Genomic DNA, 72,089 nt, shown 5'->3' on the forward strand with positions numbered 1-72,089 from the left:
ACCGATCCCTTCCTTTGTAGTATCTATATCGACACTCGTCAAAAGGGCACAATCATAGCAGGTAAACCGCACCGTGCTGAGCGTCCTCCTGGTACAAGAGAGGTGAGCTTTGACACGGTAAAGTAAAGACATGAGCACAGAACCTGGACATTAAGTATTATTGCTCCTCACCCTCCATTGTCGAGGGATGTTTCTGTATCTGACTAAAACCACGCAAAATAAGCAGCAAAGTCAGTAAAGTTTCTGTCATGTTGTTTGTGCTATTCTCCGAAGTCCAGACCTGTCTTAAAAACTAAGCACGCTTCATAAAGCCATGTGTTGTAAACACGATGTACAAGACATGCCCTCAGTCTTACATTCGTACTTAATGTGGCATTGAATATAAACTTCCCATAAGAGATTAGCGGCTACTTAAAGTGGTTTGGAATCCCATATGCCATGGATGCAGGTTAAGTACTGTGTTGCTGTGTTCAGGGAATAAGAAAATACAAAGTTGGAGAAACATTAATGGTTCATTGTACGTAGATAAAGTTAAAATAAGATGACTCATTAGAACATCGGATTTCTTTCTTCTAGTCACGAGAAAGTGGCTAACAGTGAAGCCTGTGGCAGTCCACAATGTGACGAGCTGTGTTCAGTGTGTGGAGGAAAAATGACTCCTTCACTGCATCTCAAACTTTTGAGAGCACAGGAGTACAAAGAGCCTCCTGCAGAAACCACATGACTTATTTCTGACCTTGTCTAAATGTTCAAAATAGAGAATACTTTGCACTGTTGGTTGTTTAAATTCCTCCACCTGCCTTCACAAGCTGACGTTAAACTGGCATGAGACAATGTTCACGACAACGCGCTTCAAAAGCACCGAGTGAACAGGCTCACAACGTCCTCTCAAAGAACACACACAGCAAGCGCAGAGGAAACCCCTTACACATTACCACACAAACTAAACCCCTCACTTCTCACCCTGGTGCAGCGTTTGACCCATCTGCCACTTCCAGCTAACTCAAAATACACACACACACACACACACACACACACACACACACACACAAAGAGGGCAGAGGAAGCCAGTCTACTGCCAAACAAACAAACCTCCCCTCTCCTACAGAGCTGACGATGAGGAGGAGCACAGCAGGGAGTAACGGGTGTAAAAATGGAAATCAAAGGCGGGGGGGGCGGACTCACATAATGAGTTTTCTAATGGATGTATGAGGGAGGCGTGGACCACTGGCCTGAGTTAACACCAGGTGTCTTGGCTCAAACTTCCTGCTGTAGGTCTCATCAGCGCTCCAACCATAAACCTAACTAACACGCCTACATACAGTAATAAAACTGAGGGTCACTTTATTGTTCTATGTATATACCACGATCAGACCCAAACTGGCCGAGCCTTCTGTGCAGGCTCCACAGACCCTTTGTCTGGCTTTGACCCGGAAGGAAGTGGAACATCATTAATGTGTAAAAGATAGCCAAGAAGAAAACAAGACAACGGTACCAACGTGTCAGGAGTTTATACTTAACACTGCAAAGTCTTTCCAACTGTTGACAAACAACCAGCATGTCGCTTGTTTACTTTTTGGTTGATTGTTTTGGTGTTTTAAGGTTACCCAGAAAAAGCTCCAGTAGTCCCGGGCTGAAAGGTTCACATCGCCAGCGGACCATAGCAGAGCCTGAAATACGTCCCTCAATAAAGCAGTTCTCCCAGCCGAAGCTCGTTCACTTGACAGTAGTCCAATGGACTGGGCTAATCATGCTACAGACGTAGCTCGACTTAACTGCTCCTGTTACCGTCTGATTGACCACACAAGTTACAAATGGATGAGGTCCAATAACTTGAATGGGGTCTTCAGTGGAGCACTACGAAAGTAACTTTCTTCAAACATATTGACATGAGAGGGTTAAAACCTCTCTCTTTAAAAAGATGTTACAAAGACGTATAGCATTTCTTTGTTACAACTCACATATTGTAAACCAATGTGATTTAAACGTACACTTTATAAAGTTAACAGTCTGGGACTTCAAGTCTTTCAGAATGTTTCAGAAGGACGACGTCTTACTTAAATACATGAAAACATCAACATGTCATGGTAGAGACTCAGAACCATTGGAGTCATTTCAAGCTTGTAAACATCAATGACCTTTATGATCCAATGCCGACTGTCGCTGTGAAGTTTGATCAACTGTTGCTAACTAACCTATCACTCACTCGGGGAAAAAAACTGTTGACTATGAATGTGTTAATAGTCTGAAAGACCCTGACTGAGATGCGACAGAAAGGAAGCTTGTTGGTCAGAAGTGCTAATCTTTGCAGCTTTGAGCTGAAAACACCTTTGTTTAGAAATGAATAAAAAGTCTAGATAGCGATTGAAGATGTAAATTGTAGTAGTTTTTTTGCAGCAAATTTTAACTCTTTAAAAAAAATACATATTACATGTATAAAAATGAGCACACATTGGACTATTTCACCAGGATTAAATCTAATCAAAACATCCAGAGTGGTAATGTCCTGTTTTTATATCTTTGATTAAACAATCACAGCTGATTCTATATGAACCATTAGCTTTATTTGGACTCACTGACCCCTCTTATGACAAATACGACTGCTGGCAATACAGCCACCTGTACACAAAGGAAGGTGATGAATATAAATGATTTTGCCTTCATGTTCATCAATAGCGCAGACTTCATATTGATTCAAATATGAGATAGGAATTTATCATCAACAGGACGAAAACTCAGGTTTACTCTTTTAACACAGCACCTGGGCAAATAGCAAATCTTAATATTCCCCTCCAGAGGACCTGCGTCTTCTTTTCAACTAATAATGTCAGGACAGTGTTGGCCGCATGACTCTTACCTTCTAAAAGCTGCAGGGCAGAGGCCAGCGAGCACAGCAGGGCGAGGTGCAGGGCACGAGACCACCTGAGGAGACATCGTGACTGTAGTTACGTTTGACCACATTTTCAGAAAACTGTACCTCAACACGTCTTAAAAGCTTTAACAAGGTCGTAGCTTTCACTGAAAGTAGCTAAGTGTGTGACTTAAGGAGGATGAATGTGTGCGCAAATTGCGCACGGAGAAGTTGTCCAAAAATAAATGTGTCTGCATCACAGGTCGGTCTACTCTCAGTTGTAATTGACCAAAGGTATGAATTGTGTTAAAGTTAATTTAAAACAACTCTGCTGTTTATTTATTGAACAAATAAAGTTTGGTTGACTTACCCCGGAAACATTTTAGCGTGTAAAAGAATTAAAATCCAGGTTTAAAAGTGAACTCCAAGTGCATGTGTGGGATGAAATTCCGGCAAACTCCGTGGTCCCCCTGTCTCTCTGTGCAGACCTCAAGTCACACTGCTCTTTGCTCTCTCTCTCTTTCTCAATACAAAGCCTCTCTCAGTTTAGAGCTGAGTGACTCTCAGATCCACGGAGTTGGGAAATTTGACTCTCTAGAAGAAGAAAAAAAAACTCCCCCCTAACTCACTCACATAGAGGACCCCCTCCCCTAACCTCTTGCCTGAGTCCAGCTCATCATTTCCATGTGTATTTACATATATATTTACGCCAGCTATCAATAAACTTAAGTGTTTATGGTTTGTTAATGTCTTTACTATTTTATTAAGACCATTTTATTGCGAACAAAACTGAGTGGGTCAAAGGTCTAAAGGCTCTTCAGAGAGATGTTTGTGATCAGAATGAAATATTGAATGGTTGGTGAATGTGATGAAATAGTGATGCATCAGGTACCATAGACAACATTTTATTTTATAAATGATAAGTGTTATCCATACTTAAGTAGAAACAACAACAAACAGCACGTGGAAAACACCAAACATGACAGAAATCCATACAAATAAATGTATGACCGTCTCAATAACAAGTCATGAGAGTCTGACCAGAGGTACTGCTGCCACACTGGGTTTACATTGTATTTATAAACCAAAGTGTGCTGGCACAAAAAAGCAGGGCACAGGTGATGGCAGCTCGAGCAATAGACGATTTTCTCCGCCACTTATGCTTAATGGTGCTTAACTAAGGTGCATTTTAATACATGACTCCTTTGTGTGAATGTGAGTGGAGAGAGAGGGGTTGGAGGTGTGCTGCTGGAGGAGAGCGGAGGCTTCAGAATAGCGGTGGTGTCGCCTAACAGCAGTCTGTTTTGGTTTCATGCTGGTGCTCACTTCTTATTGTATTCATTTGTGATGTTTTGCATTTTGTATGAGAGAATCAATATTAGAAAACAGAGAGCAAAGAAAACGATTGGTTTTATTTTGAATATTCATTCATAAAGTCTACAGAGTGAAGATGAAGATGAAGGCTGTCCACTTCTCCTGCACCTTGTCTGCCTCTCATTTGGAGACCTGTAACATGCAGTAAGGTTCTTTTTACAGTTACACACAAAAAAAGGATGATTATTGATGTATTGGTCTTCAACATCCACAGCCATAATAAGCAGGATTATTACTGTTATTGATCATTCACTTTACATTATTCAGTAGGGGAACATGTTTTACTCTCGTGTCAGTTTGGCCGATATATTAAAGTTGTATATTTTGTACAGATTTCCTTTCTAATCTGATTCTTCCCTGGTGTTGCTTGTTTCCCTTTGTATGGGTCTTTATTTGAATGTTTCCTAGTTTGGTCTTTACAGTTTTATTTTGTAGTAGGTGTTTCCCGCCACTTTGACTTCCCTGATTTATTAGATTTATTAGAAGCTTTATTAGATACCAGGAAACTTCACTTTGATAGTTTTATAACATCAACATCACGTTCAGAGTTTACCTCTGGGTTTAAGAGTTTAAAGTTGTTTAAGGTAAATGATTGCAGCGCTAACCTCGATGATCTGCGTCCCTTTTACTTTTCTTTTTTTTATAATCAAGGTTTTATAGCCGTATTACAATTTCACGTATTAAACACAATAAAACACACAATAAAAAGAAATGAAATAAATACAAAGGTTGTAACTAATTCTAAGTCAAATCAATATGCAGATTGTCTCCACATTTCTCCTCTGACAGATCCTTAGTTTTCGTGAACGGTCGGATATGGGTCGGATGTGCGAGTTGCGGCCGCAATGAATTGTGGGGCGGCACTTTCTTACCTCCTTTGGTAAAGGATCAGTGTTTCCTAAAGGAGGTTATAAAGCAAGCATTGAGCCACCTTTCCTTAACTTTTAGAGAATTCAAACGGCTCTTATCATGGCCACCAATTAACTGCTTCAGGGGTTAAGGAAAAAAAACACCAGTGAAAGTGGAGAGGACGGACAATCCGAACGCACCCTTTGTGTTCCTTCCCCACTCCTTCTCCACATCTCTTTGTGAACTCATCTAGGCTCTAGTGTCTTTTTCTGTCTCCCTGTTTGGACTGTAATGTTGCACTGTTTTACTTTTCAGACTTTGATAAGAAAGTTGGGGGGGGGGGGGGGGTTGCCTTTTTTACTCTCTGTTAAAATAAACAAGAGAACCATCTGAAGCTAATAGTTCTTTCAAAGTTTAGAATAAAGTAGTCCCATCCAAAATGAAAATCCTAGTTAGCTGGCACCTCTCCAGCAACAGAACCCATATCCAGACTGGTTTTGGTGATCCTCAGTTCTCAACCCAAGTCACAACAGACAAAGTTACTGCGGCCTCCAAGTACTAAACTTGTTCTTAGCCAAAGGCCAAGAAGCGATATAATTATCATTGCCTTATGTGGGCATATTCACTGTTCCTTTATTTATGTTTCTGATATCACAAATGACTGAACAAACTGAAGGGGATTTGCAACCTTGTAGTCTTGAATATTAAATCAGATAAGACAAACCTCAGTAAAAAAAAAAAAAAAAACCTTTAAAAAAAAAGAGCAACAGAAGAGAGTTTCAGCAGTCAGACAGACTGACATGTTATCAGCATTATACAAAACACACAGTCATGTAATTAAACAACAGACATTTCTCTAATATCTGCTATTGTATAATATAAGGGATATAAGGTTGTGCACTAAATTAAAATAACTATGATTGTACATGTTGAAAACTAAAATGTCCTTCTAAAATGTTTTGGGTAAATATTCTGTTGAAAACCACTAAAAGGCTGGTGTTATAAATGTTCATGTAGCTAAGGGTAACTTTAAAAGCATATCTGTGATTGATTGGTCTTTAGCTTTTATTATTTTTCACTTCCAGTTTTACACCACTAGGGGAGCGTGTTGTCTGAGCCTCATTCATTACACCATTAACAGAAAGCAAGAACGTGTTTGTGTCTTTCCTCTTTATTTCTCCCCTTACAGGTGAAAATCAAAGAGAATAAAACTTAAGTACAGATGTTTGTAAGTTTCTAGGAACAAGTTATTCCGTTTTCTGTGTACAAAATAGTTTAAGTATGAATGTGGTTGCCATGATGCGTGCATGTTAGCTTGAATCACACAGTCAAGATGTCAATGGCAGACACACTCGCACCTGCCTGCACACTCGGTGAGAGCGCTGTAACAGGAGGCAACACTGCACAAAAACAATTGCCAGCAGTTACTGAACGCACTGAGTGTCTCCTGTAGCTCCGTGCAGAGTATAAAGTCCTGCGACATACGTGAGGAGTACAGAGTAAAGGAAATCAATACACTAATAGTTAATTGATCTTAAATGGCGATTTGGGTGAAAAATATTCGTAGACTGAGCGTCGAGCATTACACTCTCCATCGCTAGATCCCACAGCTTGAGCGTTGCCAAAACCCACCCTAGATTATTGATTGGTATACTGCTAGTTCATCAAGTGCCTTCAAAACAAATTCCCAGGGCATTTATTTTTGTTATATTTTTCCCACCTGTGCGGCACAGTGCCGGAGTACTTTGAGTCCTGTGATAATTTCTCTGCGTGAGAAATGTAAGGTGTGGCGTGTGAACAGGTTGAAATGCGTGTCGCACGCCCAATGCGTGAGACTCGAGAGCCCTGCCATTGAATCAAAGCCAGAAAGAACTTCTTCTCTTCTTTATTTCTTTCACAGTACACTGCACAGAGGTGTAACACCGTCACACCGATGCTGTCTGGTTTGGTATGTTTACACTGTATAAAAGTTCTTTGAGAGTTTACGCTATTGTACATAATAATGACACGTTTGTTGGGCGGTGCTTTGCTGGTGGCAGAAAGTTAGCCTCTCGATAACTTTCTGTGTCTAATGAATTCCCGTTAGAAATATCTCGACCATCTGGACGCCTTCTTCGATAAATTGAATGGTTTGGCATCAGAAGAAAGGCTGTCATACAGAGACAAGAGGTGCATTCTGACTGTCTTTTTTTGATGGGAGTGCCATACTGCCACAACATTTGGAGCAAAGGTGTGATCCAGTTCCAAGGCTTTCAAGAAGATCTCTGGCCACCTTACTTTCATCCCCCCAAAGGCCCTCTCTATGATGCTCCTCCCTCTGGCATGGTGAGCCATGAAGGTCCACTCTTCCCCTCACTGGTTGTCGGTATGAAGTAATGAGGGTTACCAATGCCTTAAGACACGGGTTTCCCCCAAGATCAAATCGCCAGCTGATTGGTAGCAGCCTCTGACAAACACTGGACTAGTTTGCAGCATCCTGGTGTCATGGACTGAACCAGGGTAACCAACAAACAGAAATGTGCCAGTGCTGTCACAAATAGCCTGAAGCTGTACCGAGTGGAAGAATTTCCTGTTCAGGTAATCCTTTGCATGAGGAGCTTTGCTGCAGATCTGGCAGTCATTAATGGCTTTCACACGGTGGCTGAAGGAGGTGCGGTTGGCTAGGTGTTGGAAGCCATTGCCTACTTCAGCACATCGTGCCAGTGGACTACTTTTTCCAGGTGGGAAAGGAGTGCGTCACAAATCTGATGCACAGTGTCAAGCACTGTTGTCTTTGGCACATCGAAGACCTGAGAGACAACTGTGTAAGACAACCCTTGTGCCAATCAGTAGACCACCAGGATGACCTCTGTGTACAGCCCCCGGCCCTCTTCTCCCTCCTGAGTAGGACCATTAGTGCCTCAATCGGTAGCCTACACTGTAGTCAAAGTTCAGATCTCTTGTTTCACCAAAAAAAGATCTTAAGGGGGACATGGTTGTTTGGGGTGGCATACATTCTTTTCCTCTCCTGCAAAAGACAAAATAAAGTGTCAACTAGAGGTGGGACTTTAATGCATTAATTACGATTAATTAATTACAAGAAAATAACGTGCTACATTTTTTTTAACGCATTTAATCACAGTTTGCCTCATAAACAGCGTGGAACTGTTTGTCATTTTCCACGCTCGCTCTGCCACAAGTACAAACGAGGCGTTTGCAGCCCAAACTCGACCAAATGACCAAAATTAGTAATTCAACTTTTTTATTTTTTTATTTAACCTTTTTTTAACCAGCAAGAGAAACTCATTTAGATTAAAAATCTTTTTTTCAAGAGTGTCCTGGACGTAACAAGCAGCAACACAAGTAACAGAGTTTCAGACAGACAACGAGCAGACAAATACATCACAAATAAATCCATCCAAAGCATCACAAATAAACATCTGAAAAACTTCACTCGCTAAATTGATTACTGTGGACTGTAGACCACTATTAGTGGTAGAAGATAAGGGGTTAGAAAATGTGCTAAAGGTAACAACGTGTGATCCAACTATCAAGCTGCTTTGCAGAAAAAAACTATTTCAAACAAGATCCAACAGCTTTATGAAACTGAGAAGCAGGTAAAATATGATGCATTGTATTCATTCATCCACCAAGATCCATTTAGATAGAGTAGTGTTGCTGTTTAGGGCAAATATTGTGATGCACTTTCAATGTGATGGATTTCGATTAATTAGAAAGCCCTGAGTTAATCAGATTAACCAGAGTTAATCAGAATATTATTTTTAATCAAGTCCCACCCCAAGTGTTTTTCGGTCTTTTCATTTTAAAAACCTAATGATGCATTATTGTTGTGTAAGGTAAAACATAACTCCTATATTCTATAAAGGAACACATTAGGTATGCAGGATTAGTTTAAGCTATGCTGTGACTCCATGCATACGCATGCTCTCATCTATGGTCGAAACAAATATCCGTCTTAGCATTCTTTTACTATTTATACACACAATACCATAAGCCTCCACAGTCAGCCTCCTTCTGATCATCATGGTTTTCGTTTGGTTTTAATGATTGATGAGATTAATCAGATGGTTTTTGTGTTTAAACAACAGACAACTCTGCAGCAGTGGTTAAAACACACAGCTGTACAAGACGTGGTCACATAAGTTAAACAGCTACATAATTTGCTTGTACAGTTGGGTTAGAGTTGGCTCTTTGTCCATTATCCAACGTCAGTTCAATAATCATCCTGTCATGGCCCAAGGCTCAGTCAGCTTAGCAAATAAAACAAATGAAAACTTACTTTAAATATTTGTGACTTTTCATTTTGCAGCACAAAAGGTCAAGCTGATTTCTTTTTTTCAGCCATGCACTTTAAGACTTAAGGGGTCATCTGGGTCAGAGGGAGTCTCAGTGAAATTATCCATGTTGTGAAGTTAACACCCCACTATTATCAGATGCTGGAATGATAATGGATCCCCCCCCCCCCCCCCCCCCCCCCCCCCCCATCCCCTTCATCCTCTGTCCCTCCTCGTCTTCTCAGACTTACATTCCCCTCCTAAGCCACCCGTGTTTTCTCTCAGATCTGACTGTCAGATAGGCGGTTTCTCGCTCAAAAAAAGAAGATGCTGTCTGACCGCAGCCTTAGATTTTCCGGAAAGGTCAGTGGAAGCTGTGGGAAGAATACGTCAGAGATCTCTGATAAGAGTCACTTTGTTGGAGAAGGCTGGAGACAAAAGATTAGTTGCTAACGGAAAATTGACTTAACGAAAAGAAAAAACACAGAAGTTCAGGAATATGAAATAAGAGTGCAGAAGATGTTGTTGGATTGATTGGAAATTATTTGGAGTTAGGACAGTAGAAAGTGTCAGTATTTCGAGAGAGAGAAAGTGGGGAACTACATAACAGAAAGGAGCTACAGGTGTGTGTGTGTGTGTGTGTGTGTGTGTCTGTGTGTTTACATGCTATACCTCTTGTGCTCATGTCACACTGTAATGCAATGTGAAGTCACACTCGGGGACACTTCCGGTATTCTTCTGCAGTGGATGCTGCCTGGTAGTGAAAAGCCATAATAACTGCAGCAATTTGTTCAGGTGCTGTTGTAGACAAAAGGGCTACGGGCTGTTTAGCCCCGTTTCCACCGAGCGGTTCAGATCGGTTCGTCTCGGTACAGCGTGCATTTTGTGGCGTTTCCATACACTAATCCTGGGAAAGATTCCCAAATAACCGATCCGTACCGTTCCACTTTTTGGGATCGAGCCGACCCGAAAAGGTGGAGCTAAACACTGCAGTCCACTGATTGGTCGAAAGAATCGTAACTCCCGCAAACAAAACTCCGCCGTGTTGTTTAAACCATTGAGTGTAACCCACAGCTGATTGTTTATTTATTTCTCCTCGCGGCACACAGCCTTCTCTGAAACAAAGCTGGATTAAGTTTTTGTAATGAAGAGTCAGTGACAGAGTAGATGAACTGCTGGATGTCTTTCAACATTGGTTTTGTTTGTGTTACGTTTTTCTCCTTTGTGGAATTTATTAGTTAGCTGTTAGCGGTTAGCTGCTATCATGTGATGCTATTAGGTTGCGGCTATCGGCATCCGGCTTACACGCCGCCGACCAAAGAGGGCTGTGGAAATCTCACCAAACCGTACCAAACTGTACTGATCCGTACCGGACCGCTGTGTGGAAACGGGGCTTGTGAGTATAACCACCATGACATCACCTGCTGATTTGTGACCTTCCCCTTTAAATGCGTCAAGTTTAGCATTTGCCCATTACCTTCTTAGTTTATTCTATAACAATGTGTTTTTGTGACACCTCTTTTCTTATTGACAGATTACAGCGTTAGCATCTTGTAATCCCAGTTAGCCCCACTTTAAACAGGGATGTGATTGGTAAAGGGGGAAAACGTTGATCAGGGGTAGAGTCAGTCGTCTCTCAACAGGTCAAGGGTTCGAACCCCACATGCCTGATGTGCTTCATCAGTGGTGTTTGATGTGTAAATGGGAAGAGTGCTTTAGTGCACAAGTCCACTTACAATTTACCCTCACTAGAGGGAGTTGGTCTTCTTGAGCAGCTCCAGCTGGTTGATGATTCACACCTGGGGAGGTAATATGTAGATTCAAACATCAACATCATTTAGAGTCGCAAAACCTCTCTGTAAATATCACTGTTTTCTTCAGGAACTGCGTCCAGATTACGGCCACTTTAAGTGATACTGCAGGCTAAATTTTGCAGTTTCAGATGTCTACAGACTGCAATTATGTCCTCGTCAGCGTCTGTCAATGATGAGTGGCTCTCACATCAAGGCATGAATTGGAAGTCACACCAAGCCGTGAGGGACGTGAATTTCGTGTCCTTCAAGCATCGTATGGTGTCAATTTTGTCGCGCGTTGAGTCCATCGTGCCACACAACGTGATTTTGCGTCATTCCATTGACTTTCTATGTACAGGTTAAATTCCTGTGTGTGTGTGTGTTTTTTTTTAGCAGTGTAACCTTATGAGATTGAGAAAAATATGTATCTTGTGTGTCTCTGTTGCTGCACTTGTATTCAGCATACACAGCAAAAGCAAACTTGTAAAAATCCTACCAAACTGGATAGTTAAAACTCCCACAGTTGCAGAAAGGCATCCTCAGTAAACTGTTCATTTTCTCTCTGGTTTTTCTAGTTCTTTGAATGTTGTTATTTAGTGAAACTTGTGGTTGGCCTTTTTGTAATGCGCATCCTTGGCCCGAAACACAGTCCCAATGGAGACACAATAAAGTCTGGTTGTGACATCCATAAAACAGGCTGTACTTCAAACTGAGCACAGAAGAAAATGATCAAAGACAGTACACAGCGCAGCAGACACATATCAGAGCATCAGACCGAGATGATGTTGTTGTTCTGTGCGTGCTGACCCAGCTAACAACTCTGTGGGACAAACAGGAAGCCATTTATCCAAGGCCAAGTTCCCCTGAAAGCTTCCTGCTGCAGCTCCAAGATTCCCTTTGTTCTTTCTCAAACCAAGAGACAATGATGATTTAAGGATTAATGTAATATTTTGGAAAGTGAACGTGGAGCAGTTATGCAAGAGGTGACAACAGCTCTCATCTGGGTCAGACAGAAAGCAAATCCATGTGGCAAGAATGTGTCACCTGCTGGGAGTATGTTAGATTAGAAAATCAATTATTTAACTGTATTAAGCGGACCCATAGCCGGAGAGGAAAGGGCAATCAGAATCTTTGTTTCCTTTGACGCTTCCTGTGATGTTTCCTGACCGTCTCTTTAACTCTGTGTTGCGTGTCATGTAATAGGAGTTCACATTCAAGTCTACAGAAACTAATCAACGTGAGCATGCTCCACATGTTGTGTCAGATTTCTATCACAAAGAGTCACTTTTGCTCTGATACAGATGAAAATAGCGTTCAGTCGTCTCTGATTGTAACAGCACTGTGTGTTCAATGACGGCAGCTTCGTTCAGTGACCCATGCTGGGAATCAAAGCCCAATTTCTAGAAAGAGGAATATGTAACTCTGACACGTAGTGTTTAAAATGGGTACAGCAATCCAAATTGTCTCCTCGCCTCCTCCTCAGTGCACACATGGGTTGCCATGTCACGGACACAGATGCTTCAGTCAGTGTTTAACCAGATTTGCATCAGTATTTAAGTATTTCTGTGCTCTAGCTTCTCTCCATTTTTCTAAAACGTCATTTCACCACGTTCCTGCTCATGGAGCTTTTTTTGGTTGGATGCCCTCTTCCATCACGGCAGCACCTGTTGGTTTGCGTAACAAATGGTGGCCTATCTGTCAAATCTAGGGGCGTCCAAAACAACTGTACGGGGGTGGCTTAAAGGTCTGTTATGTCTGTTTTCATGTACTGCTGCTCCATGCATACTCTCTTATCTGTCTGTGTTTCTAGCTCAGAATCCCCCACCAAGAGAAAAAAAAAAGGGTCCCCACAGTCTGATCTGATTGGTCGGCCGATCTGCTCCCTCGTAATTGGTCAGTCATTTTGCTTTGTTCTTGATATGTCCCGCCCCTTTTACCATATTGGGAATGCTACAGTCAGTCCAGGGGAGTCTGTGCTTGCTACAATGAGCCAATGTGCCACACATGTCACATGATCAGTGACATCATGGGTTTGTGATGTCACAAACCTGTTTTTAACAAGGGGGGCTTGGGGCCGTGCATTATATGTGGCTACTGCTAACAGGAAGACATGGGAGAAGTCACATTTCCGCAGATTTTGAATTTTTGCACATAGATGTGCCCAAACACAAGACACCTGAAAAACACACGAAAGAGCAAATAAAACTAGAAAAACAAGAATTTGGGGCCTTTAAATCCACTTACCTTCTCTGGTCAAATCAAATACAGACCATTGAGGACTGGAATCTAAAATGAAATGTATTGTCAACACAGCATGTTTCCTTAATGTCTGATCATGATCAGGTCATCTGATGATTGAATTCAGTAAGTATCTTACAGCTTGCTCCTTTAAGTGAATATCTGCGTCTTTCATGTTTTATCCTCAGGCTTAGTGTTACTTCAGGGACATTTAAAACAATATGAAACAACTCAACATTTCAGACTCAGAGATCCAGATTGTGCTTGTCTTTCTTTAATATTTGTCTTTGTCTTAAACATACACACAACACACTGTGAATTTAACTATGTATGCCAGACAATATGTTACAATATGTTTGTGGTTTATCACACATTCTCTTTTTCTGATTTCTGACTCTATCCACTGTCCTATCTCTACATTAAAGGCATAACAATCACAAAAATAAAACGTTTAAAAAGTATGAAAATAGAATACTACTAAACAAGGTTTTTCAAGTTGCTCAGTTTTCCTCATTTGAACAGCAGCAGGGTAATAATTGAGCTCACACATGCACCAAACTAATCGCTCAATCACACAAATTCAAGAGAATAAATCGGAGACAAAAATGCTAAAATCATGAAAGTTGTATGAAAATGGTTCGATAACTCGTCATTGTGATCATACTAAGATTATCTCAAACAAGTGACAAAAATTACATTAAAGACTATCTGTAGTTCACACCATTTGACAGCATGCCCTGATTATAAACAGAGACTTTGGCTGATGTGACTCAAGAATGATCGTCTGCTTAATTCCTCTCACGACTCCAACATCTGTGCGTCTCATTCATCGATGGCATTTCAAAGCATAACATGGCACTGTCAGCAATGATCGTGTTCCTCAGTTGAGCTTCTTTCCGGAGAAGCCGTACAGTATGCAGAATTAAAAGGCATCTGTATCTAAAAACACAGTTTATGTTTTGGTGCTACATATAAGGGGTCCATGCAGGGCGACTGTAGAGAAGCCCTGCGCTCCACAACGTGCACCAAACTCAAGCTCTGCTGCAGGTAACTTCCAGGTGAGCATCAGCCTCAAAAATTCAAGTTACTTTTTATGCTTCTGAAAGTGTATGAGGGGATTTGGAGTACTTGCTCTGTCTGACATCTTTATCCAAGTCCCCTAAAGACACTTCCACGCCCCCCTTTTTCCCTGAGGCCCTGCAGGTTTACAATGTTCCCTTAATGTCCTTGAAAATACTTAAGCACCCATCTGTGCTAGGAGTAGATGGTGATGACCTCCCGTCCTCCTCCACGGACCAACAAGACACGGTCCAGGCCGTCCATCAAGACCTCCAGGAACTCCATGTCTGAGAGAAGTGCTCTGGTTAAGGTCACACTTGTACATAAGATTTCAGAATTGCGACGTATATGTCATAGTAATGAGATTGTGAGCCGACTTGGATACATCTGAGCGGGGATGGGACATAGAAGTGAAGACAGCGTCCTATAGATCAGGCACATACAAAGAACTTATGTTCAGCACTTTTCATGTAGTGGTCCTGGAAAATCAAACAAGTTTAACTTTTAATTACTAATTTGGCTTCCCCCAATCACGAAACAAGATAATGGAGAATTAACAATAATTACACCATATGGGGTGTTATGCTCGTTTTGTTTTCATGTGGCCCTTGAAAATCCGGGGAAGAAGGTGTAAATCTCACAGCAGACCGTACCCATACCCACAGCAGGTCTCTGAGGTGAACAGCCTCTGGCATTTGTGTGTTTGGCCACAAAAATAACCAACATCACCAGTACATCAACCAACTAGTACATCACCAATTACTAAAAAATCATAGAAAATAATAAGAAATAAATACAATATTTAAACTATGAAAGTTTAGATTTTCTCTCTTCCTGGCAACAAGCGATGCACTTATTTCAAATTATACGAGACTTCTAACATAATAATAATAATTTACACTTTATTAATCCCACGAGGGGAAATTCAGTTTTTACACTCTGTCTAAGACACACACATAGGCCGAGATACACACTCATGCACAAACAGGGTTCTAGTGACATGCATTAATGGAGAGGTCTCAGAGTGAGGGGGCTGCCCACAGCGAGCGCTCCAGAGCAGTTTTGGGGTTCGGTGCCTTGCTTAGGGGCACCTCGGCAGTGCTCAGGAACTTGCAAACTTATCCTGGATGACTCACTGAATTAGCGAACAGTTCATTGACTAAAGGAACAACTCATTAGCTGATAAAAGGATACAGTTCTCATGTCCTTTCTTGTTCCTCGGAGGGCCTGGCATGTTGAGCAGGACCAGCTGTGAATCCTTGGATTTCTTCACCACCACTTCGTTCAGCTTCACGGCCGTGTGCATCCTCCGCACGTTGGACTGGTTACTACATCAAACCACAGAACATGTAGTATCATTTCATTCCTTTCACAGCCAAGAAGGCATTTATTTCAGTATGAGACTTTAAGTCAGCGAGCGAGAGGAAGCAGCGGTGATGTGATCTGGGATTCTGGTGTTTACTGGTCATCATGCACTCATGCAAACAGAACTTGTGATCTACACAAGCATGCAACACAGAGACGATTCACACATGCACAGAGAGAGTGTTCATGCACAATGCAAACAAAGAGTGAAATGACTTGGACTTACAGATTCTCCCACTCGCTAGAGGAACGGAGCAAAAAAGAACAAATCAACGTTAGCACAGTATCAACAGTAGCTGTAATTCAGATCGTTTTTATCTTGTAACCACCTTATGTCAATTTTTAAAGGTCCCAAATTATGCAAAAAAACATTTAACCATGTTTAAACCCCCAATTTATGACAAAAGTCCATCCTCTCCGTTTTTTGCCTGCTCCCATATGACATCACAAAGAGCAGTAGCTCCTCCCCCAGGTGGGTGACACTCCCACAGCTAGCTGTTTGTTATGCTGTCTGAGTCTGCCTTCTCACCGTAACCATTAGGACATGGAGCAAGAAAGACCGAACCATCCGAGCCTTTCCAGAGAGGGGGCGTGGTCAGACACAGCTCATTTACATATTTAAAGCTACAGACACGGAAACAGCCTGTTCTGAGCAGGGCTGAAATAGAGGGGTTTATAGACGTGATCAAATACAGGATCAGAGTGTATTTAGAACAACACACTTCACACACAAGGAGCTCTGAGACTTCTTTCAACTTTTAGAAACGGAGGATAATATGTGACCTTTAATCTTCTCATCTTGATGAGAGCTTGAAATCATATATATTTACTCACTGTAGATGAATAAGTACAATAACAGAATAGACACGTTTATGATGATATAATTATTACATAAGAATAAAACAAGTGGAATAATAATACAGTTGATATTGTTTAGCTTTGTGTTTAAAAATCTTAATGTTAACATGAGGCATCATGTTAACAGGCACTGTCAGGCACTGTCAGGCACATCAGGCACTGTCTCTTTAAGATGTACTCACGGTTTCATGTTGAACATGTCTTTGACCCCCATGCCTTCTCTGTGTTTGTTCTTCTCGTTGATCAGTTTCTGTTTGGTCCACGTCATCTGCACTCGGTCAGGGGGGGCACCGGCAGCTTTTTCATTAGTTGAATGAGACGCTGTGTTTCTGTCGTGGATCAGCTGGGCCTGAACGAGGCAGGAGATGAAAAGAATCAAAACATTAGTCTGAATTTTAACGGAAGTGGAAATATGAACCACAGAGCAACATCCCAAACATGAACATCTTGCATGTGCAGTCTGTAATTCAATAACATTTAAGAGTCGTAGAATGTGATGAGATGATCTTAAGAGAAGATACTGAGATGTGGTTGTAGTTAGTTTTAGGGCAGACAGGTGACTATGACGATAGCGCAAGCATGGAAAGAAAAATGAGACCAATCAGTGGACACGTGAACCTCCCACACGTCGTCTTTGACAGTGGGCTGACCACGCTCACAGAAACCTTCTAGTTCCTTGAAGAGAAGTCAAACTTAAAGTTCTGGGACCTTTGGTCAAGAGGGGTTTTACTCGCATAGCTCTTTTCCCGTGAAAAATACATCTGAGGCACTTTCTCTGACCTTTATGTTATAATATAACACTTAAAACAAGTTGTTTATTTGTTGTAGAATTAAACCAAGTTTACAGTTCCATGATCCAGCCAGCAGTATATTTAGCTGAATAGTTATTTTGTATGCTGTTACTGCTCTCCTGAGTGATAAGACAAAAGCATTCCTCCATGTCAGAAACTGTACTCCTTGTCAAAAATGTTCACTGATCAAAAAGCATTCAGGTTTGAAAATCAAATGGCAACAACATGATGAAGGTCAGAAGAGCAGGTGTACCTGTCTAGAGTTCTTTGACTAGGGCGGCCTATGAACGTAAACAATATTGAAAGTTATCAATGCTTTATCCTCTTAATCCCTAAAGGCTGAGAGCACCGTACACGGCTAAATATGAAACTTAAAAAGAAGATTGTCATGTAAAGAATTTAAAAAAAACATCATTTTTGTCTAAATGCCATAAAAGCCATTTTGCAACACAGACCGAAGAGTTGGTTTAACATAAGTCCTGCATCTGACCAAGCAAATAGCCAATCATAGTTTAAGATTTTAGTGTTGCACTTGGGTTGGCTCATGAGATTTCAGGAGGGATCATGTCAGCCCTGGAACAACCCTACAAACTGATCTTCAAACATGATCCACTTTATCGAAAAGCAAATTCATTCAGGTTTGGTTTCCATCCAGTGACCGTTTTGTGCCCCCGGAAAAGAGCAGACAGATTTATTATTTCAAACTAACACTGTTGCACAAGAGAGTGTGAAAATCTCTGCAGGTGTTAATGTTAATAATCCTACTGCAGCACCTCCGGGAAAGCTCAATGAGGGAAGTGTCTCCCTCTTGTGGCAGCTTTTGGTCCCTGCGTCTTCACCCGGTCACCACGCTGTGCTCAGTGAATGGAAGGTTCTGTTTACAGTCCGGGTTGTGCAGTTCTTTTGAATGGATGAAGATGCATGAATGATGGTACGAGAAATGGGAGACAGAATGACGTCAAAGTTGGCTGCTTTAGGCTGTTTGGTCGCCATGGTTACCTCATCCTCTGGTATGCATGGGATGTTGAGGGAAGGGGCCCGGAGGCTGGACGACTTCTTCCTCTTAATGGAGCTGCGTGATTCGTCTGTGATGCTCTGAATCTGAGCCAACCGTGGGGGGTGGGTGGGGGGGGGGAGAGTTCAGAAGTCAACAACAGCTAAAGTAGGTACCACAAGGAGTGATTCTTCACCCTTTTCTTGAGTTGCATAGGTCTGTAAGTTGTTCTTCCAAACTATGTTTTGTGTGTTTAGCGAGGTACACACTACAAGATAAAAAGGATTTTAGGCCCCCTCAGATCAAAGGTCAGATTCTCCTGTGGGGCGAGGTGTACTAAGAACTTTAACCTCCCAATCTGCTCAAAAGAAAATCAGGGCTTCCGCATTAGAAATTGTTAATATAAAACGTGTTAAATATTTAAAATTAGAAATCCTGTTGTGCGGGGAGATCACCAAGGCCAGCCGACCTCGGAGCTCTGTGCATTGTCTCTTGAAACAGAACAGTAGCTAATAAGGAAGCAAGCTGACTGAAGCAGGAAGCACTACTAGCATTGCCATGGTGACAACAGCAAATGCAAAGCATCAAGTTATGTCAGAAATTCAGGACCAACTTGTTAATTTGTGGCAACAAGAGTGATTTAACAAGGTGTCTGTGAAACAGACCACAATCCCACTCAGAAGGAATGTTGGCCCTAACAGCTAACAGCTAGCCACATTTACCTAGCCCGTTACATGTTTGTTTACTCTCATGTCGCGTTTGACCACACAAGTTTACACGTTTTGATCGTCGATCGTTGATTCTTGGTTGTTGGTGAATGAATTGATTAGTGTGTGGCGTGCTGACGATGCTCACGACACACTAAGAGAACTGAACGGTTAATCTGTCGTGATTTGTCTTCATGTGAGGTCTCTCACATTTCAAAATCATTTAAGATTTTAAAAACCAAGGCGTGCCAGGCCTCAGATGGACTTTAAATTACAGAACAAAAGTGTCACAGAATTGATTTAGTGTTGGAGCGATGTTTTAAATAACATCAAACTTAGGTGCATGTATTGCGAGAGTATAAATCAGGGGTCTCAAACAGCAGTCCTGGAGGGCCGGCTTCCTCAGACTGTTCCCTGCTCCAACGCAGCTGAATCCAATGAGCCACTCGTTATCAGGCTTGATGACAACACATTGGTTTAAAGCAGGTGTGTTGGAGCAGGGAGACATCTAAAAGGTATCTGGCCCTCGAGGACTGGAGTTTGACACCCCTGGATAAATGCTGAATGTCCGTGGCACAGTACCTCTCTCTCCCTCTCCGTGCGGGACAGCTGCATCTGTTTGAGCATCTGAGTCCTCTGCTCCATCTTTAACGTCTTCTCATATGTGAAGGCTGAGATGTCGCTGTCGTGCTGGAGGGACAAACAAACAAGCATTCTGTTTATTACCTTAAGCTCATGTTGCAGTTTATATCGTCATCCTAATCTGACAGGATTTACAGGATCATCATGTAAAGAACAGTAGAGAAATATGTAGATGACCAAAGTCTCACCATCTCCACGACCTCCACCTTTGCATCCAGGCGTAGATGGTAGAGAAACATCTGGAGGTCTTTCTTCATCTGGATGGAGTTATCGTCCATCTGGGCAACCGTGAAGATTCTCATCTTGCACTTCCTCCACACCTGTAAAGGAACATGACTGAGCATCAGTGTCAGGCTTTATTAACACTACTTGGCCATCAATGCACAAAATGCAGAAGGAGGTTTGGTGCACAAGAAATATCTTTCTGCACTTAATACATTTTATTTCACAAAGATGTGACATATCTAAGAAGAGGATCAATTGTCCAATAATATCCATTACACAAACAGAAGCTGCTATTGAACCGAAGCAAAGAGCTCTTAAAGCTGCTCCAGGTTTCAGAATTAATTCAGTAATTAACACACACACTAATTCACACACCTTGTGCTGACTGAGCAGAAATGGCAGCAGCATGAGCAGTCCACCATCATGTACAATCCACCACACGTCGATGGTTCCCCCCTTCAGACGCTCCTGGTTACTGGGGAAATGGTCGATGTTCTTAGCAACCAACAGAGCCTGATGAGCAGCAGTCGTCTCTCTCACCGTCTCTGCAGTGAGATTAGAGATTTTTATGAAGAATTATTGGTATAAATTTCAAGTTAAGTTGTCAATAAATGATGGGAAAAGAACAAAATGTGGCTCCTTATATTCAAAAATCAAATCAAATGAGGGTCACACTTGGGAATCAAATCTACAAAGTAGAGGTCTCCAACCTTTCTCCATCTGAGAGCTACTTTGAAAAAATTACAGTGGCTACTTGCTTTGTTAGCATTTATTCACATAGCACACTTCAGCTGAATTAAGCTACTGTTTGTACATTTGTGAAACTATCAATTATCTTAACCCTTACATCAATTTCAAAGAAAAAAAATCTAAATATAATATGAATATTTATATTTATTATGCCACATAGTCAGCTATGTTACTGAAAATTAACGTCCATGTCCAAGAAACCCACTACCTGTTTTATGGGCCAAATATTTGAATAGAGGGAAAAAATACATTTACTGTCGTAGGATTTTTTAAATGTACTTATTTTTTAACAACCTATTAGCGAGCTCCTGAAAACTTGCCAGCTATCGGTAGCAATGTGTTGGAGACTCCTGCAATAAAGGGTATTTATTTTAACCTAGTCAAAAGTCATTCTCTCATAGTATTAGTAAAATTAAGATGCTCACAGAAAAAACCAGATCGCTGAAGGACTCACTAATTGTCTTCATATCATATCGAGGCTATCTCGCCACAGAGCTACAGTACATACTCCATACTTCTTTAAGACACACCACAAGGTGGCCCAAGTGTGGGTATGAAGTCACTGATTCATTGGTTTTCACTGTGAGAGCGTGACACACGAGCAGGCGTGAATCTCAACAGACAAACTGTGTCATTATCCGCTCTGTGTCCAATGACAAGCTTTTAAATTGTTTGTCCCTCCCCCCATCTAACGTAGCCTCAGAGCGAGAGTTCAGGTTGGTCTCTGTGTTGTTTTTTTCAAAAAGTCCGACGCAACTGGCTTTGTGCCTTCATCCCTGGCCTAGCTTGCTGCTTTAACGGGAGAGATCATAAGTTGGAATCAAATAGCAATCTGCAGGTCATTACAAGGGGACTCTAACCCTGGAGACACTCTCGGTGACGACCTTGTGTAGTTTACCTATGAAGTTACGTCTCGCAGAGGAGTCCCCGGCTTGTTTCCAACCTGCTGGCCAGGCCATCAGGACGGCGTTGTGTTTCATTCCTCCCAGACCAGCTGACTGGATGAGCAGGGAGAAACCATCTCGCAGGCTGGATGACACCACCACATGGGAGAAACCCTTCGTTCGCTCTGCTGCCATGGCTGCTTTCAAACTCTGCAGGGACCCAGAGGAGTAAAGATAAACTGTTACGAATGAGGACTTCTGCATTAAGTGTTTCAGTGCTTCCATTAAGTTGTAGTAAGTTCTCTTTGATTTTCATAAACTCTTTATGAGATCAGGGTGCGTGCAAAGTACAGGGTCTAACTGATGCTGGTTTAAAAAATCTTTTTAGGACAATTTACTTTGGTTTATAATGTTAAATCTGAAAAAGGGTGATGACTTGATTTGTGGGCTGGTCATAAAATACAAACATAAATGTCTCCCCAAGCGGCATCCTCGGGTGTTAAAAAATGATGCCTACAGTATGAAGTGCAAAACCTTGCAGTTCATTATTTTTTAAAACAAAGGATAGGTGTCATTCACAAAGTGCTGTACACATAATGTCCACGATGGCAGAGGGAAACTGTGAAACAGTTCACAGGGTGAAACAGGAAGAGCAGCTTACTGAGCAATCAGACAAACCTGCTCTCCTTTCTTTGCCACTTTCTCTCGGGTCATGTATGTCCCCTCTAAGACTGAACAGACAATCGTCAGTCCATTTCCTGCTTTGAGCTGCGTGGTGAAGGAGAGGAGACGAGGGTGTTTGACCGCCAGGTCTGAGTCCAGCTTACAGAACACAAGAAGTTGAGGCCTGAAGGAAGACAATTAAGCAAGAAAAACAGGAGTGTGAAAAGCATTCAGAGCACACAATAAGGACGATTGGAGAGGACTTCATTGTGAAGAAATAGCTTTGGCTGCTACAGGCAGGCACAAGTCTGCAGATCGTGCAGAGCATGACCTGCCTGCTTGTGAAAACAATGAATAACATCCTTCAGTGGGAGCTATGTACAATCAGAAGAGATGCCTCAAGTGATGTCACTTCAGATCAGGATACATTGGTTATAAATAATTCTTTTGACCTGTTTTTGCATATATTTTTTTTGGATTTGTTTTTTTTATCATTTTGCTGGTTCTTTTGGAAACCAGTCCTTCAAGGTCCCAAATTCTTCTTTTTCTGGTTTTATATGTCTTGTGCATGTTTAGGCACATCTATATGCAAAAAAAGTCCAAAGGACAGAAAATGGGACCTTTAAAGACCTCTGTCTTGTCTCAGTCTTGGAGCGCTCTGGTCTCGGATATGACTACAACATTAACATTAGGTAACCTCCCCACAAATAATGTGTCAGCTTTTGTTTTAATCAAACACACACACACACACACACACACACACCTCCAGTTTTTGGTGTGTAGCGGTACTTCCTCCAGCCTGATGAGAGCGTAGCGTGCCGCATTTAAGGACAAACCTCTGATCCCATCTCCCCATTCCTTCACGGCCCTGCAGGCACAACAATAACAAGTTTCATGTCTTTGACAATGTTTAAGAATAAATCTGATATATCAATGTTTAATTAATTTAAAGTGGCATGCATAATCCGAATCAGTTTTATTGCCAAATAAATACATATAGGAGGAATTTGTCTTTGTGTATTAGTGCGAAAGAGAAAAGTCTAAAATAACAAATACTTCATTAAAATATAATAGGAGAAGCAATTACCAATATGTAAAATAAAATGTAAAAAATGTAAAATATAGAGAATAATAGAGGATAATGGTGTGCTCTCCCAGTGTTAAATGTTTGTGATACTAACACACACTGAGGTTTAACAGCTGTTTTAGCTGGATCTATTGACCCTCCAGACTCACCCTCTGTACTCAATGTACTTGTAGATACATCCGGCTATCACCATGACAACCAGGGCATAGTACCAGGAGGAGATGAACATGAGAGAGAGACACAGACTCATCCCCAAAAAGGATAATGTCCTACAGGACACAAATACAAAACACAATATATATCATCACACGTTTAAGAACTAGAACTTAAAGTTCTGGAAAGTTTACATTTGACATTTTGGTCACGTGAGTTTGTTAGTTTGAGGCTGGTTACTTACCAGTGATAGAACTTGAAACGAGGTCTCCAGTTGGGGGTTCGGAGCAGAGTCTGAACAGCACAAGCCAGGTTCACAAACAGGTAGCACATGAGGAAGAACCTGAGTAAAGATAACAAGAGAGAGGGAGGAAAGTGATTCAGTGCCCAGTACTCTAGCAACACATTCAACTGGCTGAAAGGAGGGTATGATAGAAAGTGAAGTTTTCTGCAGAGAAGACATACATGGAGAGGATGGGGGCCACAGCATCCAGAGAAGCGATGAGGATTCCTATCTCACAGATACCCACAGTCAGCAGCAGAGCCCAGGTCGGCTCACCGTTAGCCTTCCCATGACCGAAGACCTGAGAGGCACAAGGAGAGGTGGTCTGCTTCAGTGCTCCATTACAAGAACACGTTTAAAAGTAAGAACGCAAACTTTCAATGTGTTTATGCTCTAACAGGCTGCCAGATTCTGCTCCGTAGGTTCTTATTTCATATAACACATTCGGATTAAATCGACCATGTCTTCAGTACACGTTTTTTTTTCCTTTTGGTTTGAAAAGTATTGTTAGGTAGCATAGAAGGTTTCAGAAGACAAAAGAGGTGATTATAATTGTTGCAGATAGCACTACCCCTCACCTGACGTTAGCCTATCAGGTCACACCTGAGTGTGATTAAGAAGCCTGCAGCAGGCCATGCTCACTCCGCTGGACTGGAGCTGCTGGTCATGCTGCCGACAACTCGATAGTGTTGATTAGAGGTGCATTACTGAGTGAGTAATTTGTTTGTATATATATCCTTTTGTTCATATAAAAGTGTTAAGTTTATTATTTGATTTATTGGTGTGGCGCTGATTAGTGGCTATTGTTTTCCTTGAAGCTTTAAAATCACCTCACCTCAACACCTCACCTTTGTCATCACTACAAGAGGAATTAATTTTGATTTATATAAATGAAGAAACTATAACTTGGTAATGGCACTTTGATTGGTGTACCACTGCAGAAGTTTTAAGTTTTGAATAGGTCTCCACACACACTTTCTATATGGTCCTTCGAGCCGGAGCTTAGGCAGTGGATATGGACCAGGAAGAGCAGCGTGAGGATGAACCAAGGAGAGGAGCACGGCCAAGGACAAATTATAGCTGTATGAAGCTTCTCACCCTCCCCCCTCAATCCCAGCACAGGTTCATGGTGTTGCATTGAGGAACGAAACACAGCCTTCTCCTCCCACTACTCATGAACAGATTGAACAAATCAGAAATATGGTCATGCAGTTATTTAATAGACAAGGCGCCTTAGAGGAGCAACAATTCTGCAGATCATATGCCTCAAGTGATTATGATGAATTGGAGAAAAATTATAAGGCTTGTGTGTCCACAAAAACAGAGTTTGAGTTCCCTCGGCGTGTGTGATGAAATGTGTGTGCCAAATCTCCCATTAAGGGCGTTCTCCAGGTGCCCCGAGTAGCCCCTCCTCTCCAGGTGCCCTGGGCCCTTCCGCCTATACAGGCGCCCCAAGAAGCCCCTCCTCCCAGGCGCGCCCAGTAGTCACTCCTCTCCAGGCGCAATAACTAATTAAAACTTTAAATTTCAAATGCTTCTAATGACCTAAGAACAAGCTGTGTTCATGTGTCTCTTGCATCAGGCCAAAAAAAAACACCATGAGGGCCTGATTCACAGAAAGATTGTGTGGCTTTTTGAAATCATTAAAACTGGAATAAATCAAAAAGGCACCGTATTAATTCACTAAACACAGCTACTGTAATCATGTATTTATAGATAGATGTACTTTATTGATACCGAGGGAAATTCAAGAATGAGCTTTTATGACGATTATGAGAAGAACAAAAAAACTCTTCTCATTCTACGCAAATCAGCTTCATTACAAAAAAAAAAGAAAGAAAAAGAATCTAATTCCCAAACACCAGCTCTAATACTCATGCACAGTTACAGTGAAGAAAAACCACCTGTGGAGAGTTTTTTTCCACAGGCGGTGTGAAATTTCACCACAGTTTTTTTTTTTTTAAATGTCACATGCAATCCCTTCTTACCACACTCTATTTGTTTAAAGGTCACATATTATTTTCCTTTTCAACCAGTTCAAATAAGTCTCAGAGCTTCCCAGTACTCTCTTGTTCTAAATCCATCTGATCCTGTCTTTGATCATATCTATAAACTCCTTCCACCCCCTCTCAGAACAGGCTGTTTCTGCGTCTTTAGCTTTAAATATGTAAATGAGCTGTGTCTGACCACGCCCCTCTCTGGAAGGGCTTGGGTGGCTCAGACTCTCGCTCCATATCCTATTGTTTGGGAGTGGGAATGTCACCCACCTGGTGGAGGGGCTACTGCCCTTTGTGATGTCATGAAGGGAAAATCTCCTAAACGGCTTGTTTGAGCACACATTATCTGAAAAGTGCATGGTGCACACGAAAGACGGAGAGGATGGCTTTCACTGTGCGTTAACTGCTAAACATCTTATTTTTAATATGAATAACAGCTCTCTTACTGTGTTTGGTGGGGAGTTTTTTTTTTTAGACTTATTGATTTTAATAGAACACAGGTTTCAAACCGAGGTCTTTTTGACGCTGACCTGTAAGAATGGGATGATCCCGTCTCGAGCGATTGCCTGCAACAGCCGGGGGGCGCCGGTGAGGCTCTGAAGCCCCGCCCCACAACAGGAGAAAAACGAGCCAATCACAATCACCCAGGGTGAGGGCCAGGCGAGAACACCAATGACGGGGGTCTTCTTCACTGAGAAACCAAACCTTAGAGAAGCACAAACAATAACACAATTTAGACGGAGCGATAGTGATGTGATGCTTGAGATGTAGGGACCAAAAAGCTGATACTGTTCAATTAGCCAGCAATTAAAACAAAATGGGATATGTTTTTTCATTAAAAACACCAATATTAGTATACAAGCCGAAATAACTCTAATACTGGTTGTTGTTTTTTTACGTTACACACTGTGAAAAAACAAACACATTTTAAAGTTCAGACCTCTTCCAGTGAACTTTCTGCCATATTTTTAATCCAGTGAGTAGAGAGTAAATAAAAAGGCACTCACTTGTCTCTCAGCACCACTCCTTCAATACAGGCTCCAAACAATACCACACAAGAGATGTCTGACAGGAAGTTAAGATGGAAATACTTTGACTTTGTCGTTGCTTTGCATGATCACACCAAAGAGAAGAAATAAAAGGGGTGTTTTTTTCCCCTCTCCAGTGAGATAGCGTGCACATTCAGGAACACTGTTTTTATTGTACGCTGTATTTGCGTATTTGAAAGGATACAGATGAACGAGGTGGTGAGAATGGCCATGATGGTTCCTATGGGAATGGACCTCTGAGCATCTCTAAGATCACCAGACCTGTTTGAACCGGCCATTATACCTGAAATAATATTAAAAAAAACACAGGCTCAAGGGAAAAGTCAGTGGTGGAGGACGGCAAATAAAATAGTCAAAAAACTTCAAGCAGAAAAGCGCCTCACAGAGTGTTTGAATTGTTTCACATAGATTTGCTTCAAGCCATGATTAACAAACAGCCAAACAGACATTTCACGTTTGCTTTTGTTTTTGAAATGCAAGAAAACATCTATTCATCACTCATTTATCACTCTAAAAGTGAGTTTGCATAAACTTCAAGTAGCAAACAATGATGAAATGGGATTCTTGCTTAGAAGACCTCGGTGGGGGTTCGATTCCCAGTAGAGCTGCAGCTATCGAATATTTTAGTAATCGAGTATTCTATCGAATATCCTGTCGATTAATCGAGTAATCGAATAAATCATACTTTTGCTTAATTAAGGTTTAACTCGTCTTGGGTCGTCCCTACAAACCTGCTTCTTTGCAGTTACCATGGTAACGCCTGCTTGTTACAGCCAACCACCTCTGCTCTACAGCTGCTGATGATGCTCACCATATTACTGACAGGGTCCCAAATAAACTTTTTGATTCACTGGTCAAGGCGGCAGGTAGATGAAAAATACAGGCCAAACATGTTTTAATGGCTGAAATAACAAATAGTGTTTTGTGTAGCCTACACATCTGTTACAGTACATTTAATTGAGAAAGCATTATGTTCTGTTGAATCAATCACAGAATCAATCATTATGTCAGATAAGGAAATTGAGAAACTTTAAATATATATTTGCTAAATTATTATTCCACAAACAAGTTCTGTCTTGATTTAGCTTTGAAGACATTAGACATTTCATATAATCAGCCTGTATATTGTTAAAAGTGTATCTCTGTCTGCTCCTGCAGCGCGTGCATTCAGCGCGCTCACAGACTACAGAGACCATAAACGTGTCTATGACAGAGACTGTGAGAGGACGCTGCTATCGTTATGTTAGCTGCAAACACGGAGAGAGTGAACGGAGAAAAGCCGACCGTTTGACCGGATCACGTGTTCCCGACTGGGTCGTCTGGATCACAGATCAACTGTGTGCTGACTAAAAGTTAAAAGGGGCACGCTGCGCTCGCGTGTGCGTGTTGAAGTGTCTGTGTGTCAGAGAGAGGAGCAGGTAGCTGCAGCTACATTAAACGTGTTTTATACTCATACCAAAGTTTTGATGACGCAAAAAAAATAAATAAAAAATAAATAACGAAGCCTCGAGGCAGCGAATATTCCTCGATGAATTTTTGTAATCGAATTATTCGAGTTATTCAAGGAATCGTTTCAGCTCTAATTCCCAGCTCCTGCAGCAGCATGTCTGATGTGTCCTTGGGTAAAACACTTAACCCTAAGTTGCTCCTGCTGCTTTGTCGAGGTGTATAGGTGTGTATGAAGGATTAGTTAATACTAGAGATGTAAAGATTAATCATGAGGCAGTGAAACATCGATTTAAAGGTGTCAAGGCTCATATCAGTACTCTGAAAAACGAATCGGAATAGCATGGTGAGTGTCAGCAGCTGTAGAGCACACGCCGTTTTTTGTGAACAGCAGACGTTATTATGGCAGCTGTGAAACCAAACCAGACTAACAAGCGGGTTTGCCGTTGTAATTTGTCGCCCAAACGAGTTTCAGAGCTAAAGATATACAGCATACACCTGTATCCCTCTTTAAATGTCTACATGTAAAGTAAAACTGTGAGGAGCGATGAGGCTGGAGCCGAGGCACCAAACATAAACTACATGCTGACTGAACTGTGTGAATCGTTGTCCGGTGTAGATCTTCTACCTGTGACAGAGGGGAAATATATTCCCACCAGCAGGGTGAAGTAGGTGGCGATGTCATTGAACACATAATGCGCGTTTGTCTCTGTGGTGGTCTTGTCCGGGACCTGGACTGAAGCCAGGCTCTTCTTCTCTATGGGCTCACCAGCTGGAGCATATTCGCCCCACAGATTATCTAATGGGAAGATCAGACAGAGAACAACCACAGGGTTTAATCTCTGACCAACATTTATTCATTACAGCCTGAAGGTCTCACACACTCCTTGCTTCATTCTTTCACACCTTTGATGACTCCGCTCAGGAGCCCGGGTATGGCCCTGATCTCTGTCAGGTTGTTCAGCTCGAAAAATGGGTCACAGGTTGCGTTTTTCTTACAGAAGAGGCTCCACAGCTCGGTGGTCAGTGTGATGTTCTTCACATCCTGAGTCTTTGCACATACATCAAAGTTGTCATTCCTCAGAGATCTGTTTCCCAACAGACAGACTCTGTGGAGGAGAGGGGACAGTGAAGTGGATGGAAGTTAATGTTGACATTTCCATTTCGTGAACGCCAATATTTCAGATTGTACTCTCCATGATATGGAAAAGCACATGAGAAGCCACAGCTGAGGGTTACACTCCAGTATTACACCTTATTGTTTTTAATTTATAGGACAGATCAGTTTCTGGGTAAAAGTACGGTGGCTGGAAGTGCAAACACAAGTTACAAAGAATGAAACTCTTTCTAAAAAATAAGACAGATTTACATTTTGGAAATTGTTTTTACATTTTATAAAACTAAATTACACACAACAGTTTTTGACAAAACAATTTTCCTTTTTGGAAAACCAATTAACTACATCTGAAATACTTTTAAGAGCCTGAGACAAGTAAACAAGTAGTCTCACACCGAGGGCCTGATTTACTAAAGGTTTGTATGTATTAAAACGTGTGCAAACTTGATGCCACCAGCAAAAAATGTGCTATCTGATTTACTAACAGCGTGCAGTGAGGATTGCGTCTTTCATATGAGCAAAACAACACGTATTGTCCAAATAGTACGTTTGCCTTAATGAATATGCAACATGAAGCGTTTCTGCCTCAGCGTGCAAAATACTGGGAGGAGAAAATGTAAATAAGTTAAGTTAGTACACGCAGTGTGATTTACCAAGACGGGCAAACATTGCGGTGGTTGTGACGGTGTCTGAATTTAACACCTTTGAAAAGAACGTGCTAATCCAAGAGCCCCAGTGTTACGCACTGCAGGCTGCAGTTAGGAGGAGACATAGGCACAATGAAAGACGTGTTAACATGTTTAAATGACTGAAAAATAAATGGTAGCGCGCTCGTCTCTTCACTCTACAGCCCCCTCCCCTGCTGCTGCGCTGTGGGACGCTTGAATGGGGGGCTCACCATGCTTCTACCCCCAACTTCAGTACCTGTTGCCATGAGATTTATATCCGATCAGACACAGAGCTGACCAGCTTCTGGTGCGCAACGATGGCACAAGTGGCACACACACTGTGCACAAGTGCCACAGAGGACTCGCACCTCCGCGCAATGTATAACAATTCATTCATGTATAACAATGCCTGCAGTCGTCCAGCTTTCCGTCAAAACTCTCTGTGACGTAAACCAGTAGAACACGTTAAAGCCTGACAGAAATACTACCGCCTCCACAAGGTTTGCATTTGACGTCATTCACGCAAATGTTCTTAGTAAATCACCCGCAAAACGCCCACAAGCCAAAGGTGCAAACTTTTGCATTGAACACGCAATTTAGTACTCTTTCATTGAGATCTTAGTAAATCAGGCCCATATTGAAGCTTTGTCAGTTTTGTGGAAGACCTGAAACCCAACCAGCTGTTTTTCGCCTGGATGCTCTCTGGACGCACACCGACAAGACAAGAGGACCGAGTGCATCTTTGAGATCTTCCGTCTTATCCGTGTCCTTCAGAAATTCCAGGGATTTGGTCGAACTTAAACTCTGTATTACAACATTTCACACAGACTGTAAGCCAAAATAAACTCATCGATCGCTCACTCAGTCACGCCTGGACTTGTACACTTTGTACAGTTCGCACTGTATAAAAAGCAATCCAAATCTCCCTGTCACGTAAGACAAAAGCAAACGTCAACAGATGCTTCTGATGGTTTCATGATTCTGGTACGCTGCTGCCACAGAGCAGGCTTCAGTGAAAGGCTACAGTAAACCATCGCTTCAAGACCTGTACCCCTCCAAGACCCAGAGACCTGCAGGTAGACAACCTCATTGAGTCTGTGTACAGCAGGTGTAAGAGGGCTGCAGCTGCACCATTTATTGTCTTACAAGGAGGCCCCACAGAGTCAGACTTTATAATAACTTTGACTATCATTGTAACATAAGCAGCAAAGTCAATCAGTTGAAGTGAGCCTGGAAACATGGTCCTCAATGCAGACCACTTCAAGCAAGTATTTATGTCTTTAAACATAAACATGTCATTTTTATTCAGCAACAACACTTCAAGCTTGGACACATGTCAGTGCTACATGCTATGTACACACTAGACATTGATTGTTTTTTCTCTTTGAGGAACTACCTGACCTCTATACGTTGCCACTGTGTGCTGACTACAAAAGCCTGAGTCAAGTTCCTTCCCCTCCTCTCTCAATCTGCAGCCATGCAGGATGAGAAGTGTTAAAAATGTATTTATTCTTGTGGGTAACTCACTTAAACTCTGGAGGTTCGATGGCCGTCTTAATGACCCCAGCGTACGTCGCCATGATGGACAGAAACACACAGGCCAGAAACACCAGAGCCAGTTTGTTCACATACCTGCAGAAAAGGAAGAATTGGAATGCACGTGACACTCAGTGCAAATTAATATTTGTGTGTGTGTGTGTGTGTATTATCGGATACTTACTTCACCCCTACAAACACCACCAGAGCCATCAGGAGCAGGCAGCATGTACCATACACCCGTATGTTATTAAGCATGGCTGCGTCTTCTCCTTCTTCAAACACTGTTGCTGTTGGCACAATGTACAACTGGCAAACAGGAGACACAAGGAGCGTGACTGTCATTGAGAGTGAATACAGTTTCGTCTGACCTCTTGTCGGACAGAGCAGTAACACATACCAGCAGGATCTCTATGGTGCCCAGTATGTACAGGGATCCAGCGAAGGTGGTTCCAAGGTAGAAGCACAGACCCACAGCCCCTCCAAACTCTGGACCCAGAGATCTGGAGATCATGTAGTACGAACCGCCAGCTTTAGAGAAATTAAATCATGGTTAGAAATATGGTATAACTGCAATTACAACGACAGTACAGCATCCTCTTGTTGTAGCTTGGTCTTGCATGCCGTGTACAGCCAAATAGCAGCTTCCTGCTCAGTGGGGACATTATTATGGAAACGAGAACGGTTCTTCTTAAGGTTTCTACATTCTGAGATGTGGCATTACGTTTGTAATAAGCTACCTTAGAATGAGATATGCTTTAACAATTTTATACTCATGAGCATTTTTTTTTTAATATATATATATTTAATATATAGAAATGATACATCTTGTCACAAGTTTTCGTTTGTTTTTGTCAGTCAAATCGAGGCAACGGCATAAACTTCAGTTTAATAACCAGTTAAAAACTCCTCACAGGAGCTTTAAATACTGCTGGTGAAAAGGAGAAATAATAGAGTTAAATATTTGATTACCTGGGACAACTCCGTTGGTAGCGATGGCACTCATTGATATGGCCGTGAGCAAAGTCTGAATGGAGAGAAAGATGGAAGACAGAAGTGTGCAGGCTGCTTTGTGTATATTAGTGGCACCAAAATGGACACAGTTTAGCTTACACATCATCTGTCTGATCAAAGTTGGTCAATAACAAGCATTTCAATACACAGTAAATAAGTCAAAGACATGGAAACAGAGATCTAAAGATAAGAACAAATGTCAAATGGGGTTGAGGGGGATGGGATTTTGCAGATTTTCCCCTTTCATCACATGAGTGCTGAGACATTTCGTTCAAACTTTCCAAACAGTCGGCTCTCTGTCCACGTGGAGCTGCTGACGTAAAAGCTGAGGTTGTAAATACATTTGATTTTCTGCCTAATTTGAAAACTCTCGGCTGAGCCCCGAGATCATTGTTAAAGCTGTCATTTGTCGACACCACAAATCTAGAACAGGTTGTTTCTGCCTGTAAATCTCCCTCACTGATATCGGACATGTTATTGTTTCATTCAGATGTTGTGATCGGCTGCTTCTTCACAGAATCACATTTAGGAACCATGAGGAACACTCAGCAGTGAATCACTGCTGGATTCATCTTGGACTCACGCAGACGCAGCACATAGACACGATGGCGAAGGACCCGAGGATTCCCGCCGTACCGACGATCCAGGTGAGACGCAGGAAGAGAATCACACCCAGGATGTTCTGCATGCAGGGCAGGTAGACTCCAATGAAGGTGCCCATCTGAGGGACCTGAGGCAGGAATAACATGACAAACAACCTCAGGTGAGAATCAACCTGATGAGAGCGACTTTTTAGAATTCAACACATCCAGCCATTGATTATATTTCTTATTTATTAACCTGATGGGCTCTGTGAGACTTCTGCACAGGTACAAACCTCACTGCCAGGATTAGAGCCCGACCAGTATTGGCTAATTTTTATCACAGATATTATCTGAAATTGATCAATTTATTCACCAGTCAAGCAGCATTTGATTTGAGTTTCATTTAATTACACTAACAGTTATCTTTCACCAGCAGAGGGCACTGTATAGATTACAACAAACCATCAGTCTCCACAGTGTGAAGCTGTAACGAACATACATGTGCAATTGCTTTCCATCAACACAATAAATACCTACATCTATCTACACATCAAACATGGGCGATATCGGGGAATTTATCGGTATCTGATGTGTTTCCCTCCACAATATACTGTAAATGTTGCATCGGCCCCAAAACTCCATATCAGTCGAGCCCTAACCAGGATATTTGAAAGCTACAGTATCCCTCTAATGGATAAAAAACAACCTCATCAGCCTTTAATGTTGATCTTTCATATCTTCAAAGTGGACAGTGGTAAAGTGATAAGCAGAGCTTTACCATGTTTCATCATAAAATGCATTCAACAGTTTCTGCTGTATTTCTGCTTCTGTCCTACTGTAGGTGAAACAATCATGAAGTTATCTTTACAAATGTGCAGTAACTTCAGCAATACTTCGATCAATAATCATAATTATAAACATGTAATTTACGTAGTAATGAAAATAGCAGTTTGTTTATTTAAAGAGCGACAGTGTAGGCCTTCATTTATTAAAGTAATGTCCCCGAGTTAGGCTCCATCAGCAGTCCCTCAGCCACATGTTCTTTGGTATCATTTAATCAGCATACATTTATTAGTTTAGAAAAACACAGATCTATGATACAATGTGGTTAACGAGAACAAATCATATCTAGTTTTAGTGGTCATGGTTAGGTACAGCATCAGTGTTGTTGGTTCTCAATAAACAGTTTCTCAACATTATATTGAAATGAAAGAGAGGATTGTGACGCTCTGATTGGCTGCTGTTTTTAAGTCCACAGATGTGATGCTCTAAAGGAAAAGACACTTTGGCTACATGTGGTTAAATAATGGCAGGTGTGTCCTTTGATTAAAGGCAGTCTCTCTGCTCTGTGATGAGTTGAGGAGGAACAACACGTTGTCTCTTCTTGAAAATCGATTTGGGGTTTCAATTTGAAATGAATACATTTAAATGTTATATGTAAAGCTCATTTCATGCAAATGTAAATGCAATGTGTTGAACAGAAGAAACAACAAGCAAACAGAAACAAAACAAAAGAAGTGTTATCCCCCAAGTGACAAACACACACACACACACACACACACACACACACACACACAGAAGAGAAAAGAACTGTCTTAAGATTACTTCATGTGTCAGGTGTCAGGTCAGAGGGCACTTTGTTCCACACGACAGCATCATCGTCACTAAATCACATTCACATTGAAGCTGCTTGTTGATGAGGTTACCTGAGGTCATTGTTTTACCTCATGGGACCAGAGGTCAAACTACACAAAGGTTAGTGTTAACTGTCTGTGTATTTGTTCTCTCCTCTATGATTTGTTTGAAACATTTTAAACTATTAAACTGATGTTACAATACTGTGAATAATTTAAATGTATAAATAAAGTGTGCTTACTTCACAGCCACATGTTTGTAATGGATCAGTTTGAAGCAGTTCACGCACACACCTCCTGCAGCTTCTTTTAAAACTCCACAGTTTTATATTTACATGATTTACATTGCACATATATTGTGTTATATTATTTATCTGTTTATATATTTTTTTTAACTGTTTATTTGATCTTTTTTAACCCGTCTGAATTATTCTCTGTTCAGCAGCTTCTTCGTCCTTTGCACCAGAAACAACCAGAAACTTCTTTATGTGACAACTCGTGAGAATGACTAACTCCGTTTAAGCATTTAGAAAATATTTTCTAATTTAACTCGAGGCATAAAATGTACCTAATGTTATTTTTATAGAGAGGATGTTTAGTCTAAACAAAAAAACAAGTGAATTCTCCCTCCAGGTTAAAAGTTTCAAAACTCCATGAAAAAACTGAAAATGAAAAGCTCTGTGTCGGAGTAGAAATAATAAGAGTGTAAACACAATTGACAGATATTGCTCTGAAGAAGTGAATATAAAACGATCAATAAAATATATTTAGCTTGTTAACGGAGAATTTAACCTTTCGTAAACGTGACAGCTGTCTTCACGATTATGGTCGCAATGAGCCCAGAATGAAATCAGAATCTATCTTTTGTGGTGCTTTTGATGGATTTACTTCAAACAGTTGTCACAGTAAGAAAAAGTATGGATATGGATTTAACATTTTTTTTTAATAATCCTTTAAAATTAATGATCCTGGATTCTATGAACCTTGAGTAATAAGAAAATTAGAAGAATGATCTGAACACTCATCCTTTGAGATGATACATTTATAAATGTAGACATGGTATCTCTGTTTAAACAACTCTTACTGTCATTGTCTCGGTGTGTTAATCAAATCAGATATTGAAGACTTGTGAGTAAATCAAAGCTTTAGAAGATGTTCAACATGTTTACATGATCAAATCTTTGTGCTTCAACTCCAAAGCATCGTTTTGCAAAACCTCTGTCATGCAATGCATTTCACAGAATGCATCAATACTGCACAAACGCGTAAAAAACTTCTGCTACTTTCCTCCCAAAACATCCAAGTGTACGTACCCGCTTACGTGTCACAAACACTTTGTCCTGTCCTTCCTCTGCTGCACCCAGTTTGTCTAAAATCTGTGACATTCCTGATGGTTGTTTCAAGATCTCCCACATCTTCTCTCTTGTGTCCCTCAGTCTTTCTCTTTGTGTCTTTATGTTTTGCTCCTCTTCACTCTCTCTGATACAACTCATGTTTTTTTTTGTAGTCAAGCTTCAGATCTCCTCCAGCTACCACTCAGGGGGCGGGCCTGTCTGCGACATCATCAATGCCTCTACACAGATCTAGAGTCCAAGGTCCTGCATGTGTCTCACCCGAAGCCTGTGGATGTTCAGCGTGTCAGCAGGACTACCGAGCGGGTAAATATCGCTTGAACTGAACATACTTTTAATCATGTGTAAAATTAAGTGTGTCACTGTGATACTTGATATGTAGCAGGAACGCCACGCCTCATCACTTGTGGCTTAGAATTGGGCTGTTTGGACATGGTGGATCTTTACAGGCTGATTCTGGTATTTTTAGGATTTATTATTCCCTGTTGTCATTTTATTCAGGTCATTATGTGAAGGCTTTGGCACAGTGGGCCTTGTTACTGCCCTCTGGTTTACTTTGGAGTGTGAGAATATCAGCGCAGAATTCAAAGACTGCAGGCTCAATCAGAGCAAAAGAAAGTCACTACGCTCCATTCACATTGCCTTTTAAAGCAATGCAAAAACAGCTCAGTTCTTGTTTTCTTTGCTGTTTCAAGCTGCTGCTGGAGGTCAACATAATAATGCCCAATCACAGGGGGAATCAGTCTCCACAGACACATCATCAAAGGGAGGGGAAAAAAATCTTTAACAAATTCTCTTGACACTCTGGACAGTCTTTGCTGACTCGTCACATCAGAATGTGACTCTCCTATCAGACACAACGTATATATGAAGAAGCACGCAGCCTGCAGCTGATGCACTTAGCAAAAAATCCAATAATATGACTGAAAGCAGGGGAAGCCAGCAGCCGGTTAGCCGCCCAGGAAACTGCTGTTAACAGTGAGAGCATGACTGATATCTGTCAGCTGATAAGAGCAGGCCGAGGATCCTTGGACAGATGATCGGCTTTTTGTCTTCATGAACATGATGTGAAGCAGAGATCCACAGTTTGGAGGATTCTTAACTAGTATCATTGCACGTGTAGACTCAGCTGCACTTAGTGAACTTAACGCAGCAACAATGAATATTAATTACAACACAACGCATCCCTTTCTTAAGTTATCTAAGCTCAACAGTTTGAGCAGCACTATTTGAGATCATGATTTTTCTCTCTATCGTTCTTCCTATCTGTGCTAAAAAAAAAATCCTTCAAGACGTTTTATTTACCTGCATTAAATATTTATTTTCTTCACATGTACATTTAAACGTGTTACAATTAGATTTTTGACATTCGCGTCAAATTACTCATTTGTGATGGTTGAATTAAACATGTTTGTTGGGAATTTTGCTGATGGGTTCTTTAGTTTTTTGTTCTGTTTATACTCTTAATATACTATACTTTCATTATTATTATAAAATTATGATTTGAGGCTTGTCACTACCGATTATTTGTTAATAATCCTCGAGCGCATGGGGTCAATACGATTATGTTTCTGCTCCTGATTGAGGGCGAAGCCTCCCTGATCAAACATGTTGGTTATTTATGATTCCATGTCAGTGACCCTGTCTGAACTGTACACGTCCTCGAGCCTTTCAGCCTTCACTGTGTTACTTTTTTTACTCAAAGAAAATGTTAACAACAACAGCAAGTTGGTTCATTGTAAAGCTCTTGTAGACATTGGTAGAAACCCAGAGCGTCTGAATGCAGTCCATTATTGAGGTGATTGAGCTGGATCTCCTCGTGATTCCAGCAATCAAAGGAAACGATACATTTATCTAAAGCTTCACTGAATGCAAAGCTTCAGTCTAAATGTTTGTTTGCCAAAAATAATTTGAAGAGTCAACCATCAACACAAATCATCCACTTAAAAAATAACAAGACCAGCTCTTCATAAGTCAGCCTGTTCCTATTCAACACTGCTGCTTTAAAGTCCACAGTACAGATCAAACAGGCTGCGAATGACTTGTTTTGGAAGAGAAGGCTCATACCATGACAGCGACCCTCTGGATGCCGTCCTCATATTCGGCCTCCTCGTGCTCGCGGACGCCTTGTGTCAGGTTGGTGTAGTTAGCCAGCTTGTTGAGGAGAGATGAAACCATAGGGGTGCTGTCCATTTCTTCCTGCAGACACACAGACAGAAAGGTTCACATGATGTTCAGCACATGACATGAAACATGTTCGGATGTAGTCTGCTCAAAGACAACTGTTACAAACCCATAATTGCTGTGATTTACACCTCCTTAAATTAACTCCCTGTTTGTATTGATGACATTTGAAGCTCTTTGTCATCTGCTCCTTGCTTTCATTATGACCTCATATATCAGTGTATAAGAGTCAACATTTTAAGAGCACAGAGCGCTGGTTTCCTCAGTGTTGGTACAGAGGCTGTTGTCCTTGAGGCGGGCGGCCTGGGTTCAGAGCCAACCTGTGGTTTCCTTTTTGTTTGTCATTCCCCTCTCTCTCTCTCTCTCTCTCTCCCCCCCCTCCTCTCTCCATCTCTCTCTGTCTCTCTCTCTCTGTCTCATGACACTGTGTCTCTACAATCAGGGCATAAGAAACCCAAATGGCTTGAAAAATGTTTTAAGTGGTGTTAAAGGCTTTGCTGCCAGGTGCCAGTACCAGCTTTTTTCAAAATATGTTCTTTATTGATCCCTGAGGGGAACTTCGGGATTTTATTTTTATTTCTTTTATTGAGAGACAGGCTTCCCACACAACACACCCATGATCTGTGGACATGCATTAATGGAGACATGTGGGGCTGCTACATAACTCATTGGAGTTGTGTGCCTTGTTCAATTGCATCTCTTTTATTCGATTTTTCATTTAGCCTTTATTTAACCAGGTTGGTCTCATTGAGAATAAGAACCTACAGTATTTTTCAAGGGAGACAGCAAAACACAAAGTTACAGACAGAGACACAAAGAGAGACAAAGTACGATCTGCAAAACACTCTCCAGCTATCAGACAATCTTCAATACTTCCACACTGGGACTCGAGCCGACGACCCTCCAGTTCCCAACCCAAGAACTATGAACAATGTTCAACACCTACAGATCAGGGTGCTTGGGTATATTTTATCTTGTAAATGAAGTGTTTATTTTCTACTTTCTTACATCACAGGAATCATTGAAACCTCATGTTCTGCCTAGTCTAATTGATGATTTTAATTTGTCAAGTTCTTTCCAATTTTTTTATTTTTCATTTTTATGGGGGGAAATATTCTTTAAAAATTAAGAAATTTTAAACAAAAAATATTCCACTAACTCAAACTAAGACTCTTTGCTCATTATCTTTATGATAAATATGCAATCACACACTCGTACCTTCAGCTTTGATGGTGGCAACTTTTTCCCAATGCACATAATAATCTCCCTTCATCATACAACAGATGCAACATACATGTGTTGTAGCTACACCAACAAACTAGAAAATAGTTATTTTCTGTGTCACATTTGTAAAAGGTTGTCTCACCTCAAACAGGGCCATGTTCTTGCCATCATAATAATAATCTCCGTCAGCGTCTGAGTTGATGAATGGACTGGACTCTCCCTGAACTTCATCTCCTGGAGGGATACAGAGAAGAAGAAGAAACAGCCATACTGTGAGATGCACACCACTGAGAGAACAGCAGGAGGCAGCAGGTGCTCCACTTTAAGATGAAACAGCTGTGGTAGTGATCTACTGTGGTTCCTCTTTTTTTCATTCACAGGAGTGTTAGCATACATCCCACAAATCTCCCTGTGGGAAAAGTAAAAGAAAATGTACTTTTGGCAAAATGGAGACTGAATCTCAGATGTGACCAAAGATGGTTCTGTAGAAAAGAAGGACAAGACATGAAAGACAACTTTGTCATATATGTGTGATTCAGAAATGCTGAGACATAGATTTGAATTCTGACTTCTTTCTCCAGAACCTCCACTTAATGATAATAACAGAGACACATAAAAAAGAGCTCTTTGTTGAGGCGTGTATTCTCAGAAACTTCCATTTAATCAATGATTCTATGGATCTAAATGTGAATTTTTAGTTTTCATAAAGTGTGGCGCCTCCTGTGGATAAAGCTGAACTTCTTAAAGGAAGACTGTGAGACATTTGACACATAAATAGAGCAGAAGTATCTCCTCTGTAAATGTCTCTGAGAGGTGACCGTCTGCGATGAATGAGACGTTTGAGTCCCGCTGGCTGTGTTGTTGTGAGCGCTGTGTTTACATCATGTTTACATGGATGGGACGGCCTTGTGTATAAAGCAGTTTTAGTAAAAGACTTAAGAAAAGAAGAATAACATACTCACTTCTTATTTGAATGTCACATAAGCGTTAGATCAGTCATTCAGTGTCAATTTAAGTGCAATATGAAGCTACGAGTTAAAAGCGAACATTAGCGCAAATTGCTAACATTAGCCGGCTAACACAACAAAGTCACACATTATTCTATCTTGAACTCTTTTCTGAACTTCTTCTGCACACGAGTACAGTAGATGGTGTTTTGTCTGATAGAAAACAGTCAATCATATTGCTCACTGTGATTCTTTCAGTGTAGAGATGTAAAGGAAGTCTGTTTCTGCAGTGTGCTGTAACTAACCTCACAGGGATTTTAAAATATCAAGGCATTCATTGGTTTATTTCACTGAGCCACAGCCACTCTAGATATATGGATCTGGCTCTCCTCTTCTTGAATTGTGATAAACTTGGTCTAATGCGGCCTCTTTACAAAGCATTGTGGGTCAACAGTTTCTGGTAGACAGATCAAGGCCTTGTGCAAAGTGTTTTTAATATTATTACACTCAGTTTTGCAGCTCGTAGAAAAGACAAAGCAGCATAGAAACATGAAGAACTTTCCTTCCGTGCTGCTCCTCAGCTCTGTGTCTCTTGCCTCTGGTTGTCATGAAACAGTCTCAGTTTAATACGTTTGATATCACAATAGATAACACTGTTGTCTTTATTGCCCTGAAGAAGCCAATGCCATCAAATGGTTCAGAGATCACTAAAGAGCAGTTCATGAGAAGAACAGTGTGCTGTGGGTGCGCATGACGCTCTGAGGACTGTAAACCAACTCAAAGGATTTTTGGGGGAAATCCAACACCCAAGTGTGCAGAGGCTACGGTCAGGGTTTAATCTGTAATCAGTGTTAGCTTTGTGGCATCCTGTCTCTACTTTCCATCGGTTTCCAGCTGCTAATTTGGATGTCATGGGTTTTCATGAATGACGCAAGAGAATGCACACAACTGAACAAAGGATATGGGGAAGTAGGACAAGATTTGCACGAGCCTATTTTTGTTTTTATTTTCAAGGGTGAATATTCAACTAAATCACAGACAATCTGTGAAAGAGCAGGGTGTAAGAACATTTAATCTAAAAGAACAAGAAGTTGTATGTTTTTGTTTTTTGGCACTGAAGAACAAGGCAGTTCAGCTTTTTAAACTGTCTGTAAGTGTGTCATCCACTGATCAGAAGATGGACAGCTCGAGCTTGTGCTCCATCTACCTGCACACTCCAGATTCCTTCAGCATTATAATGAAATCCTAAATGCTCCCAAAAGCAAAGCTTAAAGTGTTTTTGTGTGTATTAACATGATAGATAATAATTAGCATTGCAGGGTATTTAATGAACGTGTGATCAGCAGCGTTGCGAGTCAGCAAGCGAGGTGAAGGGGCCGAGGCATCAGAATGTTCAATTCTTTTTGAGAACATGATTATTTAAAAGATTGTTGTTTTTTTTTTTAAGATCAGTGGTACCGAAAAGTGTTGAAGTTTTAATAAAACTGTTTTTTTTTGTTTTCTTTTACAAAAGACAAACGCTAAATAGTCCTTTAAAATATTACAAGCAAACACTTTTACATTGTCTACATTTGTACGAATACACTGGAAACATTTTGAGAAGTAAATGTTGCCAGCGCATTGATGCATTTTACACAACGTGCAGGAAGTTTGCCTGCAATTTTCAGTTATTTACAAACCAAAATAATCCAATATTGGCTGCGAATATAGAACTTCTATTTTTGTTGCTTTGTTGTCTAAAGGTTATTGTTTCACTTTTACTAGAATTATATCAAAGTTTAAAAATCTGATATTGTGACAAAAAAAAAGCAAAAAAATGTCTAACTAATTGAGCGTTAGCAACAGGTGGCAGGATGTACAAACTGGACAAGCTCACAAGCTACATACTGTACATGCAGCTACATATATGAAAACAAAAGTCGAGTCAAACTATCACTTACACTCAAAGAGTTGGACTCAGTAAAATACTGCCAGGTCCTTTTGACTGTGTTTTTAATGATGTGCAGGCTTGATGTGTCAGGAAGTTTTTTCCATCATAAAAGACAAGTCACTCTCTCTCTCTCTCTCTCTCTCACACACACTCACTCACTCACTCACTCACTCTCTCACACACACACACACACACACACACTGACTGGCTCTGCACACCAGCAGCATGATGTAGGCTATATATCTCTGCTAGTTGTAGGATCTGTCTTCCTCCCTCGAATCTGTTTCACTTCACAATAAACTCTCTGTGTAAGAGTACAGAAAGGGCAGACACAGCTCGGTCCTCTGGAGTCAGACTAACAAGTATGTAAACCTTCACGGCACACACACTCACCTTTCCTTAACCTGACTCTACTTTTGAATTAGCACAGTGTAATTCTGATTCTAAGCTAATTGCTATCTTAAATATCATCATAATGCTATTGATAAATATCATGCTTCACAAATGTTACTTCAATCTTGAAAAGACAGCATTTTAAGGCACCATACAGAACAAACTGCTTTTAAAACATCAGGTGTGCACAGAAACTCAAGAGTCATGAAATACAATAAAGAGAAATCATCCAGCTGCATCATATGCTAACACACCTCTCTGCCTCTGTATGACTTAAGTATATCCATCAATTATCTATACCGCTTGTCCTGTTTGAGGTCACAAGAGGCTTGAGCCAACCCCAGCTGTCATTGGGCGAGAGACAGGGTTGACCCTGGACTATTCACCAGTCAATGGAAGGGCTGACATATAGAGACAGACAAGTAGCTTTAAATAGATAATTAAAACCAGGTCTGTAAATATTAAGCAGTGATTGAATCAGTCCACATGTGTGGAGACGTCTGGACCGTCTTTAACTCAGTTCTTCAGGATTGATGCCCTGATGGTACAAAACAGATCCATACATTGTAACTCCTGTGATTACACTTTTTCAATAATTTATGAAAGCAGTAATGCAGATGTTTTTATTCATTAAATGAGATATCTCTGTAATTGGTCTGTTGTGAAGAGTATCATTAATTGGTTTATTTATGCATGTATCTTTTCTGTTGAAGTGCCGATCAAATTCGTATTTTCATTTGTGTTTTTGTCTTCATATGTGAATGTTGGGGTGAGTGACTCTGCACGTTACTGCCGCGGATTGAGAGACTCTTGTGATGAGATATAAACCCCGTTTCCACACAGCAGTCCGGTACGGATCAGTACAATTTGGTACGGTTTGGTTCGATTACGCCTGATCCTGTTTGTGTTTCCACAGCCCCCCGTGCCCTATTCGGTAGGTGGCGAGAAAGCCGAATGCCGATAGCCGCTATGTAAACAATGTCATATGATAGCAGCTAACCGCTAACAGCTAACTAATAAATTCAACGAAAGAGAAAAACGCTACACAAACAAAACCCACGCTAAAAGACATCCTGAAGTTCATCCACTTTGTCACTGACATGTGACTCATTATTACAAAACTCATTCAAGCTTTTTTTCAGAGAAGGCTGAAGGCGAGGAGAAATACAGACGTAAACAATCAGCTCTGTATGGTTTAAACACGGCAGGGTTTTGTTTACTGTATGGGGCTTAAATGTCCCACACCTGAGCACACACAATAGGCGGAGCTTTATCTAAAGCCCCGTTTCCACCGAGCAGTTCCGATCGGTTCGTCTCGGTACAGCGTGCATTTTGCGGTGTTTCCATAGACTAATCCTGGGAAAGATTTACAAATAACCGATCCGTACCGTCCTACTTTTTGGGACCCTTCCGTTGGGGTGCCAATAATATCAAGCCGACCAGAAAAGGTGGAGCTAAACACTGCAGTCCGCTGATTGGTCGAAAGAATCATCACTTCCCGTTTGACAAACAAAACTCCGCTGTGTTGTTTAAATCATTGACTGTAATACACAGCTGATTGTTTACGTCTGTATTTCTCCTCGCGGCACACAGCCTTCTCTGAAACAAGGCTGGATTGAGTTTTTGTAATAAAGAGTCACATGATGTCAGTGACAGAGTAGATTAACTGCTGGATGTCTTCCAGCATTGGTTTTGTTTGTGTAGCGTTTTTCTACTTTGTTGAATTTATTAGTTAGCGGTTAGCTGCTATCATGTGATGCTATTTACATAGCAGCTTTCGGCATACGGCTTACACGCCACCTACCGAATAGGGCACGGGGGGCTGTGGAAACACAAACGGGATCTGGCTTAATCGAACCAAACCGTACCAAATTGTACTGATCCGTACCGGACTGCTGTGTGGAAACGGGGTTTATATCTCATCACAAGAGTCTCTCAATCCGCGGCAGTAACGTGCAGAGTCACTCACCCCAACATTCTGTGTGGAAACAAGGCTTAAGCAAGATCATGGTGGGGAAATTGTTTTGGAGAACACACTCGACCAAGGTTCAGAGGGACTAAGATTTCGTGATTTTTTTTTTAAATAAATCTGTGATTCTTTTCAAAGTCTGTCATGAAACATAACCTGAAAAACGTTTTTGTCTTTTTTTCCCCTTTGTTGTCGCTGATGTTTTTATTTAAAGTATTGACGGCAGTCTCAGACAGTTTTACAACTCAAAGAGGGAGAGACATGTGTCAGACGGGCTTTTTAAGCCTTTACAAATAACAATGTTACAACACAAAAGATTCAGGGGACTTCACTGAAAACACGCTTCCTTTTCAATCACAATGGCCTTTGTTACCTGGACTTCCAGTTTGACACGAAACAATCAGAAACAAATCACATCCTTTGTACTGTACAGGTTCCAGAAGCTTTTTATTCCCTGCAGAAAGGACAGGATGAACAAGTAATCGAAGTGACAAAAATAACAAAATAAACCACATTGAGAGGCTAAAGCTAGCTTGTCTTCTTAGGTGTGTCTTCTAACAGAGATAGGTGTGTCATGGTTGTACTGTATGTCTCCCTAGTTATTTTAAAAACACCTCCAATGATGACAAAAGTCCATCCTCTCTATCTTCTGCCTGCTCCAATTTTCAGAAAATGTGTGCTCAAACAGGCCGTTTGGAGATTTCACCTTCATGACATCACAAAGTAGCCCCTCCCCCAGGTGGGTGACACTCCCACAGCTAGGTGTTTATTCTGCCCTCTGAGTCTGCCTTCTCACCATAAACAATAGGACAAGAAACAAAAAAGACTGAGCCATCCAAGCCCTTTCAGAGAGAGGGCGTGGTCAGACATAGCTCATTTACATATTTTTTTTGAAAGGTTTATTTTTGGCCTTTTTGCCTTTATTGATAGGACAGTGGATAGAGTCGGAAACAGGGAGAGAGTTGGGAGAGACATGCGGGAGGGTGGCCACAGGCCGGACGCGAACCCGGGCCGCCCGCGCGAGGAGCAAAGCCTCGCAACATGGTGCGCGCGCTGCCGCTGCGCTATCGGCGCCACCTCATTTACATATTTAAAGCTACAGACAGAAACTGCCTGTTCTGAGCAGGGCTGAAATAGAGGGATTTATAGACATGACCAAATACAGTATCAGAGAGGATTTAGAACAAGACACTTCACAGTCATGTTTTAGGGAGCATTCAGACTTATTTAACCTTTGGTTTTTTTTAAGAAAAGAAGAATAATATTTTATGAAGTATTTTATAATGTAGTCTTTCTGAATGACATTTATATGACATTTTGGATGCTTACGTTACAGCTCAGGTAATTTAACTCCAAAAGTCGATAAAAGTGCTTCACCCATACTCTAAAATCACAATGTAAAGCTCTTTCAGAAGTGATTAAATAAACCAACTTAAAACTTTATTAACATTTCAACAAATTATTTATAAATGTCTAAATGTAATTTTCTGCATTTTTAAATATTGATCTCAGAAGACCAAGTCCAATTTTTTATTAGCATTTTTTCATGGATTAAAAACAGGAAATATGGATGGTAAATGTTTGGATGGTAAACCGTTTTACCTAACCATAAATTATTGGGCTTTCATTTGTATCGACAAAAAAATTCATCAGTCCTTTTTCAGCCTGAGAATAGATATGAGCACAAAGTGTAGCAGAATGAAACATGACACTGGTCATGGGTTGCTTTGGAAAATGACAGCACTGAGATGTTTTTTGTTTATACAGATTGTATCTTGTCTAATCAGCACTGTGTACTTGTATGTGTCCCACGAGCGCTTAATAGACCTAAGGAGCAACAGCTCCCTCTGTACTATCACAGTATGTGAGTTAAGATGATTTCTGGATGTGTTTCCTTTCTAGGTGAGATACTACCGTACAGCAAAGCTGAAATCTATATTTTAACAAAGCTTCCAATCTGGTACTGCAGAATTGAAACAACAAGTAACAAACATAAACAGAGTATGTAGAGCATGATTTAAGGTGCCTCTGTGTCCCCCCAGGAAGTCTGAGTCAGCCTGTGTGCGATGCCTTGACATTGACTGTGAGCCTAAATCTGCAGGAAGAAGTTCTGAGGTTTATTGTTGAACAGAACAGAATTAATTTAAAATAGGTGAGACCAGCAGGTTAACTTGTGTCCAACGGGACAGAAAGATTTTGTGATCAGTGACCAGAGACAGGGCTCTCTAACTCTAAAAGGCACACACAGAGCAGATAACATCATAACTGAATGTGAGGTTATGTTATGTTTGTGTCTCAGCGCCGTGAGTCTGTCAGACTGGCAGATCTTCTGCGGCATGCAGGTCAGTCTGGCACATGACACTGGACCAATGAAAACCGGTATGAAAGGGACCCTTGAGTGAACTGAATTCAGAACACCAAGCCAAGTGCACATGTTGCTATAAAACTGGCATGACACAAAAAGCGTACCAGTTAGAGCTGCATGTAATCATGACAGACCAACTGCATCAGCAAACACACAGAAAATATGTGTGTAATGAATATGTGTTGGTCTGTATGTTCATCTTTTTAATCTTGTTTTCTTATGGAGTCTGTCAGTGAAGATGATGATGATGATGATGTGGCTGAGGATTTTAAAGCAAACAACACCAAAAAAATGTGGGACACAATGAAATCAATCACTAATATGACACCTACTAGGAAACCACTGTATTCAACAGATGAAAGTTTCATGGCAAATGATCTAAACAATTTCTACCTCCAGTTTGATACACACGACCTTTCTTCTGAATGTTATAATGTCATTAGCACCATACCATTAGGTGATGATGTCTCAAAAATAGACAGACCATATTGAGGTAGTAAAACAGTAGCAGGGCAGCAGGCCCTGACGGTGTCTCATCCTTCCTTTTGAAGACGTGTGCAGAGGAGCTAACACCAGCTTGGGCCCCCCTCTATCAAAGATCAATGGAGTCGCATATAGTTCCATCGTTGTGGAAAAGGGCGACCATCATCCCTCTACCAAAAAAAGCGGTCCCCCAAGATAACAACGACTACAGGCCTGTTGCCTTGACTTCCATTGTGGTCAAGTGCTTAGAGAAGTTGATGGTGGCAAAGCTGAAGTCAAATATAAATGGTCAGTTAGATCCATATCAGTTTGCCTACAGAGACAACCGGGGCACTGATTACAGTTCTCACTGTAACACATTCAATCTTGCAACATCTTGAAAATCCAAAGGCTTATGCCAGATTACTGTTTGTCGACTTCAGTTCTGCCTTTAATACTGTGCAGCCACACATTCTTCTCAATAAACTGACACAGATGTACGTCAACCCATTTATAATCAGATGGTATCACTCTTTTTTAATCAACAGGACCCAACAGGTCAGAGTGAACCAGACAACATCCCAGTTAAAAGTAATAAGTACAGGAGTTCCTCAAGGGTGTGTGACTTCTTCCTCTTTATTCACGGTTTATACTAATGACTGCACCAGCAGGCATTCTAGTGTTTCTCTTATTAAATTCTCAGATGACACTGCCATTCTGGGCCTCTTGGATTCTGATACAAACACCCTTGTGTACAAGCAGGAGGTAAACAACTTTGTACTATGGTGTGAGCACAATCACCTAAAAGTCAATACAAAAAAACAGAAGAAATGGTATTTGACTCGGGTCATGTGGGGGACCACGCGCCGATACTTATTCATGATGTTAATATTGCACAGGTTGATTCGTACAAATATCTAGGAGTGCACATTGACAATAACTTATCATGGAGTGTCCATGTAAATAGTGTGTGTACTAGGATCCAGCAGCGACTTCACTTTCTGCGAAGGCTTAGGGTGTACAGTGTCCAGCAGAAGGTGATGCTGCTTTTTTATCGTTCTGTGATCAAAAGTATACTTCGCTATGCAATTGTTGCCTGGTTTGGTAATTTAACTGTGAAGTTGAAGTCTCTAATCAACAGATTGGTTCACACTGCACTTAAAGTGATGGGAGTGAGGGAGCGCCCCACTCTTCAAACAATATTTGAGGAAACGGTACTTCGACAGGCCAAGAAAATAGCTGCAGACCCCTCTCATGTCTTGAATTCTGAGTATGAATTGTTTCCCTCAGGCAGACGCTACAGAGTTCCAGTTAAAAATAAGACAAGATATTTGAACAGGTATAAATGTTCATTTATCCCACTATCCGTTTCTCTGTTGAACTCAGGCTGTAAGTAGAGGTTTCTGTTCCTGTAAAGGAATGCCATGTATGTATGTATGTAGGTATGCACTTTATTGCACTGTCAGCACTTGTGTGCTATGCACTGTTTTACTGTATTTTTCTTTTCTGTCGTGTTATGCAGCCGCCTGTACGTCCAAGGCAAATTTCCTTCGGGACTAAATACAGAAATCTTGAATCTTGGCGGTATCATTTTTTCCCCTTTATTTCTTCAAATCAGGCTGTTGTTGTAACAGATGTCTAAACGGTAAACTCTAAATGCTGTCACATTCAGCAGACTGGAAAGTCTGGGGTTCGATCCCCAGCTCCTGCAGCTTCATGTCCAATGTGTCATTGGACAAAACCATTAACCAAAATGCATATGTCAGCGGCGTTTGAATGTGTATGAATGGGATTTATTATCTCGATAAAAACTTTACACAGCATCCTCTGCCATCATTGTGTGAATATCTAAGTGTGACCTGCTATGTAAAACAATGTGAGTCCTCAGAAGACTAGAAAAGAGCTGCCCGAGTCCATTTACCACAGTTAAAGCTGACAGGACAACATGGCATGGCGTCTGAGTTGTCTGTAGACAGACAGCACACAGATAAGACTATCTGAACATGTCGTTCTTGTAAGGTGGTTTTTGAATAATCAGATTTTAGTTTATGGTTTCTGACAATCAACAGAAAAGCGATATCACATTTTCCCTGTGCACTATTAATATTAATATTATCATCTGTTATCCTTTGTGTCTTGTTTTTGAAGTTGTAGATTGAATACAAAACCTGCTGTCAGCAGAGTGAAGTAACAAGTCACACCCCAACACTAATGAAGCTGCCCAGCAAGTTCCTGCCTGTTGAACAACGTCACACTGAGGATTTGTTTGTGTGTTTGTGTGTGTGTGTGTGTGTGTGTGTGTGTGTGTGTGTGTGAGAGAGAGAGTGTGTTCGTGTGTGTGTGTGTGACTGTGTTCGTGTATTGCCTGCCATAACATGACTCTGACCGTTTGTGTTAGCCCACTGTAAATTGCACATGTTTTTTCCACACAATGCTTCAGCTGGTGTAGGCTGGGATGTGATTGGATGATCCCTCATGAGTGTCTGAGCCTGCATACACACATTAGAAGAGATTTTGTCTCTTAACATATTCCTACCTGAGTTGAGCCCTTGTAAGTTTTCTTCTTCTTCCTCGTGAAAGATGTTTCCCAAACTGACAGGTTTGCCTTCTCCGGCTGCGGCTGCACTGCTCCCGCCGTCCTCTGCATCCTCCACCGGCACCACAGTGAAGTTTGTGGGCATCTTGACTCTTCAGTTGTGTGTTCAAAGTATGAAGAAGAGTCCAGTGACGACAAACAGGAAGTGACTAGTTGTTGAACTTTCACCCCAACACGGGGAAGAGAAATCCAAAGGAGGTCAAGCAGAAGTCTAAAAGGCAGCAGCGAGAGAAGCTAAAGTTTCCCTTTAGCCACAACATGTCACCCACTGCTTCTCTCTTTGTGTCTCTCTTCTTTGTTGTGTGATCCAGAGTCCTCTTAATTCAGGGAGAGAGTGCCGCCTCCTGCACATGGGGCAGACCAAAGTCCTGCGGTGTATCTCTCCTTGTTACTTTCCCTCCCTTTTCCCCCCACTTCTCCAAGAGGACTGCCCCATGTGACCCTTTATTTACCATATGAACAGAGGTGGAGTCTCTACATGGAGAAGCCTGCAGCTCCTCCTCTCACTCTGACCGTCCTACTTCTCTCACTCTCACCTTTGTAATGCCAAGAGGTGGGAGAACAAACTCTAAAATACCTACCAAAGTTTCCAAAGAAATGCTGACATCCAAATCTGACTGACACATAAATCCTTTAGCAGGACCATGAGGTCCCAATCTCCTTTGTGTTCTCTTCTTTAACCTCTGGTTTGTTTCTTTGCTCCCTTCAGGCTTCTGCCTTTCCGTGTTTGACTTCCTTCAGGTAAAAAAAGAAAAAAAAGGGTGTTACCTTTCCCACAGTGCATTATGGGAAGCAGTAGAGTGTTATGTTCAGCAGAGCAGCGCCACACACACACACACACACACACACACACACACACACACACACACACACACACACATTGTCCCAGCAAAGGAAACCCCTTGATAGCCTTGGACAAAAACTTTCCAGCAAAGTAAACAATGGAAGCTGAAGGCAAAGGACAGAGCTGTGAGTCACAATGAGCACAAGTCAACATGTTTTGTTGACAGTTTGTGGGAATGATCAGACACTCTTACGTATCTCTAGACTTAAAGGTAGGACACACTTCACAGAATACAAACTGAGCTTCAGTGTGTGCGTGTAAGAGCTTCAGCAGGCACTTCCTGTTGCATTTCTATCGGACACTAGATGAGATTAAAGCTCTGTTCATATTGTTTCATTGTAGACTTTAACTTTTACAGACTCACACATTTCAATATGACATGTTCTTGTTCATGCATTAATGATTGTGTTGTGACTTTATTATTTTGTTTCCCCAAACAAATTGGGATTCTATAAGTTAAAAGGGGTTTTTGACACAACAAAACTGGGTAGAAGTGCAGTACCTTAAATGTCCACATGAGGCTGGCAGCAAAGTAGAATAGAATACAATAGAATAGAGTGCCTTTATTGTCATTATACAATTATACAACATGTGTTGGCTTAACCTTTAAGTGCACACAGCTAAAACAAAAAGTCCCCATTAGGTCTCAGTGAAATGTTGAAACAAACATGTTTACAACCTGGTTTGAAAAAAAACATTTTTTGGCTCATCATGCTCCAGCTGCATATTTCTACAAACATGTCATCACGTCACATTCTTGCACATTTACTGTGATTGATCCAGGTTTATGTTTGTGTGTCTCTTTTTGCTCAGGATTGTAGAGTGTTAGCTTTCTTGGCTCATCACCCTTTGTGACGCTGTTGCCTGATACTCTGGAGTCTGATATTTCAAACTACAGTATACTCATGTAATACTGTTATTATTTGTTTGATAAAAAATCAGGGCCATGTTTTAAAGTAATATCATATATGGATCACTTTTGCTGTTTTCAAACATGCATGCTTGACAACTTTTCAGGACCGCCAGTCCCTGAACATTTCCAAAGTTTTTTATCAACACGTCTCTCATAACCTAAATGCTGCTCGTGTTTCAGGCTTTACCTCTATACTCAACAGACCAGAGTGATCTGAAAACCTGAAATCTAAGATTTTTGACCAAATATACTTTATTTCAAAACTGCTCACCTTATGAATGTAAAATGTAGACAGCTGTGTGTAAATTTAAATTGACCCTCATTTGATCATATTTTATTGGGACAGAGTTATGCATCACTAATATTTGAGGCTTTTCACCTGCAAAGATAGTTAAACGTAGGCAGAATTTAAACACCTAGAGCTCCTAGCACCTGGAAAGTCCTCTATAAAACATGGTTGTCATGGTGATTGTATAAAAGGAGGGATAACTTGGAGGATGAGGAGACACAGAGGGTTTTATCCACTGTTTGGTCATCATGGTATCATGTTGTAGTTAACGATTTCACCACTTGGTGTCACTGTGTTTATTTTACACTAGCTGTAGCCTGAGGAGGTTTTGAAGTCTCCATGAAACAAAAACACATTTTCCAGATGTTGATCGATAGATAGATAGATAGATAGATAGATAGATAGATAGATAGATAGATAGATAGATAGATAGATAGATAGATAGATAGATAGATAGATAGATAGATAGATAGATAGATAGATAGATAGATAGATAGATACTTTATTGATCCAGAGAGAAATTCAAGCTAGTCTGTGTTGTTCTGAAGTTGTTGATAAAAAAAACAGTTGTAGTGTTGGTTATATATTACATTTAATTTTCAAAACACCTGTTTTGAAAGATCAATCAGCAAGTGTTTATCTGTGTTACCTGTACATATTTATAAAATAAAGCCAGATTTCTAAAGAGATGTTTTGTGAATTTTCTGTCCCTGTAGTTGTTGTAAATGTAAAGGGGGGTGTTGTCGGTTCAGTCGTTGTTGTGCTGCAAGTTAATCCAGAGTTTGTAAGTTAAATTTTCATTTATCTGCTAAATCTATTTTAAAGAAGTATTATCTAAATATTTCTAAATCTAAGAAACTGTATTTTCTCACCCTGTCAAATGAGTCATTACCCATCCTGCATCAGGGCTGTTTACAAATTTTAAATCATTTAAGAAGATACCAATCCAATTGAATTCCCCCAGCATAATGTCCTGTGAGGAGGAAACAGACTGTTTGGTGTCAGCAGCGTGTCTGTAGTGATCGATTACATAAATGTTTGATGGCTTTGTTTGTGCTCAGCAGAGATTTGATTATTTACATTTAAATACATTTATTTTCTCATTCATTTTTTAAGGTCTAATGAGACATTCTGCATTGGGCCGTTTCCTTGTAGAAACTTATGAACCGATTAAAATTCATCCCTGCATTTTGTCCCGCCTTCTATCTTGTTTTAGCAGAAAATGCGTCTTAATGTAAATGATCACAAAGTTTGAATGCTTGGTCATATTTTATAATTCCCTCACAGTTAGTTGATGAACAGCTCATAAGAGAGGTTAGAGAAAACACTGTAACAAACACTGCACTAAGAAAAATACATTTTTTACTGATCAACATTGATCCTGGATTTAAGATGAACCTCATGTCTCCATGGTAACCAAACAATGACACAACTTTATGTTACAACCTGACTAGTTCACACGTAGGGTTCTGTGTGAATTTACACAGACTGGTGCAACAGCCCACTAGATTGTAAAGAAGAGAAAGCAAACATGTCTCATGTTTAACCTGCGGACAGTTTCTCTCTCTCTCTCTTTCCTCTCTCTCTCTCTCTCTCTCTCTCTCTCTCTCTCTCTCTCTCTCTCTCTCTCTCTCTCTCTCTATGAAGTTGGCCTGATATCAGATGATCTCACAGATGCCACACGGGTTACCACAGAATATAATAGTGGTGTTTAGTTTGGTAACACTTTTGTACCTCTCTCAGAGCAGCTCTCCGTAAGAGGCTTAAACACAGAGCTTTTCAGTTCTGCCACAAGCTTAGTGGGTCGTGTGTGTGCCCAGGTTTGAATCCGACCTGTGGCTCACTTCCCGTATGTTAAACCACTCTCTCTCTCTCTGTCCTCAATTTGTGATTATACCTGCTGTCCTGTCACTACATAAGTCAAAGAAATCCTCCCAAAAATACACCTCAAAAAGCCTCACAGAGCTTTTCAACGTGTCAAGTGTCACTTCAGTGTTTATCTTGACCTCTCACTTATTTGTGAGGAAAGTGAAGGTACTGGTCGTATTGCACCAGCAGAGGGCGCTGTAGGCTGATGAGGGCTCTCGACTTGAGTTTACAATGAATAGTAGAAAGTGAGAGGCATTGAGGTCAATGTCCGCCTCACAGGTAGGGGTATTTATAGTTTGTCAGCAACCAGTGGAGGGATGAGTGTAAATATGTTTTAGCAATGGTTCATAGCAGGGGGCGGTCATAAACCCAGATACATATTTCAGTGGGCTGAGGATATTAAACAAGTTTCTGCTGTTGAACTGCACAGCAGCAAGTCACAGGCAATGTTTTAGTTTAACCCTGACCTCTGACTTATGTGAAATGTTTGATTGTGTGTGTGTAAAATGTCTGTGGGAATACATGCATGTGTACACATGTGCATGCTTGCTAAATGAGGTGTCTGGCAGGATTCAAAACCTCCAATAACTTCCCTCAAAGAAATGCCGCACATTTCTTTGCTGGAATGGGCTTATCTTTGGTGAGCTATCGCTTGGCCCATGAATAAACTACCACAGCTTCTCCTTCCTGCACAAAACTTTCATTTTATACCTCTCAGATGGCCAAAGTGTGAATGTTGAAAAAGAGGGAAAGTGAGAGAGTAAGGGGTGAAATCAAATCCCTTAGCAAACAGCAAAGAGGTCAGTGCTGACGCAGACCCGGGAACAGGCCGCCCTCCCTCAAGACTATAATCTTAAGTGGCTGGATTCTATTTGTAGCCTTTTTACCTGTTTGCTGACTCCCCCCACTCTAAAACCATGCCATGCAAACAAACTGGAGGATTTGGATGACCTCTTGTGTCATCACGTCGTGGATAAATCTCAACAGCCTGCAGTTTGCTATGAGACCGCGGAAAGCAATATCATAGCGAACAGACTCATGTTTACGGAGTTTAAGGTCAACGTTTATACACTCAATGGATAAGCTTGAACACTTCTGTAGTCAGCTAACGAAAGAAGACAACTTCTCGTTATGAAGATGGAAGCAGATGAACTACATAGAGAAATACTGCAGTGTTTTGATAATACTGTATATTTGAACTTATATACATTACTAGGCCATAAGATGGAAACAAAGATTGTTCCTTTAAAGCACCATTCACCCCAAGCAGTTCAGTTTGGTTCGTCTCAGTACACATTTTGTGGCGTTTCCATAGACTAAAGCCGGACTCGTACCATCCTACTTTTTGGGACACTTCTGTTGGGGTGCAAAAAAAAATCGATCTGACCCTAAAAGGTGGAGCTAAACACTGCAGTCCGTTCATTGGTTGAAAGGATCATCACTTCCCATGTGACAGCAGCAAACACAACCCGATTGTTTACGTCTGTTTATTTCTTTATGCGGCACACAGCCTTCTCTGAAACAAAGCTTGACTCTGTTTTTGTAATAAAGAGTCATATGCCAATGACAGAGTAGATTACCTGCTGGATGTCTTCTTGGTTTTGTTTGTATCGTGTTTTTTCTCCTATGTTGAATTTATTAGCGGATTAGCTGTTAGCGATTAGCTGCTATCATGTGACGCTGTTAGGTAGCTGACGCGGCTATCAGTAAATAGCAAATAGGGCACGGTTGGCTGTGGAAACGCAAACAGGATCAGGCGTTACCAAACCAAACCGTACTGTGCTGATCCATACCGGACCGCTGTGTGGAAATGGGCCTTAAATGAGTGTTAAATGAGTGTTCATTGTGGCACTTCATGATGACAAAAAGGCTCCTCTATAAACTTTAAAGACTCTTATAGCTCTTGTAACACTGGCAGGAGCAAGGCAGCCTCAGACGATGAAGGTTGCGGTAAGCTTAGAACTTTCTAACTTGCAGAAAGCTCCTGAAAAAACATTTGTATGAATGCAATATACTTTGTATGAATGCAATATTTTTCAATCAGAGTTTTGAATTCCCCCTTTGGGACAAATAAAGTTTTTTTTTTAAATTGAATTGAAATAATAATTTCTCCTGCCAGTCTCTTAGTATGTTTTCTACATTCAGTCGGCGTGAGCTGAACGTCGCAGGATATAAACTAGGGAATTCACTTTGAGCGAGTCGGTCAATGTTTGTCGCCTGGGATTGGTGCACAGTGCAGAGATAGTATGGAAGCATAACACTACCATCTCTGTGCACTGCTGCTTTATGTCTTCTGTTCGTCAGTATGATCTTAACTTCTCTTTTGTGCTCTTTTGTTGATTGTGTGATTCAGTACACATAGCATTAATATAAAGGCAAACATTTTCTACGCCATATACCGGACTCTGTTGATTCATTCGCCACTTCAGCGTGGTTCTTTTTAAGCCACGTCTTGCCTCAGGTGACCCCAGGTCAGACAAGGATTGTCTCCTGCTGTGGGGTCAATATGTGAGCAGTCCTGCTGAAATTATCTTCATGTAGATGCTTTACGGACGAAATTAGCGAAAGCGAAGGTTTTAGTTACTTTGCGTTACTTATTTAGGGTCGGAGTACTCTGGAAGGCACAGTTGAATATCAAATGGTCACAAATAAGGCTTTAAAGGAAGGAAGTGGTTGAACTACTAATCTCATACTTTGTTCTGCTGCAAACTGTTTCCTGATTTTGGAAACAGAAAGTGGGGTTCTTTGTTGAACAGTAAGCGACGTGCAACTGTAGTACGGCATCAAACTGAAAACACTAACAAGCTGATTTTACAGAGAAAAGTGAAACTGCAACATGAAACTTTTGATAAAGATGTTACAACAGCCATTGCTTTGAACAAAGTTTGAAAACACAGACTCTCTGAAGACTCCTTGAAAATAAAAATGATATGGAAATCCACTTAAAAGACTTCCAGTTGTGCAACTCGCTTCTCTCTGAATTGCAGGATGCAACGTCCGAGTAGCCGAAGTGGCATCCTCGGCTTTACGCTGTCAGAGACCCATTTGCTGAATGTAGATTCATTGTAGCCTTACGATGACCTGGATGTCTCCCCACAAACTCTGCCATGCTTGGCGGGCAGTGCATAACTGCAAACGTTGTTCTTAGCCTAACCCCCCCAAGCGTACCTCTGGGAACCCCTCGAGGGATCACAACCCTCAGTTTGGGGTGTCAACGTTGACCACGTCTCCTGGATGAAAGTCCTGCGTTTGTTTGACTCATTCATGGCTCGTAACCATGACCCTGTTTACCTTCATACTACGTCAACTGACTTCATTAAGTATTTATTTGACCATCTCACAAAAAGGCTTCTTTCGGACTTCCCATTGTTTCTGTGGTGCCAGCAGGTAATTTTAACCCTTTTTCTTCCACCACCACCACGTGACTTACAGGTCGTTCAGGTCTGTTAACACATTTCTCTGTAACCAAAGATTTTTTTGGTATAAGCGTGTTGAGTGAAGTATTTTTGCTTTAAGGACACCAGTGTGGGTGTATAATCCTTTAACCATGTTATTTGACAGTTTAAGCTTTTCTTTAAATATAAAGTTGGATATCACAGCCAGGGATACTGTATGGTAGCATTGAAGATCATATACAGTGCCTACTCTGTCCCCATCCCTCATCTTTTTATAGGGACTACCCACTCTCCATACAGTGATGCCCAGAGCGCCCGGTCATATTTTCATTTATTTCATCTCAAACTCTGAATCCTTTTCACACATACAGACTCAGAGAAATGTTATTTCTTCACAGTGAAATAAAAACAGCGTACTAATGAATTTCACTACTATTGAGGTGAAAATAGTCACTATGTTGGTGTGTGTGTGTGTTCTTGGTTTGCTGTAAGCGACAGGAGGGCACCAGGCGAGCTCGGCCAACGCTCAGACAACTATTTTTGGTACAAGCGGAAAATTTTGACGGGGATTCTTTGGGTGGCGTGGACCAACAGCAGAGGATCGGGAGGTAAGAAGAAAGTCTGTGAATCTTGGTGGACTGTGGGAAACAGTGACCCTCTGCCACACTCTGCTGGCACTGTAGGACTGCATGTGGCCTACCAACAAAACAGGAGGAGAGGGAGAACTGCCAAGCCCATAATTTGAGTTTTCGAGCAGTGTGTGAGTTTGTGTGTGTGCATTTGGCGGGTAGGAAGTATGACTTAAAGCCTAAAATTGACCATCTTCAAAATGCATTCAAGCTAAAAAAAATGTTTATTATTTGTTTTGTACAGAGTTTGTACCAAGGATAACATATTGTCAGATATTTTTCTGCCAGCTTCTTCAACAAAAAACTGGCACAATCCTTTTATATTTATTCAGTTGGCTGTGGATCAGTGGTAGAGTCGACTGTCTCTCCACCTGCCTAAAGGTCAGGGGTTCGATCCCCAGCTCCTGCTACCACATCTGACGTGTCCTTGGGAAACACATTGAACCCCAAGTTTCTCCTGCTGCTTCATCTGCATTGTATTGATGGGAAAAGTTATTTCTAATAGTTACTTCACAATCTCTGCATCAGTGTGCGAGTAGGTACATTACATTATCAGGTCCATTTACCATTTATCTCAAGATATTCACAACCCCAAGTTGCTCCTGCTGCTTTGGTGGTGGCGTGTGAATGAATCATATCTACTGAAGGATATAGTCTCCCATCAGTGTGTGAATGAGTATATGTGACCTGCTGTATCCGAAGACTAGAAAAGCATTATACAAGCTCAAGTTAATGTATTGTTTCCTACACAATGGTGATATTTTTGATGTATTTAAGTGTAGATGCCATCTTAAGTGGGACTGAAAATCAGAGAAGAAATGATTGCGGTCGTCTGCAAACAAAGTGAAGGACGGAGGCAGCGGGGGAAGTAGGTGGAAAATAAGGAATGAAGTGTGCTTGGAATAAAACAACATAACAGGAAACAAAAAATGTAAGAATCAAAACTTGACGTCTATAACTGCTTATAGTTCATTTCATATATAAATTATGATCTCTCAAGGAGAGCCGTAAATGGAAACACTTTTGTGCAAGCGGCAGAGTCAAGCCTCAATAGAAGGCCAGGCAGTTGTAGTTTTAAAAAATAATGTGAGATTGAGCCAAACACTATAATATATCATCAGATATACTGATGCACCTGCACTCACCTCTCTGTGGTTTTGTATGAAGTCCAACAAAAGTGTTTTTACTGGCAGTTGAAGAAGCAGCACGGCTGAGTGAGATTTCTGTCTCATATTTAATCTGTCACCTGTCATCACCCACTCACTCTCTGAAAGAGAGGACAGAGTTTTGGCACACACACCGTGTTGCTCACTGGGATGTACTTTAGTCTACTTTACTTTAATTATAAAAGCAGTAGTGCTTTCACAATGGTACAAAACTCTTGAAAACTCCCTGAAGTTTTCAGAGTGAACCACATGTGTAAAGCAAGCATTTTTCACTCTGTCTTCACACAGAGGTTTTCCTATTAAATGTTCTGCCTGACGTGGGGTTGAGCTGATGTGGATGGTGAAATGGTAATTGGGCTTTTGCGTGTATCTAGTGTTTCTAGTCTTATGACTGTTCAAAGCAGAGGATAGAGAAGGCCTCTGATGAATCAGCGTGAGCCACTTTTGGTTTGTGTCTTCCCTAAGGACACATTTACATATGACAGTGGGGGCTGGGGTCGTACCACTGACCTTCCAGCTGAGACTTGACAGATTCAACCAGTGATCCACAGCTGCCCCCCTGTGAGAACACAAAGAAATATTCAGGAGAATTCACCGGCAAAAGTTAGTATCCTGCATCCCGCACTCAACCATGGATTGTATGGTTCGTTCTCAATGCACAAAATTAGGCTTCTTCATTATGTTTTATGTTGGTCAGATGTTATTTTTACTATTTTCTTGATTCTGTGAATGTGTTGAACTGCAGGCAGCACTGATTTGAAGGCACAATTGTCACTGGAGTTAAAGTAGCTGGACATTTCCGCATCATTCTTTTATATCATTTCCTGCCTGCTAAGACCTCCCCCCTCTCTCGTCCGGCAGGGAAAGTCTCCCGAGATGTGAACAAGCAAATAAAAGTGCAAATGTGTGGCACCATCCTCCCATTTTACAGGTTGTTTAAAAGTTACTTTTAAGATGTTATTTTAGCTTGAAACTGAAAAAGAAATGGGCTGTACTGTTTGAAATAAGTAATGAACCTTGTAAAATGTGATAATACTAACATATGTATGTATGTATGATAAATATGCTACACTAAACAATAAAAATCCCTATTTGGAGCTATCACTTAGACACAATACCAAATGATACTACCAGGCCATTCAAGGCTTCATATAGCAGCTACAGATCTGTGATCTTTCATGAGAAAGTGTATATATATATATATATATATATATATATATATACCTGCACCTCCAGAAAAAGCAGCAATGGAGAGATGATTACCATGTTTCACAACCAAAACACAGCTGCTAACTATGTTAAAAAAAATAACGTCTAAATCTATGAGTGGTGGAGGGCTGAACAGAGAAAGTCCAACCACACACACACACACACACACACACACACACACACTCTCTCTCTCTCTCTCTCTCTCTCTCTCTCTCTCTCTCACTCTCTCTCTCTCTCTCTCTCACTCTCTCTCCCTCTCTCATGTACACACACATTGTTGATTAGCCCACATGCTCGGTCTGTCCGCCCTGGACTTAACCGTAGCAGCCATAAAGCATGAGAGTGACTGCACAAGTCGTATTTAGAAAGTGTCTCACTTACACACACACACACACACACACACACACACACACATCCAAAGAGGTGTGTTCTTACATAAACATGCACACACACACACACACTCACACGCACACCGGTGTCTCTCAGGCATGGCCAGCTGTGTCCAAATTTCAAACATATCTCAAAAACCCCCATAATTGCTACGTCCATTTGACGTTTCTGTATTTTACTGACCGAGACACACAATCAGAACGGTTTTATTTCTATAAGAGGAAACACAGGAGTGTGTTGTTGGAGTTACACAAATACCAGCCATGACTGTTTTTTCATATGCTATGAAAAGACTTGTGATTTCCCTTACAGCTAAATGTTATGGATTAAGAGTGCGAGGCCTGTAACTAACATTATTTATATGAACCATGAGACGACAGTTATGACCGTACACGCAAATATAGAACCAAGGTAGTGTGACTCAGTTTAGCGCGGCTTGAGGGTGGACACTTTGAAGCTTTCAGCCCTGAGGCAGATTTACTGAAGCATTCAGTCTATGCAGGAGATTGCTGAATACGCCCTCGAGCTCAGTGGGGTCTCCATCAAATATAAAGTTCAACACGTCATGGTCAACGGGCCCAGCTTTCTTGAATTCCTGTGTTGTTCCCAGTCGGCTCTGAACACGAGACACTCTGCACAGAAAGTGACATTGTTCGGTGAAAGCTGCAGTTTGAAACCTTGTTCGGTCATGATTTACTTTAATTCAATCTTTATTTGTACAGCGTCAATTCATAATAAGTGTTATCTCAAGACACTTTACTAAAAGCAGGTAAAGGACCTTACTTATGGCTATATTACAAGAGCCCAGCTTCATCCGTCACAGCGTTGCAAGAAAAAAACGTCCCTTTAACAGGCAGAAATCTTCAGCAGACCCGGGCTCATGACAGAACAGCCATCTGCTAAACTGTGCTGGGCTTGGAGATCTGATGGGGTTGTAGACTCCAGATACTTTACTTAATCTACCTCATGATTTAGTTGTGTAGTCAGATACTCATCAATTTAAATACAGTATATTCTTACTACTATATGAGTGTATTGATTAGTTACACTAATCACAGATTCAAGAGGGGCCAGGCTCTGCTGGATGTGCTTCAGCACTCTCCTCAATGAATGGATTGATTTATTCTGAAAATCACTAAAAAGGATCGAAATATGAGGATTACAGTTTCCTTCCCTTACCTTCTCAGCATCCAGTAAAGTTTCACAATGGTTCACCATATCACCAATTATCAACAAACTATTCAATAAGGTTCACCTACCTTTGACCTGAGAGCTCCTCACCTCCCTGCCAGCATGTTCACGAGAGGAGCTGCTTCCAGCTACACTCTCAATAATGGGCCTGGAGGGCCAGCTAATCAGCAGGGGTGAAGTCTGGAGTCTTCAGTCCTCCTCCTGTTTTTGCTCGTTCAACCCTTTTCTTGTTGGCTAAATGTGACAGATATGACAGATGAGTAGAAGTCAAACAAGACACGAGGTAACCAAACGGCCAGTAGCTTTGACTTCCCTATAGTGATAAATACATTGAAAGCTGTCATCAAGAATGTCAGCCTAATTGTGGGCTCAGAGCAGGATCGTGGGCAGGTTGCAGATGACTTCATGGTTTGGTGTGACGAGTCTTTTCTCCTTTCAAATGATTCAAAAGAAAAAGATTTGCTCATGGATTTTATGAGATGGCATTGAGATAATGGAGAGACACAAATGTGTGGGTGTTGCTGCTCATAATAGTAAACAGTTTGAACCGTCTTCCAGAAAGGTACAGCAAGGATTGCGCTTTTTAGGGAAAATACATTTTTACACCTTTCCTCTGAGATGATGACTGTCCTTCACTGCAGTTTGATTGACTGTTTTCAGCTGCTGTGTTTTTGCCTGGTTTGGAAACCTAAACTTGGCCAGTATGAATAGATTTGGAAGTTTTGTAAAAACGGTCAGCAAAATGTCAGGGAGGTGTCAGGCTGGGCTTCTTGCCATTTATAACAGGCAGGTCCTCAGGAGGGCAAACGCTATACTGCTCTGCCCAGATCATCCACTACAGAGTAAGTCTGACCTTTTACCCTGAAGTTGTCGTTTCTGAACACCTGTGAAGAAGAAGAAGTCATCCTTTATCGACCAGTACAATTAGTAAATGAAAATCAGCCCTTAGGTTGCTCTTTATGAACTATTATGGGGGCCGCCCCGATTTGAAATCAAAGGTATTCAACTTCAATCAATATTCACGATAAGAAATCCTGTTGTGTTGCGTGAACACCAAGGACAACCGAGCATGGATTCTATGAGTCGGCATGTGGAACTGAGCAATAACTAATAAGGAAGCAAGCAAGCAAGTTAGATGGATGTGATCAATTCTTAAATAAAACAGCTTATAACTTCTGTAAACATGCCGACAAATTTCAACTTCACCATGTTTTGTTTGGGCCCCTCTCATCTGTCTGCAAATCAATGACGGAAATGCATGATGCTTGTTTTTACACTATGCATTTGGAATACAATAAGTCCACTATAAAGGGAGCGATGATTGTTATTCAAAATGAAGATTATCTCACATAATTTAGACAGCACAAAGTTGTAGTTCTACTTCGAGGGTTTTACTTGAACGACTTGAACTATTTTAGGCTAATGACAGAAGTAGACATGTCAATGGCATTTTCCTGAACAAATAAAATAAGACCTTTAAAATATAAAACCATCCTCATGAGATCCTCAGTAAAACCTTGATCACTTTGAATCAATGAAAATCCCTATTTCCTGATGTAATGAAGTGCTTGGCTGAGCAGGCAGCTGTTTACAGTACGACATAAAAAATGAATTTCATGTTTGTGAGATGTTGCCTTCCTACTGTAAAGGCTTGGATGAGCTTCTTAAGGACTGGCATGATGGGGCTGAATGACTGTTTCTTAGGATGACAGGCTGGCTGACTGACTGGAGCCGTTCACAGGGGTCCTGTGCCAACGGCCACCCCTGCAACAGGGTCCTGTGAATTCTGACAGCACGGCGATGCTTGCCTTTACTCTCTAGGAGACCTGGCCCAAACCCAGTGAGCATGTTTAATGTTGGTTCATAGTTGTTTTGTGTGTGATATACACTCAGAGAAAATGATCATGTTTGCTCCAGAACAAATCACTGGAGCTAGACGCACCAGGTTATACTTTTTTGTCATACCAGTTTTTACCTTTTGATTTTTTGAGGGGCATTTCCTGTGGTCTATATGGCTCAAACCATCGGCTGTAACGATGTGGAGTCTGGTATGGAAGGCCAACTTTGTGTTGCTTCAGGTGGAGCCAGGATTAATTGTGTCAGATTTTGCTTCGGTGTGCTAATACTTTTGGTGAACATTGAACTGAACAAATCCCTGAGAAGTACATGAAGAAGACAACGAGCACAGTTCACACATAGTAAAGACGGAGAGTTTTAAAGCATTGTACTTCAAGGCAGCCAAGCTGTGATTCACTGAAAATGGTGAAAGTACTCTCTGCCTCCTGCCTCCTCAAAGCGCCTTCAAGGCTAATGCAGCTTCTGGCTGGCTGAAGTCAATTTTAAGACCATTTAAAGGAGTTGTAATTATTTCAGATTCCATGGAAAGCATCTCACTTTATGTAAACTGTGTTTGCCCTGTCTGATCAAAAGAGTGAACTGAGTTCAACATTTTAAATTGTGTGATAATAATAATATGAAAATTGAAGCTGGGGTTTAATTACGTCGATAAAGTTCTATTCGGATACTGTTCTGTTCATTACTTTTATGGACAGAATTTCTAGGCGCAGCCAGGGGCCGGAGGGGGTCCGGCTCTGCTTTTTGCAGATGATGTGGTCTTGTTGGCTCCATCGAACCCGGACCTTCAGCGCGCACTGGGGCGGTTCGCTACCGAGTGTGAGGCGGCTGGGATGAGGATCAGCACCTCTAAATCTGAGGCCATGGTTCTCGACCGGAAAAAGGTGGCTTGCCCTCTTCGCCCCAGGTGGAGGAGTTTAAAGTCTTGTTCACGAGTGGGGGGAAGATGGAGCGTGAGATCGACCGACGGATCGGTGCAGCGTCTGCAGTCATGCGGTCGCTGTATCAGTCCGTCGTGGTGAAGAAGGAGCTTAGCCAAAAGGCGAAGCTCTCGATTTACCGGTCGATCTTCGTTCCTACCCACACATATGGTCATGAGCTTTGGGTCATGACCGAAAGAACGAGATCTCGGATACAAGCGGCCGAAATGGGTCTCTCGGCTGGCTTGGGAACGCCTCGGGGTCCCACCGGAAGAGCTGGAGGAGGTGTCTGGGGTGAGGGAAGTCTGGGTGTCTCTGCTTAGACTGCTGCCCGGATAAGCGGTAGAAAATGGATGGATGGATAACGTTCTACATGTTTTCAGACTGACTCTGTCCCATTAAGTGAATGCATCCTTCAGAGGGCGCATTTAAAGACAGCACAGCGGCAAAACAAAGGCAGTCCCATTTCTGAAGTTCTTTCAAATGCTCTTTCATTAAAGAAACAAAGGTGCATCCTTTCTGGCCCAACATATCCTGTGGGTCATTATGCACCACTTCAGACAGCTAACAGAATTGGCCAAGGCTACACTTTTAATAGTAAATGATTTACTTAAACTAAGACGTTTTGTTAGCTAGTATACATGCAGCAGTTGAGGTTGCTAGGCGACAAAAGAGGTGCTAAGGACCAATAAAAGCGGACACAGACTCTAAACGGGTAATCCTCCGTAGAAAAGCTAACTTGTCTAATTTAGTTTGACCTGAGCTGGTCCCTCAAAGGATGACTGAGACCAAGCTACAGCCCACCAAATACTCAGCAAGACTACAAAACATGGAGTCTGCACTTTTATAAAACATTTAAAACAAACATTATTTAAACAAATGAACAGTTTTTTTTTTATCTTGCAGTCCTGGTCAACTTCCAAAACATTTTGTTGCCACAAAAAAAGCAAACTATTAATAGCAACTTGGCTGAAGTTTGTTTATTGAAATCTTCTTCTTGTTTTTTTAAAAAATGTTCATGTCTGCCTTTTTGCAGATCTGTTTGTAATGTTCATATAGCTCCTCTCTGTTCAGGGGTGACTGATGGGGGCTCTCTGGCTGGAGCCTGACCACATCTGAGCCCATCGAGACGCTGGAAAGGAAATGCATCCCAGGAAATCGAGAGATTAGGATCAACAAGGTACAGAGATGCTCTTTGTCCGTGCGGCAGCTGGCACAGCGAGCGGGTGAGCACTTGAACATCAGCTAACTCTGAGCACTGAGAGGGAGGTTGCTTAAAAATAAGAAGTCGGGTAAAATATTTCTGGGTATAAACAAAGAGCACCATCCCTGGAAGAACCATGTTGACTGATCCATACTGAGAAGAATAATGACACGCCTGCATGGATCTGTGGAATTAAGCTACTTTTCAGACTTATGTTATTGTGAGGACGAACATGCTTTGACTCTAATCAAGTACAGCATCAGCACTCCTGATACGTGTTATTTCAGGCTGGAAAACTCTGTGACATCCGTAGCTTGAACATAACTGACACCCTTTTTGCCTTTAACTTGGAACATGCGCAGCAAACTTGTTGATAAGATCTGCTCCTTGGACCTGAAAGCAGCGTTTCTTTTCTTCTCCTCCTCTGTGTTCCCTGCAGTTCCTGGAAGCAAACACAGCTTTCTAGAAAGACGTTTCGCTTGAAAGTTTATCCACAGCTGAATTTGAGATGATGTTGACATGGTGAAGCCCAGACTCTTCGGGCGATCTGGACCTGGTCAGGGCTAATATTAAAAATAGTGTGGCTACTAAAGTGCAGCTAACCATCTGCCAAAGCTGAAAACAAGTGTTAAGTGATATATCATGAAAACTCGGCAGCAGCCTGTAACATGTGGTTTGCAGGATTTCGATATTTTCTAAACATCTAAAGAAGGAGAACTTATTTTATTGATGTCATGACACACACACTGAAACATACACAGTCACAAGGTCGTTCTTTTTCCTCAGAGTATTTTAATAGTCAGTCTCCCGTGCACATTCCTGGCCAGCCAGGGTCCATTTATAGAAATCTTTAAAACAAAAGCTTGGAAGTAGCAGAGAATAAAACTATGTTACAGACACGATATTTACAAACATGAATACTTTGAAATGATGGCGTTGTTTGACCGTCATAAAAAATAACCACTTGAGTGATAAATATATGTTTTGCATGCAGAATGAGTTTAAGCATCCACTTCGTATTGCTTGTTGGAAGCGTTGAAAGTGTTAATGGAAAAGGCAACAGAAGCAAACTTCTCATAGCATAGAGTTCATTATTATTTACAACACTTCATATGTACAAATATACAACATGGTTTTTACTGCGAGCAGTGCTGCTATACGGGCTGTTACAACTGTGAGAAAAGACAGGATGTAGTTTAGGATGACTGAGACCAGGCTTCACAGGAAGTTCAAACTGTGGACTGTACCCACCTGAAGGATTTATAACCTTTCATCATGTTATTGTATGTTAGCAGAAATAGCATGATATAACGCTGCGGCTCTTCCAGTCCCAGTCCGTACAGCACAGTTGTATGTCAATACAATCTATGGTTTACACCGACAGGAAGGCACTCACAGGCTCAAACATTTGTCATACATGTTTTTTCCCTCTGACGTCAGGCCCAGCCACCACCCCTGGGGAAGATCGATGGCCCCGCCCATTCAGGGACATGTAAAGGCAAAGGAGTACTTTTCAAGGAGAGGCAAAGGAGAACCAGGTTGTTTTGGTTTTGTTTGTTTGGACTTCAAAGACGTAAGAAAACTGAGCTCTGAGTGAAGATCAGTCCGGCACACAGCTGCGCACTGAGGGGAGGGGTGAGAGGTGAGGAGGACGGGGTGCGGTTTGTTTTTGTTTGACAGACTGATGCTAGAAGGTGACATCGACTGGACATCTACCCTGAATGTTGCATATTACACATTTGTTTTAAAAAGCATGATGTCATGACATCATGTCAGTAAAGGATGTCTGGAGGTCCAAAGTAAATATTACTGTCAGCTCCGGTTAAAAAAGACATCAGCCAACACTTATCCAAAAGCGTCATTCACCAATCATCCTGCGCTAATATTAGACTCTCATTAAACTATGAGCAAACGTGCAGGGGCAGCCACATGTTACCCTGAAAGTGTCTTTTTAGAGGTTGAACGTGGAGTGTTTTATTGGAGCATTAAAGGTCATTACAGGTTGTGAGATCATAATGAGTAGGTTTGTTGGATGTGAAGAGGCCATGTCTGACAGCTCTGTGTCCTTTTTCAGATGACGGCGAACACTCTGAAGGCTTTTCCAGCTGTCGGGTTCAGTAGGCTGGAAGAGACGGAGCAGATTACGTTATATTCGAAGAGATGACCTCATCACACTGACCGAGGTGTTTGAAACCCCCCAAAAAAACAAATACATCCATGAGAAGATGTTTCTGAAATATCACCCTGGTAAGATTTTTTATAATAAGTATCTCATGTTTTAACCGTACCTTTCTGAGGTGATGCCGTTCTGGTAACTACCAATGTACTGCCTCCTTTTGTCCACAGGCATCACATCGAGGTACCCTCCTGACTCACTCTGGATCACTCCTGCATGAATGGCTGCTTGACAGATACTGGATTTCTGGATGGGGAAGAATATCAAATCAAATCGTTTTTTTGTGTTCATCAAAGTGGTCAGATTGACTCAGCGGTAGGATTCACGCCTGCATGTAAAAAGGCTTTCGCCCTCGAGCAGCCCATTGTGTGTTTGACCGCATGTCAGTCCCTCCTCTCTCTCTTCCTGTCTTATACTCGTACACTGTCCTGTCCACTTGATAATGCATAAAGCCCAAACATCAGAAAATAAATCCAAAGCAGCTTGTTTCTCTGTTTTCAGGAAAATGTACAATAACTCTTACTGCTGACTTTTGCCATCCTAAATAAATATGATGCTCGTTCAGGCTGACACAGTAAGTCTCAGTGTGTAAGATACAGATTGGCTCCAAAAACTGAATTCTTCATTATTGATCATGAAAAGGCAAACACCACTTGATTTCTCAGAACAATTAGAAATAACAAACTTTAACTGAATACAAAGTCAAAATATCTCAGTTGAAAAATGTGTGCAACATGTTTAGACCTGTAGAGAGAAGAAAGCCATGTGACTTAATGAAATACATATTCAGCAAGGTTTGAGCCATCATGACTGTGGGTACACTCGTGTTTTACTGTCTGAGGTGTGTCAGATCAAATGTCTTCGATGTTAGAACTCACATCTGAGTAGTAGCTTGTCCCGATGACTCGAGCTCGACTGTCACGTAAGCAGTTCCTGGGACAATAAAGCCTGAAAGAAACAAACACATCTAACCTTGACTTTACCCGGGCATCACAAACAGGTATGTTAACAGTCAATAGGCCTATATGTGTTTATTAATTCATTTCTGCAGAGAAGATGTGAACAGTGAATGAGTGCACACTCTGCTTCTCCTCACTGTGACGGACACACGCGGTGCTGTAAACATGCTGTTTCTTTTCTGTCCTGTTAAATGTCAGTTTACGCTGATGGATGTAAGCTAATTAAACTGGAGTTGTGTTTTAAGTCAAACGCAATTTTAGTTTTAATCGTGATCAATCGTTACATTTTCAACATTAATGGCGATTGATCACTTTTAAACTCATATTTGGAACTTTTTATTTTACATTTAGAAAATTAACATTGTCAGGCTTTTATTTTGAATGTTGGTACAGATCACGTAGCAATACATTCTTCTCATATTTGGTTTACCGGTTTGTGGAAATCAAGAGATATATCAAGTCATTTACAGGGATCTATATGCTGCATGTGCTCTGCTGCCTTTTTAGAAGGTCACACAGATCGTCTAGTTGTTGTGTATTTCATGTCAGATGACTGCAGCTCACCTGGGACAGTGTCGTACAGGTTTCTTGAAGGGGCAGAAAGTTGCAACGGTGGTATCACACATCACGGCCTTTACTGGGAGAGAAAACATCACACAAATTGACCTCAGGTTTTTTCTCTATGCAGACAACATGACACTGTATCTGTATCCACAAGGGGAAAAGGACGAGAAGTCACTTACCAGGTACTGTTTCTACTTTGAAGGAATTTGCGCTCCTGTTTTTCCTATGAGGTCAAAGACAGAAAGGTCTGTCCATCATTAGCTGAACAACACACCAGAATGTAAAACTCACAGACCGTTATTATAAACCTAACTAAAAACAGAGACTGATTCTGACCCGAGTGACTGAATAGCGTTCTTGTACGACTTGGTGAATTGTTGTTTTCTGCCCAGTCTGGTCACATCCAGCCACCCTCCATCGTTGTCAATAACTCCTGAGTGTAGAGCAGCTCCACACACACTGGATTGCTGCAGTAAGAGACAAACACTCATTATAATTTACAGCAGAGTGTAGCTTAAAGGAGACATTCAGTTTCCATGAACATTCATACAAACAGCAAACACATCTGAATAGTTGAGTACTGGACAAAAAACAAATCCAAAGACAGAGGAAGATGAAGTCCGCACACCAGAAGCTGCTCCAATAAACATTTAATGGGAATTATCACCTCATGTAAGGTTTCAAGCCCTTCGGCCTTCATTGAAAAAATATCACAGAAATGTGCCACACAAGTCTACACTGGAACCATCAACTGCATGAGAGACAGAGTGAAGTTAAGTTAGTGATAACTCCCTTTAAATGTCACCAGAGCAGCTTCTGGTGTGTGCAGTGGCGATTTTAGAGTTTGTTGGGGCCCTGGGCAAAAAATCTTCGGCTTCCCTCCAACTAGCTGTACTTATTATTTTCCTCTTTCTTTTTTTCACTCTCAGACAGATGATTCCTTGTTATTTTTCTCCACAGACACACACACACACACACACACACACACACACAGCTTGCTAAATGTTGTGGCTTAAAGTTTGTTAGCCCACTGTCCTCGGGCCCCAAGCATTTGCCTGACAAGCAGCACCTCTGGGTGTGCGGACCTCGTCTTCCATAAACATCTAAAAATGGAAAATGCTCTTTATCAAAGAGTCACAGTACCATGTCGTAATATCCAGTCCCGACTACTTTTCCCGGACTGTCCAGGCAGCCGGGTGGACACTCGTATCTACGGACAGAAACAAAAAATGAACAGAAGCATGCTGGTACATGAAATGTTTCAAATAGAGAATCCTCAACACTTACCTGTTACAGGTGGTCCCCTTGCACTGATCTCTCAGCTTCGTCTCACACTCCACCTGTTGGCCTAAAATCACAAACACATAAGAACTTTACACAGTACTAACTCCACCACTCAGAGACATGGGATCTTAAGGAGTCCTTACACATCTGTTCTGTGCTGACCATCCTGTTTCTGTCCAGGTTTTCATTGGGGGAGGGGTCTGGTGTCTGGGCCCGGGGTTCAGGCTCCCTGTCCCTCACTGGTTCTGGCTCAGGCTCAATGAAGTTTGTCTCCTCTGTCTCAGGAGCTGGACGCCTTTCAACGCCCCCGTCTGAAAACATGGATACCAGATTATCAGTATGTTTATCAATTAGCTTTGTTATTCTGTGTTATGTTCAAACAAGGTGGGATTACATTTGTACATTAATATGAATATTTAGAAACAGAAAAACTACACTGGGCTGATCAACGATTACAATGAGTTGACACTCTGAGGACCTAAAACAATGTTTAAGTGTTTTCACACATCTATAAACTTCAAGGTCAGCTGCAATTTTTTCACCTCCACTCAAAGCCACAACATGCAGGAATGCACTTTGGAGGTCTCTGGGTGCACTTGCATCAAACACATTGTTGTTACACTTTTTTCTCACAGACCAACAAGTGGGAGGGGTCGATGATGTTTATGTCTCATGATCGTCACAGACAGTGTGATCTCTGGGCACATATTGAGATTTATGATCATTTTTGTTCACCTGAATGTTCTTCTCCGCTCTTTCATTGATACCATGAATATGTTGAACTGCACACATGTGCTCATATACAGAGGCAAAAATAGCCTTCAAGGTGTCACACTTGGTTGCTTCTTGTGACGTCTGTAGCGGCCGTAAATGGTCAGAATCACATTACTACACACCTGTCCATTAAAGCACACCTCCATTCATGG

General features: G+C 41.3%; 3 protein-coding genes across 4 annotated transcripts in view; all 3 read right to left on the reverse strand.

The window, feature by feature from the left end:
• The window catches only part of col15a1b (collagen, type XV, alpha 1b), a 63,711-nt gene extending 60,340 nt beyond the window's left edge, over positions 1–3,371 (reverse strand). Inside the window, exons 1-2 of the mRNA XM_079347777.1 lie at positions 3,222–3,371; positions 2,858–2,922 (exon numbers count right to left, since the gene is read on the reverse strand). Coding sequence (XP_079203903.1) covers positions 2,858–2,922; positions 3,222–3,232 — 76 coding nt within the window. The 5' untranslated portion in view covers positions 3,233–3,371. The remainder of the gene's footprint in view (positions 1–2,857; positions 2,923–3,221) is intronic.
• A 10,269-nt stretch (positions 3,372–13,640) lies between these two features.
• LOC306826447 (solute carrier family 12 member 7-like) lies at positions 13,641–51,013 on the reverse strand. 2 transcript variants are annotated; one of them, XM_079347794.1, is made up of 27 exons: positions 50,248–51,013; positions 39,788–39,879; positions 38,305–38,436; positions 33,251–33,397; positions 32,626–32,680; positions 32,054–32,184; positions 31,838–31,962; positions 31,645–31,749; positions 29,239–29,441; positions 28,961–29,131; positions 27,071–27,169; positions 26,845–26,902; positions 26,368–26,542; positions 24,023–24,141; positions 23,802–23,900; positions 23,554–23,673; positions 23,081–23,185; positions 22,333–22,501; positions 21,669–21,864; positions 20,396–20,565; positions 19,984–20,115; positions 19,736–19,843; positions 18,452–18,553; positions 16,844–17,010; positions 16,030–16,044; positions 15,633–15,766; positions 13,641–14,725 (listed from the first exon to the last, which is right to left on the reverse strand). In XM_079347794.1, exons 1-27 carry the CDS (start codon positions 50,390–50,392, stop codon positions 14,634–14,636), a joined length of 3,366 nt encoding a protein of 1,121 aa, XP_079203920.1. In that variant the 5' UTR covers positions 50,393–51,013; the 3' UTR covers positions 13,641–14,633. The 2 variants fall into 2 exon arrangements, with proteins under 2 accessions (XP_079203920.1, XP_079203921.1); XM_079347795.1 differs by lacking the exon at positions 18,452–18,553.
• A 15,953-nt stretch (positions 51,014–66,966) lies between these two features.
• Positions 66,967–72,089, reverse strand: part of LOC306827112 (cysteine-rich secretory protein LCCL domain-containing 1-like) — a 14,523-nt gene continuing 9,400 nt past the window's right edge. Inside the window, exons 7-15 of the mRNA XM_079348784.1 lie at positions 71,307–71,474; positions 71,167–71,227; positions 71,023–71,089; positions 70,216–70,346; positions 70,059–70,102; positions 69,880–69,952; positions 69,235–69,304; positions 68,469–68,602; positions 66,967–68,302 (exon numbers count right to left, since the gene is read on the reverse strand). Coding sequence (XP_079204910.1) covers positions 68,251–68,302; positions 68,469–68,602; positions 69,235–69,304; positions 69,880–69,952; positions 70,059–70,102; positions 70,216–70,346; positions 71,023–71,089; positions 71,167–71,227; positions 71,307–71,474 — 800 coding nt within the window. The 3' untranslated portion in view covers positions 66,967–68,250. The remainder of the gene's footprint in view (positions 68,303–68,468; positions 68,603–69,234; positions 69,305–69,879; positions 69,953–70,058; positions 70,103–70,215; positions 70,347–71,022; positions 71,090–71,166; positions 71,228–71,306; positions 71,475–72,089) is intronic.

Source organism: Symphodus melops (assembly GCF_947650265.1).
Source record: "Symphodus melops genome assembly, chromosome: 7".
Lineage (NCBI taxonomy): Eukaryota > Metazoa > Chordata > Actinopteri > Labriformes > Labridae > Symphodus > Symphodus melops.

Excerpts from the sequence above, each read along its gene's own strand:
- LOC306826447 (XM_079347794.1), bottom strand. The coding sequence starts at position 50,392 with ATGCCCACAAACTTCACTGTGGTGCCGGTGGAGGATGCAGAGGACGGC. Across the intron at positions 31,963-32,053 it reads GCACCATAGAGATCCTGCTG|TTGTACATTGTGCCAACAGC; the intron begins GTATGTGTTACT and ends CCTGTTTGCCAG. Across the intron at positions 24,142-26,367 it reads GGATCATCCCATTCTTACAG|GTCTTCGGTCATGGGAAGGC; the intron begins GTCAGCGTCAAA and ends TGTGCCTCTCAG.